General features: G+C 45.2%; 1 protein-coding gene across 1 annotated transcript; it reads left to right on the top strand.

The window, feature by feature from the left end:
- Positions 1-16,945: 16,945 nt before the first annotated feature.
- Positions 16,946-20,312, top strand: Tmem30b (transmembrane protein 30B). The gene has a single exon (XM_052185668.1). It carries the CDS (start codon positions 17,024-17,026, stop codon positions 18,083-18,085), a length of 1,062 nt encoding a protein of 353 aa, XP_052041628.1. The 5' UTR covers positions 16,946-17,023; the 3' UTR covers positions 18,086-20,312.
- Positions 20,313-72,089: the final 51,777 nt, after the last annotated feature.

The following is a 72,089-nucleotide window of genomic DNA, read 5'->3' on the forward strand; positions in this document are numbered from 1 at the left end:
ATAACGGCTACAACTCCACAGACATACAAACCATCCCTACCCAACTTCTGACACAAAGCTTGAGACATCAGTGGCTTTGTAAATACACAGGGAAGGTGTCTATCTTTGTGTTTGTGTTTTTAATAAGAATTCCTCCTTCTTGATTGGATGGGAGTTTTGTCTACCCCACTTTTCCTACTCTTTGGCCCTTTGAAAATGCATGTCATTTTCTCGATAAATTTGCTAGTTCCTGGACGCTGGGGCCAGTGTTCTGCATGAGGCACAGCTACTCCATCACTCATTACCACAGCCTTCTCAGCCTTGTGCAGTGATCTGGTGAGAAACAGCTAAGGGTGGTTGTAGCTTATAGATCTTTCCATAATCTTTGATTCTGGAGAATGAAGTCAGTTACAGGCCAAGACACATAAGTTCAATATAGATTCCTCAGCCCCACCCCCACCCCTAGCCTCAGTGACTTATAAAAAGCATGCATTTATTAGAACTGTGCTTCAAGGTCTAGAATAACAGTCCACTGATAGATCAGATGTGGTGCTAACTCCAATTACAAGAAATAGAGACAGAAGCCTTCTCTGGTTTATTTTTCACAAAGAAGGTCCAGTTCCAAATGTAATCAACTTCACACACACACACACACACACACACACACACACACACCTCTTAGGTATAGTCTTATTCTATGGGTGGTTTTACCAAGATTAGTTTATGGATTAAATAGGCAATTGGCTACATAAAATACTTAAAATTTTGCAGGCTAAAATCATTAAGGCTTTTCATTGCATATTACCTTGTTAGAAGACCAAATCGCCCTTTGTCAAGAACCCGGGCATGCCAGACCTTCCACAGCCCACCTATGTGGAGGTGTAGCCTTCTGCCCACCATATGTCTTTGCTGGGAAACTCTGAATTAATAAGAACTTGTCAGGAGCTCCCTGGCTTGTTTGCTTATTAAACACATGGCTGCAGATTTAGCCGACCACACAGCAACACTGTGCCCCAGAAGCCTATCAGATTCTTAATCTTGGAACTCAGGGCTGCTCCCCAGTGTTTAATATCTTTGAAAAGTGGGGCTTAGGGAGGAGGCTCAGCAGTTAAGAGCACTTGCTGTTCTCACAGAGGATCCAGATTTGGTTTCTAGAAACCATATGGTGGGTGGTTCACAACCCACTATATATAACTCCAGTCCCACAGAATCCAGTGCTTCTCCTCTGGCCTCCAAGGGCACTAGAGAAACATGTGACACACATGTATATATGCAGGGAAAACACCCATAAGTCATACACATAAAACAGAAACAGAGAAATCTTCCTTGAAAGCTTTGAGAGGTAAGCTGCAGGCTCACCTGACCCTTGCCACAGACATGAGAACCGAGCCTGGATCACAGGACCTCCATGCGATGGCCTGGCTCCTGACCACACACCGTCTCTCCGTGCAGTAGCAGAAATTAGCATTCTTCAGAGCTAGTGTTTTGTTTTGTCTTGTGAATGCAGTGATTCACCTTCCCTGTTCTTCCACTGAGCTGAGGAGGCGACCCTGCGGTTACCTCCAGAAAGGCTTGTCACTACTCAGCTCCATCTTACTGTAACGATCAGGTGCCCTTGGCTCCTTTGTGTGCTCCGAAGTGTTTGTTGTTGCTCTATTGAGTTGTTTAAGGCACCGGCAATCGTTCTGAAATACTGCTGACTACTAGCGGTATTTTAAAAAATAAAAAGCAATTTAAAATTTTAAATTTATTTTAAAAAATAAAAGTAACTTAAAATTATTTTAAGAAAAGATCTGTCAACTCAATGGAATAAGAGTGACAAGTCAAGATGCAAACTGCATTGGGGAATTGATCAGAGCTGAACTGGCCATAAAACTCTTGGGGTGACAGTGTCTGGAGACTGGGCAGACGCTGGGACCTGTCGGTCCAGAACCTTACCTGAACCTCAGGGAGTCATTGCTGGAGAGGGTCTCTTACCCTGCAGGACTGTAGGCAGTGATCCAGGGTACAGCCAGAAGCCATATTGTGCATGGAGGGCCACACCCATCACACCCTGGGGTACTGCCTACAGACACTGCGCATCCACTCCATCTGCTCTCAGGCTATCTGGGTTGTCAGCACTGCTGGGTCTGTGGGAGCTGGTCACGTCCTCACCCTTCCAGAATATATCTACAGAAACCCAAAGGGTTCAAGAAGACACCAATGGCTCCTTCCCGTGACCCTCGACCTTCTGCTGTCCACTCCGGTCCTCCTTGCCACGCTCTCAGATCCCCTTCTAAAGGCCGCTGGCGGAACCCACCACCTCTTCCCAATGTGCTCACTCCATCCTAAGGCCTCTGCAGGAACCACTCGCCTTCATCAGTGCTGAACTTGAGGCTCCAGGGTATTTTACTTACACAAAAAAATAAAAATAAAAGAATATCAGCTTCTCATCCAGAAAAGATACAGTTTAATTCTATAACACTCTGTAACATTTATCGCTAAGTCTAAAAGAATCACTGGAGTAACTCAGAAGGAGGAAATCAGTTTGTTGAGTCTTCTCCATTCTAGCACCAAACAATAAGAAAATATTCTCAGGAGGCAGAGGCAGGGAGAGTGTCAGAAGTTCAAGGCCAGACTAGGCTACAAGACAGAGAGGGAGGAGGAGATAGGAGAAGACACTAGAGAGAAGTGTCTATTGTCTTCAGAGTGAAGACACTAGAGAGAAAATAATTTACAGTAGAAACTAAAACTGTAAAGAACTATGAGCATCCTACTGAAAGACAAATTATTGAAGATATATATTGCTGGTTGAACTGACATTATAATAATATCAGGTGTTTGAAATAATATCAAGTGTATCCACAATCAAAACACCAGCAAGATCTTTTAAACATTAAATAATTAAAGCCTATTAGAAAGAATAAATGACTCAGAGAAACATTTGCTGTGTATTTACTTCTACATTCTAACAGAAGTGTAAGAATGAGAAATTCCTCTGAGCAGGTTTTTGACGGCAATGTTGATCTGTGGTTATTAAAACAGCACATAGCAGGATAAGAATAGGTGAACTCATGGAGGAAAAAAGCAGTGTCTAGAAATGAATTAAATACAGAAAAGGTTAATGTGGCAAAGAGATATCCTGAAGCCAGTGATGAAAAATAAGCTATTTATAAATGATATCAGGACAGTGGCAGGTTACTTAAACATTGAGTTGGGATTAAAGTCCCCGTTCCCTCCAAATAGCCAAAATGAGATCCCGGTATTTTTTTTTTTTAAGATTTATTTATTTTATATATGTGACTACACTGCAGCTGTCTTCAGACACACTGGAAGAGGGCAATGGATCCCATTACAGATGGTTGTGAGCCACCATGTGGGTGCTGGGAATTGAACTCTGGACCTCCGGAAGAGCAGCCAGTGCTCTTAACCACTGAGCCCCAACATTCCATTTTTTAATCAAAGAAACTTGAAAAATGCAAAAGTTTTTAAGTGTAGAAAATAAGGCCCTAGAAATAGCAGACACAGCACAGGGTTACATTACCCTGGGCTGGAGAGCAGTTGCCAAGCAAGATTTTAAAGATGTGAAAGCATAAAATGTTAAACATTGTGAAACCTAAAAACTGAAGCAATGTGTGGCAAAAGTTAACATCTCAAACCCACGGAGAGATGTTGTGTGTCAACTAAAAGATGGGGACACACACCAGTGGGACGTATAAGCGAGAGTATAATTCGGATGCATCAGAAAGAGCAACAGCTGGATGAACAAGCCCCTCCCACTAGTAAGGAAGCAGATGCAAAACCCAAGTGTGAGACGCCACCCGTGTCAACGTGGCAAAGACTTTTAAAAAAAAATAATGAAAATAATAAATGCTACTGAGGGGAAGGGGCTGGGTGTGCTCAAGCATCAGAAAGATGGCCCTTCAGCCAGCAGTTCTGTCATAGCCATCAACTCTGACCAATAACTGTGAACGTGCAAGGATGTGGCCGCAGGAATAGTCACCGAATGCATTCTTTCTAGTCATCCACCAACGCCAAAATAACTGAGGAAGGGCTGCCTCGGTATATGCTGGGAGTCATTCGGTAATGTTAGTTATCAGAAGTTATACTGGAGGGCTGGGGGGCGGCTGGGGTGGGGTGAGGGGGGGGGAGAGCACTTGCTGCTTGTATGAGAATCTGAGTCTGAACCTGTGAAATCCTTGTTTTTAAAAAGCCAGACTTGGGCTGGAGAGGTGGCTCAGTGGTTAAGAGCACCGCCTGCTCTTCTGAAGGTTCTGAGTTCAAATCCCAGCAACCACATGGTGGCTCACAACCACCCATAACAAGATCTGGTGCCCTCTTCTGGAGTGTCTGAAGACAGCTACAGTGTACTTACGTATAATAATAAATAAATAATCTTTAAAAAAAAAAAAAAGCCAGACTTGCACAGCCCATTTGCAGCAGACACTCTGCTTGGTTTCATGTGGGCCCCTAACACTGGAGTGGAGACTGCCTCTGACTGTTGTCTGCCACCGGATCTCCTTCCCCTAACTGGACCACCTGGTTGGACCTCACGGGGAGAGAATGCTCTTAGTCCTGCTGGAACTGGATGTCCCCAAGAGGGGCTACCTCAGTTCTCCTCCTCAGTTTACAGATTAAAGCTTTGTCCTGATATTTACCTTATTCTATTTCAAATTCTGATAACCTCTCTGAGATAGTATGCTATGTAGTCTTGCTGGCCTCTACCTGTCATCCTCCTGGCTCAGTGCTAGGATTACAAGTGCTAGTATTACAGACATGTGTCGTAACTATGGGTGCCACTGCACCCAGTTAAACTTCCTAAATGCTTATAAAATGTTTAATTTCTTTATTCCTGACACGTAAGTAAGGGATTCCTAATGTTTCCAATAGGTTCTGTCACCGAGTCAGGTTGTAGTCAGGAGGGGTCGTCGTCCCTAAACTAGCAAGTTTCCCTCCATCAGGGACAGTATGACTGAGGAGACAGCCTGTCTGCAGATTGGCTCTACAGATGCTGTTCTTTGTGTCCCCTCTCCACTTCCAGTCCTTGCACTGTGTGCCGAGTCCCTCTTACCTAGGACAACCCAGTTCAGTTTGGATTTAATTCTGTTTCCTCTCTCCTGAGGTAGATTTTCCTGTCCTGATGCTGTCTCACAACTTGCCCCTCCCTTATTTGGAGTCTTTCCTACCCATCCACCAAGCACTGTCCATATAAGCAAATTCTCCACAGTTTGAGACCAGTGCTGTCTTTGTGGGCTAATCTGCCCCCTTTGGCTGTTCTATACTCATCGCTTCTGTTCCATTTTTCACCTTACACTGCCCCCTGCTGTTCATCCCACGCAACTGTATGCACTGTTACCTCTCCTGTTCACAGTAGAACAGCAACAAAGAACTACAAGGAGAAAGAAGTTGTGTCTGTTTTGAAGCTCCTTTGCTTTCGTGCTGGTTAACTGAAGTTTCTGTGAAACTTCCACTAGGTGGCACCGCCCCATAACTTTTAAAACAGAAAGGCTGCTGACTACAATTCTTAATGAAAATTGAAGTCCAGACACATGGAATTTTTAGAAACTTTTCTGAGCACATGCCGTAATTTTACAAAGCAATTTAACTTGACTCTTTTAAAATAAAAGCTGCCCCGTGGGCAGAGCAATAGGCAGCAATCTTAAGCAGTATAAACCTACATAAAGGAACACCAATTAAAAACCCAGACTCCATTACTGTAACATAAATAGTCATGAATTACATAAAATACAGGCAAGACCTTAGTCCAGCCAGACGAGTGAAGTTATTTTTACTTTAGCAAGAGAAACAGATATGCAAAGGCTGGCTTTAAAACAAAGGCTTTGCAGAAACAGAAATTAAAGGCAGCTCACACATTCTGGGATCCCTTATATAATAAGTACAATGGGATGATTGATTCTATTCCTCTGGGGTGTAAAAAGTTACCTGCAATACTACAAACTAGCTCGAATTGGGAGTCTTTTGAGTTCTTTTAGGAAAAAATGTGCCAAGGTACTAAAGGGTAGAGGTTAAAATAAAGGACTCTAGAAATAAGTTGACCTTTGAACCCTCCGTCTCTTGCTTACCTCTGTGGGAACTTGGACACTCTTCTTGGGACTCCCTTAGGTAAAAACTCCTGGTTCTGCATCCCTTCGCTGGAGTGATGACTGAACCCACCCCTCTGGTTTGTGCTCTGAAGTAGATGAAATAATGTTCAGGAGATCCTCACTAAATGGTGGCTTTTTATTCAGTGGGGGGTTGTACTGAAGGCCTTTTAAGATGTTGTCTTACTTGGGGTTACTATTGCTGTGATGAACACCACGATCAAATGCAACGTGGGGAGGAAAGGGTTTATTTTGCTCACAGTTCCATGCAACAGTTCCATCATCAAAAGCAGTGAAGGCAGGCCTTGGAGGCAGGAGCTGACATAGAGGCCATGGAGGGGCCGACATAGAGGCCATGGAGGAGCTGACGTAGAGGCCACGGAGGGACTGACGTAGAGGCCACGGAGGGGCTGACGTAGAGGCCACGGAGGGACTGACGTAGAGGCCACGGAGGAGCCGACGCAGAGGCCACGGAAGGGCCGACGCAGAGGCCACGGAGGGGCCGACGTAGAGGCCACGGAGGGGCTGACGTAGAGGCCACGTAGAGGCCACGGAGGGGCTGACACAGAGGCCACGGAGGGGCTGACGTAGAGGCCACGGAGGGACTGACGTAGAGGCCACGGAGGGACTGACGTAGAGGCCACGGAGGGGCTGACGTAGAGGCCACGTAGAGGCCACGGAGGGGCTGACGTAGAGGCCATGGAGGGACTGACGTAGAGGCCACGGAGGGGCTGATGCAGAGGCCCTGGAGGGGCCGACATAGAGGCCACGGAGGGGCTGACGTAGAGGCCACGGAGGGGCTGACGTAGAGGCCACGGAGGGGCTGACGTAGAGGCCACGGAGGACCTAATGTAGAGGCCACAGAGGGGCTGACGTAGAGGCATGGAGGGTCCTGCTTTCCTGCATGCTTCCTGCATGCTTGCCGAACCTGCTTGCTTGCTTGCTTTTCTTCCTTCCTTCCTTTCATGTATATGAGTACACTGTAGTGTACTGATGGTTCTGAACCACCATGTGGTTGCTGGGATTTGAACTCAGGACCTTCAGAAGAGCAGTCAGTGCTCTTAACCGCTGAGCCATCTCTCCAGCCCTGGAAGCATTTTCTTAATTGAGGTTCCCACCTCTCCAATGACTTAAGCTTGCATTTTTTTATTTGACTTTGGTTCTAAGCACAGTTGACACAAAACCAGTACAGAGGACTAGGAACAGAAATGTTGTGCAGTGAGAGAGATTAACTATCATTCTTTAAAGATGCATTCATTTGTATTTTGTGTGCATTGGTGTTTCGACGGCATGCATGTCTGTGAGGAGGTCAGATCTGCTGGAAGAGAAGCTACAGACAGCTCGAGCTGCCAGTGGGTGCTGATGATGGAACCCAGGTCCTCTGGAGGGGCAGCCAGCGCTCTCCCCTGCTGGGCCACCTTCGCAGCCCCCATCATTTTAATAAACACACTCATACAGGTAAGCAGTTAGAAAGGTAGAAATAAAATTAAGCCGGGCCATACTCACACACGTATTCTCTCACTTTAGAGTAAAATCTGGACTTCCTTAATGCCGGGCCAGGGCCTTTCCCCGTATCATACCACTCTTCCAGTATTCAATAGCTTACTATTAAGACTAAATATATTCCTTGGCTAAAAATAGGGTTTTTTGGACAAACTTTTTTTCTTTTTCTTTTTAATTGAAAAGGGAAGTAAAAACATTTTATCATAAAATTGAATATTTATATGGAAAATATTTCTGATAAAATTGAAGAAATATATAGGAAAACACGTTAAAATTGACAATTTTCGTGGAAAATTAAAGAGTAAAATGGTAGACATAAAAACATTGCTAAATTAATTGAAAAGTAGAAACATTTTATGATAGAAGATTTACATGGAAAATATTTCTGATACAATTGTAGAAAAATATAGAATAACTTGTTAAAATTGAAGATTATCATGGAAAATTATACAGATAAAATGGTAGGCATAAAAATATTTCTAAGTTGATTGAAAGTGGAATAATAAACATTTTCTGTTAAAATTGAAGATTTACATAGAAAATATTTCTGATAAAATTCAAGAAATATATAGAAAAACACATTTAAATTGACTATTTCATGGAAAGTTATACAGATAAAATGGTAGGCATAAAAATATTTCTGGGAGCTGGAAGTGGTTAAGAGCACTGACTGCTCTACCAAAGGTCCTGAGTTCAATTCACAGCAACCACATGGTGGCTCATAACTATTTGTAATGAGATCTGACACCCTCTTCTGGTGTGACTGAAGACAGCTACAGTGTACTTAGATATAGCAATAAATAAATCTTTAAAAAATATTTCTAAGTTGATTGAAAGTGGAATTACAAACGTTTTCTGATAAAATTGAAGATTTACATGGAAAATATTTCTGACAAAATTGAAGAAATATATAGAAAAACATGTTAAAATTGAAGATTATCATGGAAAATAATACAAATAAAATAGCAGACATTTAAAAAAAAATTACTAAAGCTGGGCAGTGGTGGTGCATGCCTTTAATCCCAGCACTTGGGAGGCAGAGGCAGGCAGATTTCTGAGTTCAAGGCCAGCCTTAAACACTACAGAGTGAGTTCTAGAACATCCAGGACTACGCAGAGAAGCCCTGTCTCAAAAAAAACCAAAACAAAATAATTACTAAATTAATTGAAGGAGGAATTATAAACATTTTCTGATAAAATTGAAGATTTACATGAAAAATATTTCTGTTAGTCTATGTCTTTTTATTGAGGAATTGAGTCCATTAATGTTAAGAGATATTAAAGACTAGTGATTGTTGCTTCCTATTATTTTTGATGTTATTTTTGTATTTGTGTGGTTACCTTCTTTTGGGTTTGTTGGAAGAAGATTACTTTCTTGCTTTTTTCTAGGGTGTAGTTTCCTTCCTTGTGTTGGCATTTTCCATCTGTTACCTTTTGTAGGGCTGGATTTGTGGACAGATATTGTGTAAATTTGGTTTTTATCATGGAATATCTTTGTTTCTCCATCTATAGTGACAGAGAGTTTTTCTGGGTATAGTAATCTGGGCATAAAAAACTTGGGAGGCAGAGGCAGGCGGATTTCTGAGTTTTGTAGGCTTCTTGTATGTTCATGGGCATCTCTTTCTTTAGGTTGGGGAAGTTTTCTTCTATAATTTTGTTGAAGATATTTTCTGTTCCTTTAAATTGTATGTCTTCCTCTCGTCTACACCTATAATCCTTAGGTTTGGTCTTCTCATTGTGTCCTGGATTTCCTGGATGTTTTGGGTTACAAGCATTTTACATTTTGCATTTTCTTTGACTGTTGAGTTTTCTACAGTATCTTTAGCACCTGAGGTTCTTTCTTCTATCTCATGTATTCTTTTGCTGATGGTTGATGATAGATGAGAAAGAAGATAAAAACAAGGCTACATTAAAAAATATTTATTTCATGCTTTTCATTCCAAAACGCAGTAATCTCGCAAGCAGAGTAAGAATTTATTTTTATCCTAATTATAGCCAATTAAAACTAATACTTACTTGGCTGAAACCTAGAAAATGGAAAGACAGAGTGAAGTAATTTTAAAAATATTTAAATAAGAAGGTTCTGTTTCTTTCCCTTTGAGTGTTATAGTGTTATTGAAGAGTAACAATAAAGGATACTGAATGATTCATTTCTTCATGTGGCTGTTACTAAAGAGTTCATATGATCCAAGCACTCTTTAGTACATGATGACATGGACAATAACAAGGAAAGGCCCAGAACTGGAACTTTGTCATGCAGTCAGTTCTGACGGGAATGCGGTATACACCAGTCCCCAGGTTTTCTGAATTTGAGAGCTGGTACACATTCTGCCATCCCTTCAAGTCCTAGGTGTATTTTTTGTTGTTGTTTGTTGTTGTTGTTGTTTGTTTGTTTGTTTTTTCCGAGACAGGGTTTCTCTGTAGCCCTAGATGTCCTGGAACTCACTCTTGTAGACCAGGCTGGCCTCAAACTCAGAAATCCACCTGCCTCTGCCTTCCAAGTGCTGGGATTACAGGCGTGCACCACCATGCCCGGCTCTAAGTCCTAGGTGTTTTGATTACAGGACCCCTGAAGGATGCCAAGATCTACAGATGCTCAAGTTTCTGACATACACTGGTGTAGTATTTGCATGAAACTACACATGTGGCTGCCTGAAATACTTTAAACTACGTCTAAATTTCTTGCAATACAAGAAAAAAAACCCGCAATAAATGTCTGTACACATTTAGTGCGGGTCAATTATTTTTTTTCTTAAATGTTTTCCATTAAATCTGCAGACATGGATCTCAGCACGGCTTTACCTCAGCTTCAGTATCCTATCTCAGACAGGTGATATCTCTTTCCCACCTTCATGGCCACAGCCATTAACTTCACTAGGGCTGCCAGCCTGCCTGAACCTTCGTCTTCTGGACCACCAGCTTGGCTTGACATTTTTTTTTCTGAAATACTAAGACTCATCACATCAGCTGACTCTCCACAGGGATCACAAGATGTTGACCATTTTCTTTTCTGATTCATCTGTCCAGAAAACTCCCTAAGGTGAGGATATTATGGGCCTGAGTTCCATGGTTCTCTGGTACTCCTCGGTGCATTCCTGACAGGGACTTTCTCCCCAAGCCCTCAACCCTTCCTCAGCGCAGTCACACCATCTCTGCCTTCTCCCAGACAGCCGATAATTGCCTTTCACTGTACAGAAGGGAACTCAGTCAGGCTCAGGAGCTCATTCTGCACCAGCTTCTCCAGTGACACAGTGTGTTGACGTCACCATGTCTAGTTAGAAAGAATTCTTTAATGAAATCTTGCTGAGCCCAGTTGCAGCTTGCCTGTCCTTAACTTCCCACCTCTGGTTTCAGAGCTAACAAGCACCTGTGCGCTGTCCCCAGGACCTTCAGTCGACTCCGGTCTTGGTGCACCCTTGCCTATGACATTATTTCCCCTTCTCTGTCCGCCCCTCAATGCCGTGCCCCTGCCACCTAGAAAGAGGTCCTTCCTTTAGGGTTTAAGTTCTTCTAGGTCATTATCACTAGCTTTTCTCCTCTCTACAAATTCCGAAACAGCTCTTTCCCACTGCCTACCTCCCCCTCTCTACCTCCTGACTGTGGCTAACTTCTCTCATCCTGAAGTGGCCACCTCAGACCCTAAAGTCAAGGGCTCTTTTCCACTTTCCTTTCCTTAGGTTTTAGACCTGGGACAAAAGGCTGAAGTACCTATTTAACATATCAAAGCAGACTTGGCCACCAAGTTCTCCTGGCAATTCCTCAACTCTCTAGTCTTTGGGCCCTCCCAGGGCTACCAGGCTACCAGGCCCACCACCCTGAACTCTCCAGCCCAGGGGAAGGCAAGAAAGCTAGGAGAGAACTCCAGAAAAAAAGGCCCCAGAGCAGAGAGACTTGAGGACCTGAGATAGGTAAAGTGTTGTGGAGACAAGAATTTCCATCCGGGAGTCTCCTAGCACAATGGGAAACTTGTCGGAGAGAAAAATGTTCCAAAAAACAGAGGAAAGGTGTCTCTTGTCCCTATGAATGGAGCCCAGTGGGTTGAGAGGGGCTTCCTGCACACCGGTGTGACTTGTATAGTAACAGCAAACAACGCAGGCAGCTTGGGGTGATGCTGACCCAGTAGAGAAGGGTATACAAAAATCAATACAAATCAATACAAATATTTTGGAGACTAGTTGTTGCTTCCTATATATCGTGAGACTATCTCAGACCCGCCAGTGATATAAATAATGACATGGAGGCTTATTAATATTTTAAAGTGTAGGCCTTTTGCTGAGCAGAAGAGTAGTCTAATCCTGGCACTATGTCCCACCACGTGGCCAAGTCTACCTCTCTGCTCCTCTCTGGTCCGCCTGTTCACCTCCTGTTCATCTGGCTGAATCTCCCAACCTCTCCTTTTCTCCCGTGTCTATTTCCTGCCTAGCTATTGGCTGCCAGCTCCTCATTAAAGCCAATCAGATACAACTCTAGATTGCCTTAGGCAGGTGAAGAAGGAACAACTATTTTTAAAACAGGAGACTGGCACCTGGCGGTGGTGGTGCACACCTGTAATCCCAGCACTCTGGGAGGCAGAGGCAGGTGGATTTTTGAGTTAGAGGCCAGCCTGGTCTACAGAGTGAGTTCCAGGACAGCAGGGCTATACAGAGAAACCCTGTCTCGAAAAAAACAAATCCAAAAAAAAAAAAAAAATCAAAACATGAGACTGGAAATGGGTCATTAACTCTCTGCTGATACAGAATTAACAGTTGAATATACAGAGACACATCTGCATGCAGTGTACCTCAACAGCCCCCTTAATCAAAGGATAAGCTAAGGGTCCAGGAGGACTGAGACATGTTAAAATTGCTGCTTTATGTCATGTGGTCATCTTAAGATGGTGGAGTCACATGGCATGTACCCTTTAACCTTAGTAAAGATGGCTGCCAGCCATGTGGCTACTTACATCTTGTTGAGGTTATTTGCCAAGATAGATGAGAGCCACATGGTTGCTATTTAAAAACATATTTGCATAAACAAGAGTTGAATCACAAATATAGAATGTTGCAGCAAATTTAAGTTCTTATGTATAGGCTGTAACTATAAACCTTTTGTAATAAAGTTTTAAGTCAAATTCTGTTACAGATTCTTTAACCAAACCCAGTGATTTTACAAATCTTGAGATAAGGATTTACAAGCAGAGCCTAAGAGATCAGGGTTTTTGTTTTGTTTTGTTTTGTTCTGTTCTGTTTTGTTTTGGTGACAGAAGTTGCTATAATCTATCAGAATTTGGAAAGCAAGTGTGCTTGCTGATTTGGGGTCATTGATCTGTATTGAGGTGAAGCTGTAGTAGTAAAATCTGAGCCCCTGGAGGAAGAGAGGGGGCAGCAAAGCAGAACACTCTGAGGGAGGGAGGGAGGGAGGGAGGGAGGGGAGTTCTTATGAACTCCAAGAGGGAGCTGAGAGGAAAGCAAGCCATGGGGTTGCTGGCAGGGGCAGAGGGACAGCATAGTAGGACCGCAGGTGGGCTGTAGTTCCCAGGGGAAGGCATGGGAAAGGGAGCCAGGAAGTAGAGCCGCAGAAGACAGTCCACACGGCGGGTGGCCCTAAAGGGGGGGGGGTGCAGGAGGCTGCAGGAGACAGAGAGATAACTTCTAGAGCTCCTAGTGGGAGAAAGAAAGGAGAAGAATCCCAGGCTGCTAAAGCAGAACTGCAGCTCCTGACAGAAACGCAAACAATGCAGCAGGAGGGGAGAGCAGGAGCAAGGGGAGCTATCTACACGGGTGAATAGGCTAAAGACAGAGCAGGCTGCAGGAACCAGCGCCCACGTGGAAGGCATGAAAGGCAGAGCCCAGAGAGACAGGAGCAGCAGTTGGAAAGCAGGCAGAGGAAGCAACAGCTGGAGAATACGACTCGAGAATTTGGAATCAAATCTTGTGGGTGGCAGAAGGCAGCAGAAACAAATGACCCATACTTACCTCAGGAGAGACAGATCAGGAGAGACAGATCAGCAGCTCAGTCTGGAGCCACGGGGTTCCTGAGAAGGGAGCTCATTTAGGCCGCTCCTGTGGTTTAGGCACAAAATAAACAAGTAAGAGAAATAAAAAGTAAAAGGAAAGGAAATATGACAGGTCGTAGGTATGGTGAAGGAAGTTTATTATAGTTATGTGGGAGAGCACAGCCAGAGGCAGGAATCTCTGGGAAAGGCCAGAGTGGCCCTGACCAGACTGAGCTGTGAGGAGAGGGGGAGGGGAAAGGAGAGAGGAGAGAGGACGGCCAAGTACAGCAGCCTGGAGCCCTAAGGTTCAAAGAGTGGGTAACCAAAGTGGTTAGATTATATAGGAGCGAGCAGCCCAAGCCCCTGGATACAGAGTTCAGGGTAAGGAGTGGGATGTGGCGGCCAGGAGGGCCTGGGCCAGGTCAGGACTGCAGAATTGCAGGGAGAGCAGTGGGCACCTGTCAGCCTCGTCCTGGGTTGGAGACCTAACACCTTCCACTTGACCTTTCTGTCGTGTTTAATCCTACTGAGCATTTTAAGCTCTGAAATCTCCACCTCTTTCTGCTTCCTCATCAGTGGAATGTGTGCACCATTGCCTTTAGACCATCCCAGAAAGCTCTGAGTTTCACATGGGAGTTTGCAGGGTGTGGTGGCCATGTGATGGTAGACTTAAGATCCATTAGATAAATTGTGAGAACTGGACTCCTTCCTGCAGCCAGAATTATACAGAAGGATGACTCAATGACACAGGGTGGGTGGAAGTCTCCAGAAGGGTGAAGAGATATGTTTATCCTTTTTTATACCTTTTGATTTATTTCCTTTTTTCTTAGATATATTCTTTATTTACATTTCAAATGTTGTCCCCTTTCCTGGTTCCTCCCCCAAATCCCATAAGCCATCTCCCACTTCCCTGTCCTGGTATTCCCCTACACTGTGGCATTGAGCCTTTCCAGGAACAAGGGCCTCTCTTCCCTGTTTAGCCTTTTATTTAAAAAAAAAATGTGCAAGGGAGACCTTTTGACCCTTTGGGATTCCCTTTCGTGGGGTATAAGGAATAAAGGTAGACTTGAAGACGGCAAGGTCGCCTGCTAAGTTAGCTTCCAAGCCACAAAGCCACATTCATTCAATGGGATAAAACCAACTTAGGGTCACTCTCACTCATATGTGATCACATGCCAGCTACTGGCTGCTCTGATTCTTATTCCCACCTAGTATGTGTTCACCTTAGGTTCGTTCTTACTCCTGTGATAAAACACCACGACAGAAAGCAACTTGAGAAGGAAGGGCTTATTTCAAACTACACTTCCACACCACAAGCCATCATCAAAGAACTCAGGGAAGGAACCTGGAGTGGGGAATTGAAGCAGAAGTCACAGAGGAACAGGCTTATACTAGCTTGCTTCCCACGGCTCGTTCACCCCTTTTTCTTTCTTTCTTTCTTTCTTTCTTTCTTTCTTTCTTTCTTTCTTTCTTTCTTTCTTTCTTCCTTTCTTCCTTCCTTCCTTCCTTCCTCCTTCCTTTCTTCTTCCTTTCTTTCTTTCTTTCTTTTTCTTTCTTTCTTTCTTTCTTCCTTCCTTCCTTCCTTTCTTTCTTTCTTCCTTCCTTTCTTTCTTTCTTCCTTCCTTCCTTCTTTCCTTCCTTCCTTTCTTTCTTTCTTTCTTCCCCTCACCTTGGTTTTTTTTTCCAAGACAAGGTTTCTCTGTATAGTCCTGACTGTCCTGGAACTCACCTCATAGACCAGACTCAGAAATCCACCTACCTCTGCCTCCCAAGTGCTGGGATTAAAGGCGTGCTTTCTAATGTGCTCCAGGAAGACCTGCCCAGAGGTGGTCCCACCTATACCCAATCATTAATCAGAACAATATCCCTCGGGCTTGCCCACAGGCCAGGCTTATGAAGACATCTTCTAGTGAGATTCCTTCTTCTCAGACAACTCTAGTACAAACAGACAACAGCACCCCAGACAGTGCCATATTAGACCACTAAGATTCCAATTTGCTCTAATTACCTTTGTTCTTCTATGTTGTTGAGTATAGGGCTGAAGACTTGGAAGACAACATTAAAACTATTTTTAACAACTTTTAATTTTCCAAGTCTTTTTGGATTGTGAATGAGTACTTACTGAGTGCAATAGCTAAACAGGTATGCAAGAATAACAGAGAAAGAAAGCATCTAAGTCATTTACATTATATGAGCAGGAGGAGGGTGCTTCAGCACCTAAGGAAGATTTAATACCTAGTCCCCTGTGTGCTTGTGTGTTCTAACCAACCTAGAGACAAACAAAAACAACCAACAAACCAACCCCAAATCCCAGGCTAATTAGAGTTTTAATACAGCCTACAAGTCCTTCTGGTTCAACTAGGACCAAACACACCAATGTCCTTGACTGTGTATATCAGCTAGGCCCTCAGGGCTTGGGTCAGGCCTTTCTCTAGTCAAGCAGATCTGAAGAGAACATCGCATGCAGTCCACAGTCTTTTTTTTTTCCTCATTGGTGGTTTCTCCCACCCGCTAGAGAAGACATTCAAAGGCTTCGAACTCTCCCAGTCTTTGATTCTTCTTAAAAGGTCATTTTATTTTTACAGAACGTTCCACCTTTCATAGTTATTAAGCCAGACTGAAGCATCTGGCTAGAAAATAGTTCCCCCTTAAATAAACAGGGGGGAATAAGAATTCCATGTTGAAATTGATACAGTTACCATAATGTAACTCCCAGGGCACTATATTTTGTGCTTGAAAATTAAGTGACTCACCCTTTTCCTTAAATAAGGAGGATTAGCAGCCTTAACAAGGTAATAAATAATCAAGCCAACAGAACCCCACCCTGGAGCAAGCGCTGGAACTTTCGTGTTTTAGGTCAGGCTCGTGACCTGGGGAAAGTTGCTCAGGCCCTGTAGAAGGTGAAAGGAACCTGAGCAAAGTGTGAGCCACTCAGAGCCCATCTCTCGCCCACCAAGGAGTGGGAGAAGTGGGAGGAGGAGGGGAAATGGAGAAGGAGGAGGAGGAGGAGGAGGAGGAGGAGGAGGAGGAGGAGGAGGAGGAGGAGGAGGAGGAGGAGGAGGAGGAGGAGGAGGAGGAGGAGGAGGAGGAGGAGGAGGAGGAGGAGGAGGAGGAGGAGGAGGAGGAGGAGGAGGAGGAGGAGGAGGGGAAGAAGGAGGAGTCAGACAGGGAAGACTAAGGAGCTAGAACCTGGCAAGGCGAGGAGTCAGAGCCTGGTGAGGTGAGGATCCTCACCTGGGAAGGGCACCATGCAGGGGTGGAGCCAGCCCCAGGTCACCTGGGCGGTGACGGAACTGCGCCGTCCCGACCGCGGCAGCAATCAGCCTCACCTGCGTGGGGGTGGGGCGGGGCAGGGCGGGCGCACCTGCGCGGGCGGGAGGCGGGGCCGGGGAGCAGCCGTCGAGCCGAGACAGCGAGCGGAGGCGGGAGGCACACCCGCCGCTGAGCCGGGCAGAGAGGCCGCCGCAGGCCCCGGCTGAGACCCCGCCATGACCTGGAGCGCCTCGGCGCGGGGCGCGCACCAGCCCGACAACACCGCCTTCACGCAGCAGCGCCTCCCCGCCTGGCAGCCGCTGCTGTCGGCCGGCATCACGCTGCCGCTCTTCTTCTGCGCCGGCCTGGCGTTCATCGGCCTGGGCCTGGGCCTCTTCTACTCCTCCAACGGCATCAAGGAGCTGGAGTACGACTACACCGGCAACCCCGGCACCGGCAACTGCTCGGTGTGCGCCGCCGAGGGCCAGGGCCGCGCGCCGCCGCCCAGCTGCCGCTGCGCCTGGAGCTTCACGCTGCCCGAGCTCTTCCCGGGACCCGTGTACCTCTACTACGAGCTGTCCAACTTCTACCAGAACAACCGGCGCTACGGCGTGTCCCGCGACGACGCGCAGCTCAGCGGCCTGGTCAGCGCGCTGCGCCACCCGGCCAACGAGTGCGCCCCCTACCAGTACAGCTCCGACGGCCTGCCCATCGCGCCGTGCGGCGCCATCGCCAACAGCCTCTTCAACGACTCCTTCTCGCTATGGCACCAGCGCCAGCCCGGGGCCCCCTTCGTCGAGGTGCCGCTCGACCGCACCGCCATCGCCTGGTGGACCGACTACCACGTCAAGTTCCGCAACCCGCCGCTGGTGAACGGCAGCCTGGCGCTGGCCTTCCGCGGCACGGCGCCGCCGCCCAACTGGCACCGGCCGGTTTATGAGCTCAGCCCGGATCCCAACAACACCGGCTTCATCAACCAGGACTTCGTGGTGTGGATGCGCACCGCGGCGCTGCCCACGTTCCGCAAGCTGTATGCACGCATCCGCCAGGGCAACTACTCCGCCGGTCTGCCCCGGGGCACCTACCGTGTCAACATCACCTACAACTACCCGGTGCGCGCCTTCGGAGGCCACAAGCTCATCATCCTTAGCAACATCTCGTGGATGGGTGGCAAGAACCCTTTCCTGGGCATCGCCTACCTGGTCGTCGGTTCCCTCTGTATCATCGTGGGCTTTGTCATGCTGGTCGTCTACATTCGCTACCAGGACCAGGAGGACGACGACAACGATGATGAGTGATCTTGTTTCCCAAGAACCCCTTCCTGCTTCTTGGCCAAGCCGCTTTTAGCGGTGGCCCTTTGCTCCTAACCCAACTTCAGGCTCACTGATCTGTTGTGGACGAAGGGCCTGGAGAAGGGAGTGACCCGCTACGGGACTGTTCTCAGGTTTTGGACTGTAGAATGGCACGTCTTGCCATTTCTCCCACCTTCTCCATGGCTTACCGAGTGTACAGGTCCTTACAGTCTACAGCATGCCGGGGCAAAGGACATGGAAGAGTCCTGGATTGGAACTCATTATGGCCACCAACTGCCAGGATCCTGAACCTAAGCTTTTGTTCCTCCCTCTGAGCTTACCCCTCCCTCAGCTTTCTGGGAGGGAGATAGCAGATGGGGCGGGGAAGTGTTGGGATGGAGAATGATACCCACTGATTGCCGACAGAAGCTTGGAGGAGCGGGAGGAAAGCATATTTGTTAAAATTTAAGTTGATGAAGAGGCACCAAGCCCCTCAGGTTCTGACACAGTAAGGCCAGGTTCTCCGGAGTCCCTGTGCCCTGGAATTTGGGAATCTTGAGCCAGGTTGGGCCTGAAGTACTAACCTGGATTCAGTAACTTGTTCCTGTGAACGGTGGCAGTCACAGTGCTCCTCTTTGTCTTAAACAGAGAAAGGAAACTGGCAATTTGTGGAATGAATGAGAAAAATTGCTAGGTCTAGGAAACTGCAGATCTGCAGGGCAGAAGTGCGTCATTAAATGTAAAAGCAAACTTAACAAGACGAAAACCTCTGAAAATGCAAGGGCAGTTTGCATGCCCCAGGGGGAAGTGTTTTAACCCGAGAAACCGAGCAGCAGAACCCTGAGGGACCAAACCTTACCTTCTTTCTCCCCCCCCCCCACCTTTGAATCATGCTGAAGGGAATAGTTTAACTCTGTATTATTTTCACAAAGAACTATCTTAAACCCAGTTTTAACTCTCAAATGAAACCCATTTCTAGTGATCACGTTTAAGATTGATAAGGAATATATTCTTATATGCAAATAGACTCCAGATTATTTTAGCCTTTAAGATAATGTTAAAATTACTTAGCTGATTTTATTTGATTGCCTACAATTGATATAAAGCTAGTCTCAGAGGCAATTGGGACATTTTTTTTTTTCTCAAGACAGGGTTTCTCTGTGTAGCCCTGGCTGTCCTGGAACTTACTCTGTAGACCAGGCTGGCCTTGAACTCAGAAATCTGCCTGCCTCTGCCTCCCAAGTGCTGGGATTAAAGGTGTGCACCACCACTGCCTGGCCATCATTATTTTAAAACTTCCCTTTTATGGAACAAAAATTTAAAAGAAAATTAAAAATAAAATTTCCCATGATACTGTCTTCCAGGTTCCCTGAAGAAATGTTACTTGGCATTTGTCAGGGTCCCCTGGGCTGGCTCCCTAGTACAGGTATTTTCTGGTCATTGGTGTATTTTCATTCCTTGTATTTTCATTCATTCATTTCATTTCACGGCAGCAGGGGTTTGGGAGTGTGTTTTATGGCAGTCAAATGTTGAGGTGCACTGATTATTTCCATTCATTCTATTATTCTGTTCTAGTTAATACTTATTTTTGGTGTATATCAAAAAATTCTTTAGCAATTCAACATTTTGACTTTCTGACTTCTGAATGTGATAAAAATTTAATATCAGGTCACATATTGTGACTTTTGACTGAAAAGCTGAACATGACATGTACTTCAAAACGGTCCATTTATTCTGAGTGCTTGGTTGATCAGCTCTCCTCTGTGTCAAGTAAAGGGGTTTGCTTCATTTTTTCCCTATACAGTTGAGGGTAACTATTTTACTATCATTTTGTAGAACATTAGTCTTTTGTTATAAATTTTTATGTGAGACCGTGAAACTTAAAGTCTTGTGATTAAATTGTAGCTCCAGGCTTTGCTTTCAAGGTTTTTGAAAGAGAATAAAGGTTGTGTTTGTCTTTCTCTGTTATCACATTACTCAGTTCTTTTGAACTATGATCTTAAAGGCACAAACAGCACCAGCCGTTCGCCTGTTACCTGCACATGTATGCTGTAGCCAGAGCGTCACCATTCAGAGGGTGTCCACACAAACCCAGCCCTTTATTGCTAACGTCCTTAAACAGAATTTGAACTTATCATCAGCATCCTGTGTTTGGATGACATGGTCCTCAATTATTGTTTAAATTTGATAAATGTCAGTGTCTTTTAAATTTTAGTATGAAAGGTTATTAAAGAATGTGGTCATAGCAGCCTGCCTCTCTGCATTTTACTCAGACTATAGATTACAGTTATCTGTTGGCATTAGAGACTCCGATGAGCGGCCCCTGTGCTGTGTAGACGTGTCAGGCCCGCGCTTCAGTGTTCAGCGGCCTGTGATGTGTAGACGTGTCAGGCCTGCGCTTCAGTGTTCAGCGGCTCCCATGCTGTGTAAACATGTCAGGCCCGCACTTCAGTGTTCAGCGGCCCCTGAGTTGTGTAGATGTGTCAGGCCTGCACTTCAGTGTTGAGCGGCCCCTGTGCTGTATAGACATGTCAGGCCTGCGCTTCAGTGTTCAGCGGCCCCTGTGCTGTGTAGACATGTCAGGCCTGCGCTTCAGTGTTCAGCGGCCCCCATGCTGTGTAAACATGTCAGGCCCGCGCTTCAGTGTTGAGCGGCCCCCTGTGCTGTGTAGACGTGTCAGGCCTGCACTTTAGTGTTGAGCGGCCTGTGCTGTGTAGACGTGTCAGGCCTGCGCTCAGTGTTGAGCGGCCCCCGTGCTGTGTAGACGTGTCAGGCCTGTGCTCAGTGTTCAGCAACCCCTGTGCTGTGTAGACATGGCAGGCCCTCGCTTCAGTGTTGAGCGGCCCCTGTGCTGCGCTGCACTTTTGTCCAGTATCATGATCTGCTCAGTCCTGTCCTCATGCCTCCCAACTGGTGGTTCATCTTCTAGGAGTGAGACAGAGTGAGCCTGGACTACATAGAAATCAGCTTCGAGCCACTCTGTGAAGTAAAGGACAAACAAGTGCTCAGTGAAATGCCCACCTCCAAAAAACAAAGCAAAAACAGAAAAAATAGAAACAGGAAGCTGAGGTTTCCAGCATCTCCTCCACTGAAATGGCTCGGCAATCTGCTGACTAGGCAACATTTGAAAAAAACGAAGGACAGGCTTTCCTTTGGAACGAGTGTTACTCAGTAAGACCTATCCAAGCTCCCTCTGACACACCCAGGAGCTGATGGTGAGTCTCAGCCTTACAAGCCAGCTCCTTATATGGACTTGGATGGAAACCATCAGTCACTATCAACAAAATTAAATTCTTATTTTAGTTAGCACTGGACATTCATTGCAACCTACATTTTTGCTATAGGTAAAACAGAGCTGGTTAATTTTAGTTGGCAATTAAAAAACAAATTTTCACCCCAGGAGAATTTTCTCTTAATTCTCTCTCCAACAAACTGAAGAGTCGCTCAAAGGACCCTACCAAATATGGCTGGTGCTCATTGAGGGTCTGAAGAGATCTCCCGAGACAGCCTCACTCTGTAGAGAACCGGCTAAGCTGTTTAGCTGTTTATCAGTTGCTGATGTAAACGAGCATCCTCCATAAGTCCCCCAAGAAAAATGGCACTGCTGCCTTTGGGAAAACTACCGAACTGCTGCACCACCTTGGATGAAGATAGCCGTTGCTAGTCTTCCTGGTTGGTTCTCTAGAGCATGTCAGCCTTCCTTCAGTGAACATGCCTGTGGGCTAAGCTTGCACGGCACAGAGAAAACTTCCCACAAAGCAAGGGAAGGATGGAAGGGGAGCACGCACCAGACGTGTTCCCAGGCTGACGAGGTACCCGGAGGCCAAGGGGTCAGCTGCAGGGGAAGCTGTGGAGAAGGCAGGGTTGGCTCAGCCACAGAATCCACTAAGGAGGGGGTTGGGGAGACGCAGTCAGTGAGGAGTGGTTCGCCTCCTTCCTCGCCCCTTAGCGTGTTTTGTTGATCAGTTTGTGTGCAATATACCTTTTATGACAAGCAAAGGTATTCCATCAGGAGCCTTCCTAGTCCCACCCTCCACACTGCCTCCTCACCAAGCTCCCATAGTAGATGGCACGTTAAATCGCCAGTGAAAATTATAAACCATGGGTCCTTAATAAAGACTATTGTTTTTCTAAATGGGTTTGTTCCCAAGCCCAAGGTACTTAACACTGTGGTCTCATTAGCCGTATCCATCAAAATGCATGAGCAAGTTATCAAGACCAAAGAGGTGGGGATATATTGTTTTTTACCTTGTTCAAAACTCTGTGTAACAGTAAGCAGATCAGTCTGGGGCGATGACTCAGTGGGTAAAGGCATTTCCTGACAACCTTGACAAACCCAGTTCTATTCCCCGGGACCTACCTAGTGAAAGCGGGGAGCTCATTCCTGCAAGTTGGTCACCAACCTCCTCACTGGAGCTCTTGCACATAGATGCCCACACGCGTGCACAAGCACACACAAAAATAAGTGTAATGATCAATGATCATTAAAGTAGTGTTCCTTAGAAACAAAAGAAAAAAATCTAATATTGAATGAAGTGACAGCCACTGAAACGGATTACTTAATTATTTTTTAATTCTTACATTTATTTATTTGCTTTGTGCGTGTATGTGTGTGTATGTGTGTGTATGTGTGTGTGTGTAGTGTGTTGTGTTTATGAGTGTGTGTGTTTTGTGCCACATGTATGCATGTGTATGTGTATGTGTGTATGGTATATGTGTGTGTACTGTGTATCTGTGTGTGTATGGTGTGTGAGTGTATGTTTGTGTGCATTATGCTGTGTGTGTCCATGTATGTTGTACTGTGTGTGTCTGTATGTGTCAGTAGTATGTGTTTTGTGCCATGTGTATGCATGTGTATGCGTGTGTGTATGTGTGTATGGTGTGTGTGTGTGTACAGTGTGTGTGTGTGTTGTGCTGAGTGTGTCTGTATGTGCTGTGCTGTGCATGTTATGCTGTGTGTGTGTGTGTGTGTGTGTGTGTGTGTGTCTTCTGATGACTTTCTCCAACACCCTCTTATTTCTTTCCCGTCCCTATTACAGACTCCCCTCTCCCAGCCCTAGCAGAACTTTTCATGTTCATGACTTTTAGTTTAGATTTGTTACCTATTTAATTTATCCAGGCCAGCAGGTAACTACTGATTTGAAAGTGCATATTGGAGCTTAATGGGGTCGCCGGTGGGTGGACAGCTGAAGGCAGTGAGTGCTCACTTCCTGAGTCCTTCAGCAGCAGAAAGATGGGTCAGGGCCCCCGGCCTCTCCTCCATCAAGCCCGACTGTTGATATTTGTTTTGTTTTGTTTTCCAGGCCTGGTGTTGCTGTGAGTTTGTAATTACAATGGCCGTGTCTTGCTCAGAAAATGACATCTCCTAGCCCCCTCCCTATGTTCTGGCTCTTACATTCTTTCTGCCCCCTCTTCCACGGTGTTCCCTGAGCCTTAGAGGGGATGGTGTAAATGTTATAATGATAGAAATGGTAGAAATGAGGGATGAACAGCCATCTGTCACTTATTCTCAGCTCTTTGTGCAGCCATGGTGGAGAGATGGCTTAGTAGTTAAGAGCACTGACTGTTCGTCCAGAGGTCCTGAGTTCAATTCCCAGCAACCACATGGTGGCTCACAACCATCTGTAATGGGATCCGATGACTTTTCTGTGTCTGAAGAGAGTGACAGACTATTCATATACATAAATAATCTTTTTTAAAAAAATGATATAAATGAGGGCTGAACAATCACCTGTCACTTATTCTCAGCCCTCTGTGCAGCCTGAGGCAGGGTTCTCAATCAAACTCAGAGCTCACTGATATGGCTAATCTTGTTAGCCAGTTTGCATCTGGAATTCCTTGTGTTCTCCTTCCCCGTCTGATATTTCAGGCCAGCTGCCGTGCCCGCCTGGGATTTGCGTGGGTTCTCTTGCTTTCAGAAAGTGCTTTAAAGCCAGGCGTGGTGGCGCACGCCTGTAATCCGAGCACTGGGGAGACAGAGGCAGGCGGATTTCTGAGTTCGAGGCCAGCCTGGTCTACAGAGTGAGTTCCAGGACAGCCAGGGCTACACAGAGAAACCCTGTTTTGAAAAAAACAAAAAAACAAAAAGAAAGAAAGAAAGAAAGTGCTTTAATCACTGAGCCCACATTTACCATTTCTGTCAACACATCTAAAACAGGAGATAGAACTCTTCCCACCCAGACCGAACAATAGAAGGGAAAATTCCATTCTTTTCAGTTTGTTGTGCAAGTCTTTAAAACCTGAGACGTATCAGTTACTTCAACGCAATGTCCAAACTCCGGAATATGGTATATGTCAAGTTTTCTTCAGAGAAGCCAACTGGTGCTTGTGTTCGCCTACATAAACCTTTGAAACATTACTGAGTGACTGATATATAAGTGTCAACTCTCCTGCCTCCACTGCTATCTTCTCTCCTAACTAACACTTCCCGTCACCTTTTGGATACTCCTGAAGGTCCCCCAGGTGCCATCCGTCTGTGTGGTCAGAGCCAAGTTTACTGTTGTCCCCGGCAGGTCTTGTACTTCTTAGTTACTGTTCTCTTGCTAAGAAGAAACACCATGACCAAGGCCACATATAAAAGAAAGTAGTTAGCTTGCTTCTAGTTCCGCAAGGTTAGTCTCTGACCTTTGACCATTATGGTGGGGACCATGAAAGCAAGCAGGTGGGTGGGCATGGTTCTGGATTGCATCCTGATTAAAAGGTAGCAGACAGAGGAAGGAGGAGGAGGAGAAGAAAGGGGGAGGGGAGAGGAGAGAGGGGGAACAGAGAGGAGAGAGGGGAGAGAGAGGGGGGAGAGGAAAGAGAGCACAAGACTGAGCACAGCTTGGGCTTTTGAGACCTCAGTGCCCACACCAACGCTCAATAACACACCTCCTCCAACAAGGCCACACCTCCTAATCCGTCCCCCAAATCCCAGTAACTGGGGACCAAGCATTCAAACATAGGGCCTATGGGGGCCAGTCTCACTCAAACCACTACACCTTCCTGGATCATTCCTGGTGCTTAGTCTGACTCTTCCATCCCCTTAGTCAAAATCCTGAACTGTCTCCTGCTTGGCTGGTCTGTGTCTGTTTTCTCTTGCTTCCACCTGTTGTCAGATGCTGTGGCATCTATATCCCAAGGGCACTGTCAATCAAGCTGTCTTTACCGGTGCCCTGCCCTGGCTTTATTTTTCCCTCCTGGAAGTGGGAGGAGCCTCCTGCCCAGGAGTCCAGTTGACTTTCCCGTTACAGCCACAACCCAATAACAAACCTCAACTTACAGTCGCCCATCAGTGATTCACACAGCCACTGGAGGGAGTCTGGATCCCCAGATGGGTCTTCCAGGCCTTCGTGGTTGCTCTGCTCTGGGTCTTCAGACACCTTTCCTCCAATGCTCCACAAATTCTAGCCCTTCTCGCCTCTTCCACGTCCATCTTCAGCCGGGTCCTCCTTGGTATCCATCCAGTCCTCACTCTCTAAGGTGTCTAGCAGCCTGGACACCTGCTGTTCCCTCTCTGTCTCCTTGACTCTAAGGGCGCTGAGAACCTGTTTACTCCTTGGTTTTTCATTGCCAGTCCCTGGTACCTGCAACAGTACACAGAGATCCTTAAATAGTTGTTGGATGACAACTCGGAAACTGATAATTCTGTTACTGTACTACCTCGGCACATTTTACTTCCCGTAATCAAAGGAGATGCAGAAATGGTACTGTGAAAAATTACAAATTTTAGGGTAAGGGTGCTGTGAACACATGTATATTCTGAAGGTCATAGAAACACTAAGCTTGGGGTGCCCATCTGGAGAACTTAAATGTTCAGTTAGGGTTTTCTCCATAAGGTAATTTGCAGAAACAAGGAGCAGATGGGTTACATTAGCCCTTGACAGTGGGATGGTCCCTTTACGCTCACAGGGAATCGATGTCCTTGCTAGTAAACTGCAGTATGTTAATGGAATATTTACATTTCTGTGGTACTTCTTTATAGAGGAGAATTCTTTACTCACTGAAGTATTTTATAATAAAGTGTAAAATGAACATTGTTTTCCTCTGCAGGGTAATTACCTCAGATTCCATTTAAACAAAATTAGCCTTACGGAGAACAGCCCAAAAAGGAAGGGGTGGGGGGAGATGCAATAGTGGCTGCCCGGTTTGCTGGCTGGTGTTTGGTTTATTACATTTGGCACAACTTGTTATCTCCATAATAGCAATTTTAGAACTATAAATGATACTTTACAGAGGTCACACCATAGTTATTTAAGTTCAGTGGTTGACTTCCCTGAGCACTAAGAAGCTACGAATGAATTATGTTTAGTTTGATTTGCCACAGAAAAGTCATAAGTCTCCAAGTCGGTGCAAACCACGGAATACCACTTCAATACGTCAGGAAAATTGCACATGGAAAAGAATAACGCAGGACAAGGGAAAGTATGTTTATGTTTCAAAAGCAATATATATTGCTGGGAAGAAGTTATAAAAAATTATGTTACACTGAACTTTCCTCTTTCTGGAAAACAAATTAAGAAATGGCTTTGGATTTGTCCTAAGCCATGGAGGAACCAGAAAAGATGAATTAGGAAGGAGCCTTGGCCCCAGAATAAGGAATGGCTTCTCTTCCTGAGTCCATCAAAAAGAGAAAAACAAAGAGAAGCCTCCAGATCCCACAGTGACTTCACAAGTATCCCAGGGTTCTTTGCCAGTGTCTCCTGGCAAGTACGTCTGTGGCCGCTAAGAACTGAGTGCTGGGGAGGCGGTCAGCATAAGCTACAATTCACTTTTAAAGCTAAGCCCAGTTAAGCGGCTTACACTGAACTGTTTCCAGATGACACCCTAGGTGAATTATCTTGGCTTTTGGCTTCATCTCCACAAGTTCAATGTTTTCTCCATTTTGTTAGTGTGGAAACAAAACTTTGGAGAAAGAAACTGGCCTGGGGTTTGAAGCTAGTTGAGAGACAGCGGGGATTCCAGCTAGCCCAGAGAGACTACAGAAACGGTTCAGCTCCTGGGAGTCCGTTAGCTGGCGTTTGTCATGGGGTTTCCCAGGCAACCTGCCAAGCACATTAGCTATCTTGTCACGTTGTGTTGCCTGTATTGATCCTGGACAGCAGGTACTGTCTTCACTGCACCTAGGAAGGAGCTGAAGTTCTGAGAAGTTAAATGCCTCACTCCAGGCTGTATAGCCAGGATTTAAACTGGGCCCTCAGGCTGAGGGGACCACTAAGTGACTGAGGGGCTCACTGTCTATTTTTCTTTTCACTTTTATGCTCATAGTGATTGATTATAAATGTCAATATTAATTCAGTGAAAGAAGAAAACAAAAGAGAATTCGGGGGAGGAGGCTGGTAGGGTAGGGGTTAGGGAGACCCCTGTTTAGCCTACGCAGAAGGAAGACTTTCTGAATAGCCTCAGTAATTTGAACAGGGTGATTTTTAGCACAGTGACAGACAGTCAGGCCAACGGAACAGGATAGACCCAGATCAGAAGGAAAAGACTCAGAAGGCACAAAGAGGCACCCAGTGTGCGAGGCAGGTACACGGCTCTTCGCTCTGCCCTTTTCTTTTTAATGGTTCCATATAGCACATTACGTATTCTCTTTAGTACTTAAAACAAGTACTCGGTGCTAACGACAAACTCACTCACGGGGCTTCTAAAACGACACTCCCAGGATCCGCTCAGGTGTCTTTCAGTGTTAAGGACACAAGTCAGACACAGGGTCAGCCAGCCATAATTCATCTATAAACACTCGGTGCCTTGTTAAAAGAACTTGGGAAAAACTAATTCAGCATTTTTGGAACAATAAAAACAACCGGTGGATTACTTACTGCCCAGGGCACTGTAACGGAAGGCTGAAGCTCCCAGTCCCCAGAAATTCTGCCCAAATTGTATAAAGGAAGCAAAGTTGTGGGCAGAGCTAGTGCGGGTGGGAGGTGATTTTTCTTTTGTGCACAGTTCACGTCCTTGTGTTTGCTCCTAGGCGCATTACAAACCTTGGAAGAGAAGAAGGCTTCAGTTTTTCATCAGGTCTTTTCTAGCCAGATGGGTGTGGCCTCCCTGATCCAGTCAAAACTGAGATGAAAGCTAACTGAAAAATCCTAGTTTAGGGTTTCTAGGGTAGGTCTGAAAGCTTAGAGAATCCAGTTCCAAAGGTGTACACTACTGCCCTCTTCTGGAAATAGACAGAATCACCGGCATTTACTATTCAGAGAGAAGGAAGGAACTCTTATTAGATTGTGGAAGAACAAGTGGAATATTATCAGTACAAACAAAAATCCTGCTGACTGTGATCGCCCAACCTGTAATCTCAGAACTATAGAGATTAAGGAAGAAGTAGTGCTCTGAGTTCCAGGTCAGCCTGGGCTAAAGTGAAAGCCTGTCTCAAAAAATAGAACAGGCTATCGAGATGGCCATGCTCAGAGTGTAAAGACGGACATGCAAGCCTGAGTTTGAACCCTACTTTCATAAGGGTGGAAGGAAAGAGCTAACTCCACAAAGTGGTCCTCTGACTCCAGTTCTGCTCTGTGGACCAGGCATGCCTCTCCAGTAAAAATAAATAAAACAAAAAATAAGACAAAAAATAAATATATTGATACATAAATAAAACTCTTGATAGTAAATGAAATAAGTACTAATGAATTGCATTTTCATTATGTGTTCTATACATTTGATTAATTGATTGAAAAAGACACTGACATACTTCTGGTTCATTTTTACTCCAATAGTATAGACCATTTCTTCAATGGATTTCTAATGGTTGATATTTCTCTCTCTCTCTCTCTCTCTCTCTCTCTCTCTCTCTCTCTCTCTCTCTCTCTCTCTCTCCCCTGTGTGTGTGTCTGTATGTCTGTCTCTCTCTTTCCTGAAACATAATTTTTTTACAGAACAGATAAGATTCAGGGCTGTATCATAAAGAAGGAATTTGCAGTCTGATGCTAGGAAAGTTTCAGTCATTTGAGGTTCGATTGTCGTAAGCACAATCATAAAGAACGAGAGGTACTACTACTGTTCTTTTAGCAGACAATGTTGAAAAATATTTATCTCTTTCTCCGTCTTCTCCCCTATACCCCAGGGGTGGAATTCTAGGCCATGCATGTGCTAAACAAATACTCTGCACTAATCTGTAGTCTGCTTCCCCTGGCTTTTTGAGACACAGTCTCACAATGTAGCTAAGGCTGCCCTTGAGTAGCAATTTTCCTCCTTCACCCTCCTGGGCACTGGGATTACAAACATATACTACCATGCCTGGCTCTAAGTCTTTTTATATTAGCTTCCAAGATCAGACAAGATTGGGCGTGTTCCGGGAGGGATGGCTATAGACTTTTTAAAAAAAAGATTTATTTATTTATTTGTACCCCTTATACCAGAAGAAGGCATCAGATCTCATTACAGATGGTTGTGAGTCACCATGCGCTTGCTGGGAATTGAACTTAGGGCCTCTAGAAGACTGGCCAGTGCTAACCACTGAGCCCTCTCTCCAACCCAAGTCTTTTTATGTTAGAAACTGCACTTTTGAATAAAACACTGACACTCTCAGCAGAGGCCCTCCCCTGCCTCCCAGCTCTGCGGACTGACTGATAAACCCTGCGGATAGTCATTTCTCTCAAAAATGAAATTCTGGCACCTTTTACTAGAGGGGATGTGAGTTTACTCACTGGGGGGTGGGGATGGGGTCCCTAGAAATTGCTAACACTGAAATGACCAAAAAGAACCATCTTTGGTGCAAGTGATTTTTAGACCTTACATACTTTACTGAGGTTGGAATTATAGGTGAAGACATAGAATTTAAAAAAAAAAAAAGAAACACTTTGAATTTTTGTGTTAAGGGAACCATGCACTGTGATCTAACACCCAAGCAAACTACATCTATCCCATGCAAACTGCACACTCCCGGGCATATTTTAACATCTCTAAAAGCAAGGCATCTTCAATTCTTGCCTTCACATAATCCATGGCATCTCACACTCAGGGACTGGAGCCCAGACTTGCTGACAGTCAGGTGGCTACCACGATGTCATTGTGATTGTCTTCTCCCATCATGCATTGGGACAAAACCTTGACTTGTGATCAGTAAAATGGACACTGAGGCTTTCCTCACTGAAAGGGTTCAGAACATTTAGCCCAGTACAAAGAAGGTTCAGGAGAACTTTACTCTATGCATATATTTCTTTTGAGACGATCTCATATCCTGGACCAGCCGTGAATTTGCTGTTTAGTCAAGGATGGCCTTGAACTCCTGATTATCCTGCCTCTGTGGTGTGCACCACCATGTTGGATTACTTTTTCCTTTCTGTGTCTTCAGAGCACGATACATAAATGAGCTCTGTAAATAATTTACAAGAGTCCTTTAGGAGGGGCAATGTACAGAAGTTTTAGTGTAAGAAACAAGTGGACTATACTCTAATTGTTAATATTTTCTTTCTTAGTGGTACACACAGCTAAGGCAGATCTTATGATTAATGCCATCTTCGATTCACTGAATCACACAGCATCATAACAGAGCCATGGAGAGAATGCTTCTGAATTTAAAAAGCAGATGATGTACCACGGCGGTAAGTAAGCCCATCGCTCAATTTGCACTGCCCGAAACATCGATCAATTTTGAGAAGAAAATGGAATTTTCAGAACTCTCACGCTCCTCCTAGATATTGGAAGCATAAAATAACACACCGGGTGCCAACAAGGATAAACCCCGCAGCAGGCAGCATCTCCTTGTAAATCCTGAGACAGGATGATGAGGTAGGTGAGGACTCAGAGATCAAAGCTGGCGTGGCGCTCAGCTGACGCTCTGGTAATGCACCTCACTACAAAGATGCACAGGGGGATCGAGTATCCACAGAACGAGGATACCAGAGTGTCTTTCTCAGTCCCCGAGGTCTCCTTAGGACTAGGAAGCATTGCTGGAAAGGCATGCATCACCGGCGACTGTTACATCTCTCTATGCGTTCTCAATATGAGTATAACAAGAGTGTGTGAAGTTGATGACTGAATATAAATCAGAGTCATTTCTGTTGACAGGAAATAAAGTGAGACTATCAGACATACTCAGAGCCAATATCTGCCTTCATGTTTTTCAAGTTATGAGGGAAAGATGTCTTCCATTATGTTAAGTGGGTCAGAGCTGATGCTGGGCCAGGCTATGACTCTTAGCTTCCTTCATTTCTCAGCCAAGACTGGAAACCACATTGTGATAAAATATCGCTGGGGGAAGGATCCAAGCGAAGCACCCTCTTTAGACTGGCCTGGCTAAAAACTCCGTCTCCCTGTTCAAGGACTTGGACCTCAGTTTGGCCACCAAACATAATTTGTCACTTCCTACATCCTGATCGCCTGCCCCAGGCTTCATTTTAACAGGGCACAAGGAATCATGTTTATCTTCATATGCACACACTCTTGCATGTGTACAGATATGGAGAAAGCAGGCTTATGCAGGACCACCGACATGTACACAGGACAGAGGACCAACACTCACCCAGGACCACCAACACGCACACAGAGCAATTCCAGGCCCACAGTCTCAGGAGACTTATTTTGACCTTTCAAAAAGCAAATGTCCATGTGTGGAACTTGGGTCCCACCACCAACTCAACAGGTTCATGAAGAACTCTTCCTGCAGGTCCCCCTGAAGTGTCTACCACTGTCCCTAGCAATGGACAGCCCCACCCCCTCACCCCTCACCCCTCACCCCCTCCCTCCCCACCCCCATCCCCACCTCCTTACCTTCTGAAAACGTCCTGTTTTCTTTATACAGCTGCAGGTGCTGATCATCTGTGCATATGCCCTGTAACTTTCCTAAACTTCTTTGTCTCAGACCTACTCCCCAGCATAGTGTTCGCCCAGGCAAACACCAGCACAGAACAACCCTGTGGCAACATGTCTTTTTTCACAGATAATTTTGGATGAAGTGTTGTTAAAGGAGCAGAGTGGTGGCCGCCTCACTGGCTCAGGAGGTAATGTGATTCTGAAGACAACTCACTTTCTCACCATGTAATCTACTTATTCCATGTTCCTCTATAAGTGTGGAAGCTCGGTCTAACCCACTGGATTCCTTTCTAGTGGTAGAATTCTGAGCCTTAGACTTTAGAGTCTAAGTTTAGACAGAACTTAGACTAAGTTCTTAGTCTAGACTTAGACAGAAGCTTATATAGTTGGTTGTGGTGATTTGACTGAAAATGGCTTCCATAGGCCCATAAGGTGTGGCCTTGTTGGGCAAAGTATGTCACTGGGCCCGGTTTTGAGGATTCAGAAGTTCAAGCTAATCCTAGTCTCTCTCTCTCTCTCTCTCTCTCTCTCTCTCTCTCTCTCTCTCTCTCTCTCTCTCCCTCCCTCCTTCCCTCCCTCCCTCCCTCTCTTTCTTCCTGCTGCCTGCTGATCCAGACATAGACCTCTCAGCTCCTTCCCCAGGAACAAGTCTGCCTGTCAGCTGCCGTGCTTCCCACCATGATGATAATGGACTGAACCTCTGAACTGTAAGCCAGCCCCAATTCAATGTTTTATAAGAGTTCCATGGTCATGGTGTCTCTTCAAAGCAATAAAACCCTAACTAAAACCAAGCAGTGGTGGCACATAACTTTAATCTCAGCACTTAGGAGGCAAAAGCAGGTGGATCTCAAGGAGTTCGAGGCCAACCTGGTATGTACAGAGAGTTTTGGACAGTCAGGAAACTCTGTCTCAGAAAAACAAAGCAAAGCAAACACACACACACACCCTAAGACACAAACCCGGTGTTTTAGTCAGGGTTCTCTAGAGTCACAGAATGTATGGGCAGTCTCTATATAGTAAGGGAATTTGTGGATGACTCACAGTCTGTAGTACAACTCCCCAACAATGGTCAGCAGCAGTTGTGGATGGAAGTCCAAGGATCTAGCAGTTGCTCAGTCCCACAATGCAAGCAGGTGAAGAAGAGAGAGAGAGTAAATCTTCCTTCTTCCAATGTCCTTATGTAGGTCTCCAGCAGAGGGTGTGGCCCAGGTTAAAGGCATGTGCCACCACACCTTTATTCCTAGATGACTTGAACTCAGATCTCCCTGTCTTAATCTTCTAGGAGTCATAGCCAATTGCTGTATCACCTCACTCAGCTTTTATCTGAGTGATGGAGACTGGAAGTCAGGTCCTCATGATCTCAGAGCAAGCAACCCAGTAGCTATGCTCCCCCCCCAACCCCACCCTGCCATTCCACTGAGAACTTGACAGCAGATGCTGGAGAGGATGTGGAGAAAGAGGAACACTTCTCCATTGCTGGTGGGATTGCAAGATGGTACAACCACTCTGGAAATCAGTTTGGTGGTTCCTCAGAAAATTAGACATAGTACTATCTGAGGACCCAGCTATATCACTCCTGGTAATATACCCAGAAGATGCTCCAACATGTAATAAGAACACATGCTCCGCTATGTTCATAGCAGCCTTATTTATAATAGTCAGAAGCTGGAAAGAACTCAGATGTCCTTCAACAGAAGAATGGACACAGAAAATGTGGTATATTTATACAATGGAGTACTACTCAGCTATTAAAAATGACGAATTCATGAAATTCTTAGGCAAATGGATGGAACTAGAAAATATCATCCTGAGTGAGGTAACCCAATCACAGAAGAACACACATGGTATGCACGCACTGATAAGTGGATATTAGCCCAAAAGCCTGGAATACCCAAGATACAATTCTCAGACCACATGAAGCTCAAGAAGAAGGAAAACCAAAGTGTGGGTGCTTTGGTTCTTCTGAGAAGGGAAACAAAATACCCACAAGAGCAAATATGGAGATACAGTATAGAGCAGAGACTGAAGGAAATGCCATCTAGAGACTGTCCCACCTGGGGATCCATCCCATATACATTCACCAAACCCCAACACTATTGTGGTTGACAAGAAATGCTTGCTGAAAGGAGCCTGATATGGCTGTCTCCTGAGAGGCTCTGCCAGAGCCTGACAAATACAGAGGTGGATGCTTGCGGCAAACCATTGAACTGAGCATGGGGTCTCCAATGGAGGAGTTAGAGAAAGGACTAAAGGAGCTGAAGGAGTTTGCAACCTCATGGGAAGAACAACCAGACCCCCAGAGCTCCCAGGGACTAAGCCATAAACCAAGGAGTACACATGGCTCCAGCTGTATATGTAGCAGAGGACGGCCTTGTCAGGCATCAAGGGGAGAAGAGGTCCTTGGTCCTAGAAAGGCTCCATAGATGCCCCAGGGTAGAGAATTGAGGGTGGGGAGGTGGGAGTGAGGTGGGTGAAGGAACACTCTCATAGAAGCAGGGGGAGGGAGGATGGGATAGGGGGTTTCTGGGAGGAGGGAAACCGGGAAAGGGGATAACATTTGAAATGTAAATAAAGAAAATATCCAATTAGAAAAACATAAAAAGCTGGGCGGTGGTGGCACACACCTTTAATCTCAGCACTTGGGAGGCAGAGGCAGGTGGATTTCTGAGTTCGAAGCCAGCCTGGTCTACAGAGTTCCAGGACAGCCAGGACTACACAGAGAAACCCTGTCTCAAAAAACAAACAAAATAATAATAATAATAATAAATAAAAATAATTTTTTAAAAAAGACATTCCTTTGCTAGTCAACAATCCATGACAGGGGAAGAAGAGCCTTGATGTGTGTGCAGCTCTTAACGGCTTACAAGCAGAATCACCCTCCCTTCTCCCTCTTTTATCCCTCCGTACAAACAGCACAGACTTTGCCTGCATTGTGGAGCCCAATAGCCACACTCTAAGGAATTCAAGCCCGTATGTTTCATTGCTAGGCACTATCCCCAAAGGTCACTGATCTTTGAAATCTGCCAGCCTCTAACTCCACTGAAGGGGGCTGAGAGAGTTAAAAGGTTCCAGATGTGGACAGAGTGGCCTCTCCAATTTCTTCTACCTCTGTTGCTGATTCAGGGTGTGACCTGGGCAGGTCATGGAATCTCTATGTGCTTTCAACTCCCCATTTATAAAACGTAGCCAGTGCCTATGAATCCCCAGGGTGTTTAGAGACTCTTGAATTGAGTCACTACAAAAAGAAAACTTTCTACCTGAGCTTTGCGTGGTCCGCTGATAAAGACCTTAAGTGCCACCCAACAATCAAATAGCAGTGGTGGATGGGGAACTGCTGGCAACTGGACACACGGAACCTCTGAGCTCTGGGAGCCCTGCTGCTCCATTAGATCTGCACTTTCACATCAGACAACATCTAGTTTATAAAGGCAAATATTTAATTAATGGGGCCCCCAGGGCTGGCAAGGCTACTTCTCACACATGTAACAAGATACCTGGAGCTCGAACGCAAGCCCTGAAAGCTTAAACTACTGTAAAATTATAAAGTTTAACATGAAAAGGGAAATCTTTAAATAGCTGTTCTGTTCGATGCTCTTAACAGACAAGATCGCCACACAATGGAAGTATGTAGCTGCTCCAGCCGGCACTCCAGGAAGATAAAATAAACTGGCCTTATGGACCCGAGGAATTCATGTTTAATGAGCTTAGCTCGGCTGTAATGGAACCCTGACGGGGTGATCCCGTTTCCATGGCCTCTGGTACACAGTTATAAGGTAAGGAGCAAGGACTCGGCTAAACAACGCCGGGGCAGTGACTCTTATAGCATATGAGATAAAATAAGGATGCTGTTCTGAGACATTCTCCAGAAAGTGCATGTGAGTGTGTGCATGCACACACACACACTCACACATACACACCACACACTTACCACACACACACACATACACACACTCACCACAGACCACACACACACACACACAACACACACATACACACACACACACGCTCACCACACACACACACATATACACACACACAAACACACATACACTCAGTCAGCACACACCACACAGACACACACACACATACACACACAGTTGCCCTCCAAAGGCTTTTCCCAAGACAGTCCCTGCTTGGCTTGTCTGAGTTAGAGGGCCGGACAATGACGTTCAATACACACATTTATATTTCTTTCCCAGCGTACAGTGACCTCTAAGTCCTGAGGTGAGCTTGGACAGCTCTGTTGCATGCTCACAGCCTTGATTCCTTGTCGACAGTTATATTTACATGTAAGTGTGTGGAGCGGCAGACAGACAGAGATAATCACATGGCTTTTTCTATATGAGCTCTGGGGATCAAAATCAAGTCACTGAGCTGGCACTGCAAGCATTTAACCGCCCAGCTATCTCCACACTCCCCCATACAGGACTTTTCCACCGTCCCCAACAGCTTCTCCGGGCCCACCACAGTCAACTGATGCTCTATTAAAGGCAGCTTCTTCAGCCTTTCCTGTACACTAGCATTGTCGGCGAGCTGCGTAGACACTACCAAAAACATTCTTTTCAGCTTCCTTTGATGAACACGTTTCAAGGATTCCCTCTGTTGTGTTCTATCAGAAGCCCATTCCTCTTTATTGATGGCAGTCTGACATAGGAATATTCAATTGGTTATTCCTCCTTTTTCCCTTGGATAAATGAGTTGTTTTTTTTTTGTTTGTTTGTTTTTTGTTTTGTTTTTTCCATTCTAGAGCTACTACAAATCAGGCTGCTGCAAATTACTTTTTGTGGAGCCATCTTTTCATTTCTCTTAGGTAATGCCCAGGAGTGGAATTGCTGGAGCCGATGCCTGTTTATTTTCATGAGAAACTGCCAGTTTTCCAAAGCAGCTGGGGTTGTTCGGAATCCTGAGCTCCTGTTAGATCTAGCTGCAGTTAAGAAACCACTCCAACAAGGACCCATTGTGCTGGGCCCTTGTTTTTACCAACTCTAAAAAGATGCCTAGGCCAGGCAAAATACAAATCTGAAGCAATACTGACATAAATGGCAACAGATGAAGCTCAACTAGTCTGATGGCAGAACGAGGAGAACCAGCAGCAGGAGAAAGAGCTTCCCTGCTGAGTCAAGCCGCAGCAGGAATCACGGGGAAGGACCCCACTTGGGGAAAGCGTGAGCCTAAATCATAAGTTCTCTGGCTGGCCGGATGCCCCTCTGCTCCTAGGCTCAACCTCCAGATGGCACTGTCGTCTGACGGGGTGGAGGCGGGTGGGGGTGACACTTGGTGGAGGGTGGTAGGGACATGCATTGCTTCCAGTTGGCTGGTTGATTCTGTTGTAAAGACAATGGCCTGCCCTGGTCCCAGGGAGCTTACATCTGTTTCTTGTACAGCTCCTCAGCCAGCCCCTCCCGCAGGCCAGGACAGCACTTTATTGATTTTTTTTCTCCTGCCCTTTTAAAAAGATGAAAGTTTCTAAAAAGCTTTTTGCATACAAGCGTGTTGCATGTTTGTGCGCTCAAAGGTGTTGGTGACAGCAGTGATCGACACCCCCTCACCCACCCCTCCTTCACCAGTAAGGTGAGCCACACTGGGATCTTGGGGGGGTGTATTTTTTGGAGGCAATTACTCTGGGGTTGGGTACCTACAGTGGTGGAGCTGGCAGAAGTATAACAAGAGATGACAACAGCTTAAAGATAATTAGTTGACAATGAGCTGAGGCCTGGTTAACCCCTTTTAACACCTCACGGTCTGTGATTAGGGAGAAACACATGACCATCCAGCCTTTCAAAGGCATCTAATGCCAGAAATTGATTAAGGATTAGCAAAATATTGATGTTTAGATGGGTTTATGCTGTATAGTCCAGGCTGGCCTTGAACTCAACAATTCTCTGGCCATGGGGATAAAAAAGGTCTCCCTTTTTGTTCTTCTAGATTTTGTGGATCAATAGAGTTTGCTAAGATTTTTACTGAACTACCTGTAATAAAGTTGAATGGCTGGAAATTCTCACGATGGCAATTTGAAGATTGTGTCCTTATTTAGATGAATCTGGGATATCTCAAAACCATGCCAGCTTCATGTACCAGGAAAAATGACAGTTTTCACTGTCCCGATGGGTTCTTTCTAACGGTTTAACAGGAGGATAAACCGATGCAGGGATCCCGAGGTCTCCGTGTGCTTTCAAGGCATCCGTCCGTTTAAGCACATCACACCAGTCCCGGAGGCTCTCCTTACCCCGAAATGTTTCCTCTGAAAATCATAGCGCTTCTGAGAAGGCACAACTACACTACCTGTTAAACCTTATTAGAAAATATTCTAGTACTTCAGAATGGTGAAATAGGTTTTATTATAAATGATTGATTAGTGACAAAGCTCTCTTTTCAGTTTTTATTTTATTTTTGTGTCTGTGTGTAAGGGTGCTTGTGCCCCTGTGATGGTCAAGGACAACTTTCAGAAGTCCGTTCTTACCTTCCATTTTGTTCTGAGGCAGGTTCTCAACCAACTGCCGTCTGACACAGAAGGCTCGTGTTAATGAAGCCAAGACTACTGAGTTGGTACACTTTGAGGATAGTGGCCTTTGCCCTTTCATGAGTCGTAGGCTCACCTTGGCAATTTGGTGACATCTATGACTCAATGCAGAAGAAAGCTCTAAGCTATTTACACACCAAACATACTAGGTTTCTAGGGTCTGTGGGTTCCAGGCTGATTTGTCCCTCATCCTCTTTCGGACATGTTGGTGATTCCACAACATAAAAATAAGGGAGAATGAACTGAGGTGGCCACACCATCTTTAAACGAGAACTTGGACTTGAAAGAGTCACCTTAGTTTCTAAGAGATCCAAAGGAGGGGAGGGCAGGGGAGTGCTTTGTTACAGAACAAGGGTCAAGTGGATAGCAGACATTTATTGAGAAGATAGATGACCAGAAGTGCTAGGTTAAGTGGGTTCCTGGTATCGTCTAAGCGACCTATCAGCTGGGGCAGTGGATGAAAATGTCATTCTGAGGTCCTGCCTCAGCAGACTGTGTTCTCTGCCCTTTGGTGGGACTCGGGGCCCTAAGTTTCAGCTTACTGAGATCTGCAGGTAGCTCTAGGGCAGAGGGAAGTTTGTATGTCTGTCTCGCCCACTCTTCCTCTTAAACTTTTTCTTTTCTGAAAAATGCTTTGTATAATATCATTGGTCAGTCGTTGTGAATGAAGGGCTTCCATAAACACCCAGAAAATGCTTTTGATAACACTCCAATATGGGCAGTGAATGTCAGCAGAGGGGCCCTAGAAGGCAGCTGTAAACAATTGTCACCCCACTGCACTTTCCATCAGAAGGCCACTTCGGATTGGCCTATCACAGCGTTTCATTTTTCGGTACTTAGTCATTTGTTACAATAAAAATTAAGTTCCAGGAATGGAATACCATGACGGGATAATGGGCTCCCTCTCAGAAGAAGCCAGCCTGTGTCCAATTCATCACCACGTTTATAGTGCATTAGAAGACATTACAGCACCGAAGCGCTGCTCCTCTGGGGCAGAAAGAAAAGCCAGATTGAGAGAGAAAGAGGAATTTGCTCCATGAACTTGCAAGAGTGAAATAAAAATAGGATACAGGGGCACTTTAAATGGCCACATTTAGTGCCCAGTGGTCACGGCTCACCGTCTTTGTGACTAGCATTCTCATGCACTAAGAAATTAACTCATCTCACCGTGTGGCACGCAAGCGGTTTGTGTATTAAAACGGAATGGTCGTCTGAGAAGTCAGAGGAAAGAAAGCACAAAGAAAGTGGGCAAAAGTTAAGCAATTTAAAATTATTAAAGCCTACAACATCTTTTGCAGATATAAAGTCCTGGAGAGAACCTTAATAATAATATTAGTCCAACAGATGGGGCCAAAGATATCTATATTGTCTGGGTATTTTAATTGGCAGATTGAAGTATCATTATAAACTCATAAGAAATCTATGTCTGTGTTCTCATAAAAGTAAAAATGCTTATTTGATGTTAAAAAGCTGGCCTTTGAAACATAGGAACTGGAGGAATGTGGCATTGGGTAGGTATGCCTGCCAATTTAGGCCTGGGAACTTAATAACTTTATAGTATTTTTATGATTGGACCTTGTACTGTGGTAAAGCTAGGAGGAAAACGAGGGCCTCAGGCCACCTGGAGGAATGGGGGCAATGTCTTAATTCTGTGATTTTTAAGGTAACATTTTTCCAAACTCTACTTTTATATTAAAATAACATTATTTCATAGATAGACAATTTGATGGAGGGCCACAGCTTTCCGTCTTAATAAAGTCTTTAATTCCCTTCAGAATGTATTTGAACAGAAACCTGTGTGGTCTCCTTCTCTTCTCTATCAATCTGTGTTATTTCCAGGGTGAAAGGTAATTTTAACCATAAACGTGGCTTCCATCACACATTTCCAATTTTAACCTATTTGTCTCTGTTTGATTTACATTGGGTTGAGAGCAAATTAACTATTGCAAGCTTTTATTGAAAATTAATTAGGTGGCTAAAGTGCCCGTGGCAGAGTCTCTGCCAGGACAAGTTTCTCTCTGGGTCGCCAGCCTTCTCCAGTTAAAACACCTAGCAACTTAAAAAAAAGAAAAAAGAAAGAAAGAAAAATCCATAAAACCAATGATATAATTAGTTCCAGAGTGGAACTTAATCCCTTTGAAATCAGATGCTGTTTTCTAGTGCAAAAGAGCCAATGTTAAAGTCAGCGTTTCAAGGTATCACGGAGTTTTCCTTGGGGGAAAGATTCTGACTGAACTGCTTTACAGGCCTCACAGGGGTGCCCTGTGGGCCTCACGGGGGTGCCCTGCGGTGCCAGACTTAGCTGTGCCCAAGGGAGTCAGGGAAAGGAGAAAGAAACCTGGCTTAACAATACTATAAAGATTATAATAATAATAATAATAATAATAATAATAATACATTACCTGTGTTGAAAAATAAACTCCATAAATGTGTGTACACATGAGAGAGAGAGAGGAGAGAGAGCTTATATTTTCACAAATCCAGGGTATAAATGTGATTTATGGTAAATAGTTCCACAACATTGAAATGAGTTTTTATTTTCTATGTATGCTGCTTCAAAGAGGAGCTCATGGGCTCATAAAAATGCAGAGAACAAATAGGGGCCTCTAAGTCCAATTTATATGCCATGCCCACTGTGCATGGAGACACATATAATCTGTAAAACGTCAGCTTCAAAGTTCCACGGAGATGGGTGTTAACCCTGACCTCTGACCCTGCTGCCTCTGGCTGGGCTTGTGGGCTTTCTTTACCAGCTGTTTTAGATAAATGTGCTCCATTTTTAAGAGATCGTCTTGGTGGCTTTTACATGAATCGTGGCAACATTATTAACTCTTACTGGAGAAACCACCTTTTCCAAGAGGACTTTACAGACGAGCCAATCACTTAATTCCTCGTGCAGAGTAGAGCGGATTAATAAATATGTCATTGGACCAAAAATATTTAAACAACTCTGGGAGAAGAGAGCAAGGCACACAACAAAAAGAAAGCGAAGAAGTGTGTTTCCTGTCAAAATACACAGAGGAAGCACTTTATTTGGACCATTCTCTCCATAAAGGGACATGGCGGGCCAACGTAAACAGAGAAGAGGAATCTGGTTTATCCCACTTTGGAGACTGGAGACCATCGGCTCAACCAAAGCTATGAGTCCAAAGCCAGGCTCTCTCCCTTGAGGCTGTTGACTAAGGAAGACCAGTGACAACAGGCAAGCAGATAAACTTAGCAGATCAATCCACGCTCCGCCCCGCAGTTAAGTGGTACCTATGGTTTCTTGTGTAGCTGAGTGGAGGCACTCACTTCCTAGGATCAGTTGAGAGCAAGGTATATAACGGTGTTGCACAGCTGAGACTGTAAACAACGGTTTCAGCCAGAGCCTGGGGGAATTTTTTACATTTCGACAGACCAACAGAAATCCTGAATTAATGTTTATAGAGCGCTTCCCACAGGGAAGGTCGGTCTAGATCTGGGGTGATTCTAAAGATATAACAAACTCCCCATGTCAGCAACCCCCCCCCTAAATTAATATTCAGGATTCAAAAGGCCAGTCAAATGCCATGTGGATGAGTGTCAGGCTCAGGAGGTGGGTTCTGGAAGAACTCAGGTTTTGGTAGGATGTGGAAGAGTCTGGAAAGGTTCACTGGGAAAGGTGCTGGGACATCAACCCTGAGAGCTTCGGGTCAGCAACTAGGAAGTCAAAGACTCTTTACTTTGCTAAAGGAGGTCATGGCCAGAGTCTAAGGAAGGAGAAGATCCAAAATAAAAAGGGACATCCTTTTGGGATGATGTGTCCAGAAGCCCCTCGAACCTTCCAGTCCTGCTTAGCTCTGATAAGCTTGCTGTCTCGGGTGCAATTTCTGACTGGCAAGCGCTCACATGAACTGTGAAACTGTGTTTTGCAAGATGCCCAGATTTTAAAATGACGGAAAAAAACAAAACAAAACAAAAAAAAAAAAAACAAAAAAACCACTACAAGTCCATGATCACAGTCCCTTCAAATCCAAGGGTGTTTGAAACAGGATCCTAGACTCTCACACTTCCAGGGACAGACTAACAGCAACTTAGACGCAATAAGCCACAATTAGTGTTTTAACATGAAAAAGGTCCTCCAAATGGGTAAGAACCCCTAAGACCATTAAAGACATCGTCTGGAGAGGGCAACTTTGTTCACTCTGGGGTATCACATTCTCAGAGAATTGGGCCCTTTCCAATCATCACCCAAGCCTTCGAGGTCTAGACCAGGTGAGGGGACTGGGCTTGAAACTGATCCAGCACGACTGTCCCTTTTAAGTAGCAGCTTTCATGAAGCAGACAGTATTTATATATTATTATAAGATAATACCCTTACCTCACCAGGCTGTTGTGAGAATTAATTAATGTTTGCCAAATACTTTGAGCTCTGTACATGAAAGGCGGCGAGAACAGTGAGTGGTGTTCCTGGTCTCAGCTGTGTTTGAATTTGCCTGTTACAGAACAGTTCTTTCTTTCCTTCTTTCTCTTTCTCTTTCTCTTTCTCTTTCTTTCTTTCTTTCTTTCTTTCTTTCTTTCTTTCTTTCTTTCTTTCTTTCTTTCTTTCTTTCTTTCTTTCTTTCTTTCCTTCTTTTTCTTCCTTCCTTCCTTCTTTTCTTTCTTTCTTTCTTTCCTTCTTTCTTTCTTCTTTCTTTCTTTCTTTCTTTCTTTCTTTCTTTCTTTCTTTCTTTCTTTCTTTCTTTCTTTCTTTCTTTCTTTCAGTCATATTTTTCCTTTGGGGAGAAAAGGTTAAAACTGCCTTATCCCACAACTGCACCCTCAAAAGGGCAGGTGTGATATTCAAGGGTTTGATCTAAAGAATAGACTGAAGTTGAGGTTTCACTTCAAAAGAATGTATCCCATCTCTCAAGATGCCTCCTGGGAGTGTCAAGTTCAGTCTGTAACTCCTGCTGAGATATGACAAAACGTGAAGGCAAGGACCAGCTGGGTGTTGGTATAGCACAAGAGTAACAATCCCAAACTCTGTCAATTGGCCTCTCCACTGAGTGGTCTAAGTGAGGTCCACAACTTGCTTACTGAAGAGAAAAATGTTTCCTTAATCCTGCCCCCAGGGTCAAGGGCCATGATGGGAAACTGGTGTTGCCAAGAGTTCGCTAAATTGGTCTGAGAGGAACAGAGCTTGCTCTGTTGTACTGTAATCGTAGCGACAGGAGGGAGACAAGATGCTGTAGCCTTTGATGGGCCCATGTAAGAGTAAAAGATTCAAAGGAAGACAGAGCAGTACATACCTCAGGTTTCGAGGATCACAATTCTTCCCTCCCCAACAGCACTCTCCACAGGCAGAGACCAGTGTCTTCATTTTCTGTAAGTCTGTGCCTACTCTCTTTAGAGTCAACATTGCATCATCATAACAAAACACTTGACAAACCACTTATCAAGATGTGCCTGGGAGTTCAGTGTCTAGCAAGCAAAGGCTCCAGAGGACTGTCCTAGGTTAAATCACTGCAGGGTTAGAGGACTGTCCTGGGTTAAATCACTGCAGGGTGCACAGTAGTAGTGAAAGACACCAGGCTTCCTTCTTTTATAACAATCCAAGAACCCAAGAGGCCACTCAAGAACTCACACCTGATAACCTAAGGATCTTCCACGGACCCCACCTTAATGGTTCCATTCCTTTCCAAAACACTATCCAAGAGACCAAGCATGTCATTACCTGAGATCCTTGGGAGGGCATTCAAAGTACAGAAGTCTTTCTCCTAGTACCGTCCAGGAGGTGATACAGAGTTGGTGAGGCGAGGAGGTAACGTTGCACTGATGTGTTAATTTCATAAACACAATGACCAAAAGCAGCTTAGGAAAAGCCAGGTCTACATCACAGTCATAAAAGAAGCCTAGGCAGGAACCTGGAGGCAGGAACAGGTGCAGAGACCACAGAGCAACACTGCTTACTGGCTTGCTCCTCCTGGCTTGCTCTATTTTCTTTTGCAACCCAGAACCACCTGGGCAAGGGTGGCACTGTTCACAGAGGTCCTTCCACACAAATCACCAATCATGCAAATCCCCACAGGCTTGTCTATGGCTAATATGATAGGGGCATTTTCTCCATCAAGGTCCCATTTTCTCAGATGACGAGCAGGGGTGATCACCAGAGCACAGGGATAACCTCCAGAGCACAAAGGATGACTACCAGAGCGCAAGAGATGACCACCAGAGCACAGGGATAATCTCCAGAACACAGGGGTGACCACCAGAACACAGGGATGACCTCCAGAACACAGGGATGACCACCAGAACACGGGGATGACCTCCAGAACACAGGGATGACCTCCAGAGCACAAGGGATGATCACCAGAGCACAGGGATGACCTCCAGAGCACAAAGGATGACTACCAGAGCGCAAGAGATGACTACCAGAACACAAGGGATGACCACCAGAGCACAGGGATGACCACCAGAGCACAAGGGATGACCACCAGAGCACAGGGATGACCACCAGAGCACAAGGGATGACCACCAGAGCACAGGGATGACCACCAGAGCACAGGGATGACCACCAGAGCACAAAGGATGACCACCAGAGCACAGGGATGACCACCAGAGCACAAAGGATGACCACCAGAGCACAGGGATGACCACCAGAGCACAAAGGATGACCACCAGAGCACAGGGATGACCACCAGAGCACAGGGATGACCACCAGAGCACAGGGATGACCACCAGAACACAAGGGATGACCACCAGAGCACAGGGATGCCCTCCAGAGTACAGGGATGGCTACCACAGTACAGGGGCGACCTCCAGAGCACAGGGGTGACCTCCAGAGCACAGGGATGACCACTAGTACCTGTCTCCATCATGACAACAGCCAGATTCCCTACGGTTAGAAAGCTGGAAATTCCCAGGAGTTTTCTAACCCCATCCTTTAGTACATGTTCATATAGGCAGAGAAACCTTATTTTTATTCATTCCAAAATTAAAGGCATGTCTACCAGTAGCTTACCATAAACAATTCCCTCCCCCAAATTCACACATTTTTTTGGCAGCCTTCCAGCATGTTCTTGGAATGACATCAAGATTTGAAAAACAGAAATTCATTTTTCAGGGAAAAGCTAGTGACTTATTTTCCAGTTTGATCATTTTCTATCCATTCTTTTCAAAAATATTCGCAATGTTCTCCCTACTGCCCACAACGAGCTAAGAACAAACATCCAGATTCCTGGGTAATCAAGAAAGAAAGCTTGGCAAAAGGTGTGCCAACGTCTCTCTGAATGCGCTTGACCCCCACATTCTGGAATCTGACTCATTTACCTCCAAGGAACTCTCACAGTGTGAGAGTCCCACGGAGCTCGGACTGAGCAGACGTGGGGCACGTGCCTTCCTGCTCGGACACGATCAGCTTGGAGTTCCAGGAGGCAGGTAGATGGGAAATCCATGAACTTACCAACAGTGAGTGAGGCTGCCCTAGAACCTCTGTGCCCGGTGAGGCTCTCTGAAAAATCACTCTGGTACTAATAAGCTGTGGAAGTGGCGATCACGTAGCACATCTCGTTTCTAAAAAGCTAAAAAGAGGTAAATCTACTCATTTGATTTTAACCCCAGAACAGTTTAGAAACAGAAATGAAAGTTTTTTTCTCTGCGTCTACAACAAGCACCACAGGAGCTTAGTCTTACGTTCTGGGTTAATCCAGGGTGGTGCGAGTATGCCCCATTCTCCCAGCAGAGGTCGCTCTTGCCCACCATAATCTTCAAAGGCGCTTTCCCTTGTCCAGCTATTGCATCCGCTTTAGCCACAGAGAGAAAAAACACGGGTAAAGACATTAGCCTTTAGGGATGGAGAAGAAAAGAATCTGTGGTTTGGGGAACAGGATCTCAATGTTGGGGAAATCGATACTTTAATGGTCTGTGCCGAGTAGGCTTTAATCTGGATAAACTGGTCAGAGATCCTTTTGTAAAATGACAGCCTAGCTCCGTTCTTGTTAAACTTGCCCAATCTTTCTCTCTTTTCTGAGTGTCACCATCAGCGGAGAAAATAAAGACAGGAAAGCCAAGCAGTGTGTGCTGCCGCCCACCTGCCGCCCTCAACAAGATATTCATTCATCACATTGTTTTGAGGGTGGCATCTGTGACACAGCCAATGTGCTCTAAGCTTGAGTGACCCAGATGATTGTCTAACCTCAGCTGGGAGACAGGCTTTAGTGGTAGCAGCTTCCTCCTTCAGAAGCTTAGCAAGTTCAGTAGGTTGCAGGGACCAGGTCAGGTCTCTGCCTACATGCAGTAGGTTCCTACCTCCCTACTCCGCATGGTCTTCCGGGTAGGGAGCAGGCTGCCCTGACCAAGAGTTGATAGGATGCTGAGGAGACAGGTGTGGGTTCTAACCCAGAGGGAGGGCTGGAAAGATGGCTCAGTGGTTAAGATCACATACTGCTCTTGCAGACGACCTGAGTTTGGTTTCCAACACCCACATGCTGGTGGTAGTTAGTGGTGGTGGGCTTTAACTCCAGCTTAAGGACGCCACCTTCTGGATCCTGTGTGCATCTACACTCACACTTGCACAATGCGAACACACTCAAGCACACATAATTAAACATAAATAAGATCCAGTTTTAAACGAAGCATTCCTTTTTCGGTTTCTCTAGACCCATCAGGAGCTAAGCACTGGCATTTAAATCAAATATTTAGAAGACTCAAAAATGGTGGCTCAGGGATAGAAGGCCAAAACTCTGCCTTGGGCCGAGTTTTATTTCTAGCATGGAAAAATGTACAGATAAAGTTGCCTTTGATTGCTATCTAACATGCTAGACAAAAAGAAAATAAAAGAAAAAAAGGCTTTGCTTTTCAGAACTGTTTTAGGACCGAAGCAAAAATGTAGGAAGTACAGAGGGTTTCTGTATGTTCTCTGGAAACCTGACCCACTTGTTACAACCCCCAAACCCACATGATTAGCCACCAAAGTCCATAGTTCACACTCGGGATCCCGTTTTGTGCTTCACAGTAGTCTGGACAAGTGTATAGTGACTCAAGTCCATCATCACAGTACTCTACAGAACAGTTGCGTTGCCCTAGAAATCCTGTGTGTTCTGCCAGTCATCCCTACTTCATCTTTAGTCCCTGGCAACCACTGTTCACTGTCCCAATGGATTTGCTTTTCCAGGATACCATAGAGTTAGAATCATATAGCCCGTGGCTTTCTCAGACTGACTTCTTTCATTCGATATTCCTGTAAGATCAAGGGACATTGGATACGCATGTGAACTTGCCAAAGAATAAATAAAAGATAATCTAAAAGACTTCATGTGGATTTTAGTATGAATGTAAATATCACATATAGCATAATGGTTGCTATATTTTGCCGCCTCCAATCTCCAAGGTTGGGAACTGGGGTCTGATAGGCCCCAGATCCCTGCCTGCTCTGTCCCTTTCTGGAGAAGAACTCTGTGGCAGAGCTGAGACTGTCGAAGAAGTCAGCATGCAAAGAGATTGCAGTCTCCGCGGAATCCTCTTCAGCTGGTCACATGGGAGGGGACAAAGGTGGTTTTTCTAGTGATTTGTCCAGAATCAGAGCATGCCGTATGCACTCACATATGCTCCCGGTCCTGCTGGAGTTTCCCGTTACGCATTGCCCAAATATATTGAATCACTGAGCTAGATGTGTCTCTATTCACATAAAGATGAGTCTTTATAGTCTAGCAAAAAAAGTTCTGTGCTGAGGAGGAGCAGTTCAGCTTTAGTGAATAACTTGTCTTTTTCTTTCTTTCTTTCTTTCTTTCTTTCTTTCTTTCTTTCTTTCTTTCTTTCTTTCTTTCTTTCTTTCCTTCCTTCCTTCCTTCCTTCTTTCCTTCCTCCTCCTCTTCCTTCCTTTTTTCCTTCCATCCTTCCTTCCTTCCTTTCTTTTTTCTTTCTTTCTTGCTGAGGATTGAAGTCCAGGCTAATCATAAGCTAACTAATCGACCGGACTCCTCCATCCCCTGATGGTGATTTGATTCTCAGCATAGAATATAGAGGGATTAGAACTCGCGAGGCACACCCTCTTGCTTTGGAGGAGATGAGCTTTCCTCGTTTGGATCCCTCGGACAGTGCCTCTGGTCGTGGCACGGGTGGGTCCGGGTGAAGGCTGAGGCTGCTGGACACCTAGGGCCAGTTCTTCATTTGTCCTCTGCAGCTGGGGCGGTGACAGCCAACGACCCTGCTTCATTTATGCTACTCTGATTTTCCTGTCATTAGCATTCTCTTTCCTGGAATTAAAAAAAAAAAACTTGAAGCACATAGTTTCCTAAAAGATAAACCAACCCTAGATTAGTTTGATGGTTGAGGTAAAATGTTGAATGTGAAAGTGTAAGTAATCTGGGCAGAGAGCTCTGGCTGACAGTTGAGGCAGCACTGTGGCTATGGTTACCATCATTCCTGAGCACAGAGTCCCAAGAAAGGGTTTTGATGTGAGTTAAAAAGTAATGTCAGAGGTACAGCTCAAGGAAGCTAAGGTGTGGGTGACTTAGCATGATTAGTGCATCCCTTACTAAGAAATACACCCACGAACTATGCAAGACAGACCTGCACAGCTATGCAAAGATACTTCCCACTAAAGACCACCGTAGCCTGAATTTGGAAGCCACCATAGAATTACAGAAAAATACAGACCAGAGAACCAAGGATGCCTCTCAATGGTGACATTCCCAAAGAATCTGGACTGTCACCTGCAGGTGACTAACATACCTCCTCTCCTAGAAGGCCTCTGGAAGCTTCCAGAAGTCAGAAACTGGGGCTGATTTCGCCCATCAATGCTTTCTAGTGACTCCAACAAACATCCTTTAATCAGTCAGCTTTCAAGATTCAGTGGCTTTTCATTTAAACAAACTCACAAGGAACCAAAGTATACACAGAACACAGAGGGACCAAGTAGCCATAGATAAACATCTATGTAGGTTGTGTTTCTGTGGAGTTAAGAGGAAGAATAACTTTCTTTTTGGTAATTACAATTTGGTTTACTTCTTTGGTTATTTTCAAATGCCAGCTCTGCTCGGATTCTGTACCAGGAGCAGAGGGCAGGGGCCGCACCTCTGCCTTTACAGTGTTCCCCATGGAAGACAGGCACTGGAGTACAGGGTGGGCTGTGCTGGAGGAGGAGGGGTTGGGGAAACTCAGTGCCACACCACACGGTCATACTCCTGAGATACTTCTCTAAACAGCAAGGAGTGCACGCCTGCAGGATGGCACTGGAGCCAGTGCAGTCAGGAAAGGGGGTCTTGTGCCACAGAGGACAGGAACAAAATACCAGTGTGGATGGCACCTAAAGAAAAGGAGAAACTAACTTGGGTGGGGGGCTGCAGAAGCCACTGCCAGTCAGCTTAGGGAATTTGGGCTCAGCGGGGGAAGGGAGGCATGGTAGGTTTTAGGAGGAATTTTTGGATAAAAGATTCTATTTTTATTTTTATTTTATTTTTTTAAAGATTTATTTTTTATGTAAGTACACTGTAGCTGTCATCAGACACACCAGAGGAAGGTGTCAGATCTCAATGGATGGTTGTGAGCCACCATGTGGTTGCTGGGATTTGAACTCAGGACATCCAGAAGAGCAGTCAGTGCTCCTAACCGCTGAGCCATCTCTCCAGCCCTGGATAGAAGATTCTAATGGTTATGCAGCAGCTCAAAGCTCAGAGGGAGGAAGAACAGAAGCGAAGGGGTTATTGAGACGGCGCTACTGAGAATGCACAACTTTGTAGCTACATTTGCTTGACAAGGCCTGATGAGAAAATGCTTCTTTCAGTGCAAAGGTACGGCCTATGTGGAATGTGCTCACAACATGCGGACACACAGACACACCAATGTACTCCATATGCTTCACGTTTGGAAGAAGGTCTCTGTCTCGTGTGCAGCAGGTCTCACCTGGAGGCCATCTTCACACCACCAAGCATCTTAAAGACTAGAAAGCATCAGCTTCCAGGCATGCTTTGGGGAACAGAGGAAGCTCCCCCCCCCATCTCCTCCACTAAATCTTCTCATGACACCCTTTTATACTAGGACTCTTCACCTCTTTTGTATTTATTAGGTTTGGCGCTGATGAGTTTGGGCAAGGTAACTGAATGATATGGAATCGTAGCCTGTGCTACTAATTTTCTGATTGTTCTCAGATGTACCCTTCCTATTCTTTGCCAGGCAGGTGGTTGCTACATCCACTGGCTAAACCACCTGCCTGATGCCTATGCGAGCCCCTTCAGTGTAGAGTGTGGATTCCCCTGTGGTGGCAGTCTTGGGTCCTCTCCTGTGGTGGCAGTCTTGGGTCCTCTCCTGTGGTGGCAGTCTTGGGTCCTCTCCTTGTCTGTGTTTTCCCATTCCCCTCACTAAGCAGCCCCTTTATTTACACAGTGCTTCTCAGTGACCTCGCACAAGAGCACCCCACATTCCTGCTCAAAAGGGATCTTTCCTGCATCTATACCATAATAAGAAAGATGTGAAGCCCCTGTACATGAAGATCAAGGAAGAAGATCAAGAGAGAGAGAGAGAGAGAGAGAGAGAGAGAGAGAGACAGAGACAGAGACAGAGACAGAGACAGAGAGACAGAGAAACAGAAACAGAGATATTCTAGAGTCACAGATGACCTCCTTCCTACCTATCCTAGGGCTGGCTGACTGCCCGTCTGCTCAGGCCCCTCTTTTTTGCTCAAGCTTCTGTTATCTGAGTAAAGGCTGCCCCTACAGATCTGGTTTGAATTTATGTAAAAAAAAAAATCCAAATTGATTTGCAAGCTCCAATCTGTAATTCATAAGCACTCCATCATCGGCATTTCTTGTCTGAGTGTGTAACTTAGTCAACTCATCACATAGGAGGAAACAAGAAACATACAGATGTCATCCAATGTTGGCTGAATAATAGAGTCTTCAAGGGTTAAGAACTGGCCACACGCTGCGCCTCAGGTACTGTAGGTTTACCAGAGCTGTTCTTTTGTGTTTTAACAATAAAGTAGTTGGTGGTCTGCTGGCTATAGCCTGTTACACATTCCTGGGTTTTATTAGGATAACCATAAGCCTCTGAGACCCACCCTGATGTCAGTGGCAAGTTTTATAGAACACTCACAAGTTTCTTCTTGTATTCGGGGCGTATATAAAGTGTGAGGCGTAATAGGCAGCAGGCTGGAGAAGTAGCTGAGGGCTGACAGCAGTCCCAGCTCCTGATGTGAATATTTAATAACTGTTCATTATAGGCAAAGGTTGACCACCAGATGCCAGTTTCTGCAGCTCCAGAGCCCACTAAACTTCAGAGTTCCTCCAGGAGCTGGCGTGGAGGCTCACAGTTACTCTGCTGTTTATAAAGCCTGGAGGTCAGCACATGCACAGATGGGGCACTGGGTGAGGTGCTTTTGCTGGGAGTTTCTCCTCTGTCAGTCCACAGCCAAGTGACTAACTACTTCTTTTATGATCATTTCCCAAGTAGAAACATCACAGTGGGTTCAAAATAGAAATGTAAGACCTTGGTGTGGACAGCCCGAGTCGCTCACACATCAGGTGAGGAGGGGCCCTCTGAAGTCACTGTTTATGCCTGTGCCATGGCTAATAGGCTGGATGCTGACCTAGCTTGGTACTCCTGAGACGAAAAACACCTCCGCCACTTACTGGGTTCTAGGTACAAGTGATCTGTCCAGCTGTGTTTTGATCACTGCTGGTCTAGAAATCAAATCCTGTTGTGTTTCCATGGCATATGAATGCTCACTTGTGACAGAATGCTCATGGAACAGTTACCTGTCTCAATTCCTCTCATTGCCTTCTCTCAGATGCTTCTGTCTCTCCAGCATGCTCCATTGCCCTAAACCATGACAGCAGAGGCAGACCACAGGCTGTGCCAGTATCAACTCACCAGACTCTGTGTGTGGAAGGAGCTGGGTTTTTTATTACTAATTTTATTACACACACACACACACACACACACACACACACACACACACACATATACACATACATATACATATACATATACATATATGTATGTATGTATCTGTGGAAGTGAATGCCTCACATGTCTTGGTGCCCAAGGAGACCCCTAAAAGGATGCCTAATCCTCCCCTGGACCTGGCTTTACAGGTTGTTATAATCTAACCAATATGGGTGCTAGGAACTAAATGCAGGTCCTCTGGCAGAACCGTACACTCTCTTAACTACAGAATCATCTCTCCAGCCCTGAAGAAGGAGCTAATTATACACATATGTATACGAAGGCCGATGTGTTGGTGCATACCTGTAATATCAGCCAACACTTGGGGGGCTGATATAGGAGGACTATGACTTTAAGGCCAGCTTGGGGCTACACAACAAGAGCTTATCTCTAAACTGCATCATAAAGACTGAAAGAAAAAAAAAAACCATTAACAAGATCTCTAGGACCAACCACACTTGCCTCAGCATATCTTCCTTGAACGTGCTTTCCTTCCAAGCCAAGGCACTCTGGCATGCTTCAAGTCTCGAGCTATTCTGTCCACCTGGAGCACTTTCTCCTCTTTCCTTGTCCCCTTCTTCCCTGCAGACTTTGTCTCTAAAACAAGCACTTCAAGGAGCCCGCCCCGGAGGCTTAGGTAAAATGCCCCCTGTGCCCCCTGGCTGCCCCTCGACTTCTCAGTAGAGCCTCTTGTCAGTGGAAGCGATTGATTCTTGGTATGATTTCTTATTCAGTGTCGTAGACTGTAAACACCAGGAGGTAATGGATGCTGGCTAGCTCGGTGCCTAGCTGAGTACCCAGTATGTAGACTAATGTCTAATTGTTCAATTAATTATTTAAAAAACACTTGCTTATTACACAACAACTTTACAAAAAGGACAAAAAACAGAGAAGAAATTTGAAGTGATCAATAGTTGTGCCTCCTAAGCTGACAAATATTAATATATTGGTGTTTCCTGGGGTTTTTACCTCTAAATACAAAGATGGAGCATATATGAGCACTGAGGGGCATTAGCGAGTTGGTGTGTCCACGTCCTCTTGTTTGCTCCTGAGGGCAGCTGAGGAGGGTTTGAGCCACCATCCCCAATCTCTAAAGGCTAAAGGATTAAAACTCAGAGCCTGGAGGAAACTCAGCCTTCTCCCCACAGTACCCCTCTACCATTCTGGAGCCCTGGTTCTCAACCTTCCTAACGCTGTGACCCTTTAATGCAGTTTCTTGTATTGTGGTGACCCCCCCAGCCATAAAATGATTTTTGTAGCTACTTCAAAACTGTAATTATGCTACTGTTATGAATTGCAGTGTAAATATCTGATATGCAGGATATCTGACATATGACCTCACAAAGGAGTTACGGCCCACACACAGGTTGAGAACCACTGCTCCAGAGCATTGGCCCAGGCCTCTTAGCAACTAGTATTCTAAATATATGGAGTGTACTGGCTGGTTTTGTGTATCAACTTGACACAGGCTGGAGTTATCACAGAGAAAGGAGCTTCAGTTGGGGAAGTGCCTCCATGAGATCCAACTGTAAGGTATTTTCTCAATTAGTGATCAAGGGGGAGGGCCCCTTGTGGATGGTACCATCACTGGGCTGGTATTCTTGGATTCTATAAGAGAGCAGGCTGAGCAAGCCAGGGGAAGCAAGCCATTAAGAAACATCCCTCCATGGCCTCTGCATCAGCTCCTGCTTCCTGACCTGCTTGAGTTCCAGTCCTGACTTCCTTTGGTGATGAACAGCAATGCAGAAGTGTAAGCTGAATAAACCCTTTCCTCCCCAACTTGCTTCTTGGTCATGATGTTTGTTCAGGGATAGAAACCCCGACTAAGACATGGAACTATGTCATTTCAATGTCTTTAATTTTTTATTGCCATTGTTGATTGTCTTTTCCCTAGTTCATATTAAAGGAGGATCTTTTCGGGATGGAGACACCAGTGTGCTCACTCCTGGTTCTGCTGTGACACAGGAAGTAACTGGAAACAGATTGAGTGCCTGGATCACCCCGACTTCCAAATAACTGTGGTTTCTTTGTCCCGAGTACCTGCCACTTTATCTCAGATTTCTACACCTATTTATCTGTATTTCTACCCATGGCTAAGTCTACAGGCTAAGTCTACATCCTCTAAATGTCTTAGCAATGTCACAAAGCATGCTAGTGAGTTGTTGAGTCAGAGTTGTAACTGTGCCTGGGGTCTGGGCCACTGCCCAAAGGGGTTCCACCAAGTAATTTGGAATATGAGGAAGCCTGGGAGTCCTTAGAACCCATGAACTTGTATGCAAATTTTGTGAATCCGCACATCTGTTTTATTTTTCCCACCCTGAGGAAGAGGGACTCTACATTTCATCAGATGCATTTAAAATAAGAAAAAAAAAAGATCACTCTAAATTAACAATTGCACTCATATTTGTTGCCTGGATACCAGTACCATTGTACTCACTTTATCTGAGTTGACTCCACTAACCCTCCCAATGACTCTGAAGTGCATTCTACTGTCCCCCTTTTATGGTTGAAGAAACTGAGGCACAGAGATAACTATTGCTTGTGTCAAGTCACACAGATATCCAGAACTGAAGGGAATCTCTTCCAGATCATCTCATTCTGACTTAACCTCAGGAAGCAAACACCTCCTTGGCAAACATGGTGATTTAAATGTATATTTTCTGGCCCCTGGACTTGGGTTAATGTCTGTTAATATTTATCATCAGTGCTATATTTCTTCCCTGCTTTAGGAAAGAAAACGCTGTTGCTAATGAAGTCAGTGGAGATCTTATTGAGGATGTGATAGAAGACTAAAAACATCTTGGCTGAGTCCTTAGAGTGATTCTTACCTATTTTAACAACGCTGCTGTGGTCCCACCGGTATGCAGTCAGGACAGCCAGGGTCTTGATGAGTTGAGTTCTGAATTAGAACGAGAGGTCTTTTGGCCCTAGAAAGAAAGGACATGGGAAGGGATTATGCTAACACCATTGTGTGTGCTCCAGGATGTCCAAATGTGCATGTTTGGAGTGTGTGCTTTTGGAATCACGCACTTCCCTGGTCGCTTCTACGGCACACACAGACTAAACCACATTTGATTGCTTGTATTGACGCAGATAAATGGAATTTAAATTGTATGATACTTTCTCTATACCTTTTGAGGGAATGAGACATGACCTAAGCTGTTCCCAGAAGCCTTTCTGCTCCACACACTTTACAGGTTTTTTCCTTTGCAGATGGAAAAACAGCAGAGGGAAGCAGACTCATTGTTCAGCAGTTTCTAGGAGGTTTAACAGAAAGCTAAGAAGAGACTTATGACTTTATTTTCCCTGCTGGGGATTTAGCATTTTCTTGATTAGGTGACACTGAGACAAAAAACTGAAATAACAGAATCTCAGAGAATTGAGTCTACCACAGGGCCCAGATGAGGCAAGACAGAGCAGGAAGTGTACACACACTTGAAGCAAGGGGCTTTGGTGGACACCCACAGAGCCTCCCCAGCCTTGGCTGACGGAAGGTGGGAGTAAGTTCTGGAAAATGCACCCTAGGCAGGCTTTGCAGATAGAGGAAGATACACTACCTTTTTTTCTTTTAATGTTATAATCTTGGCAGACTACCACCCTTGGGCCCATTAAAATTCAGGAAAAGAAAAATGAAAAAAAAAAAGAAAGAGTTTTTAAAGAGACAACAAATACAACCTTGCAAAAATAAAATCCCACTCCAAAAGTCGTTGTGAAAATGTCTTTCATTTTGAAAACCAGGAGGAGGTTGGACTGGCATTGGGACCATGGAATGACTAATAAATGTGCCATTTGATCAGCTCTTGAGCAGATGCAGGTTAACCTTGTTCCGTCCTTGGAGAGAAACAGCCCTGTCTTCTCCCCAAATGGGGTAGAACCCATTTCTCTGGATGGACTGGATCTGCCTGGGTGTTGATGTGGTTGGGTGGAGAGCAGAGGACAATTTGTTCTCAAGTGCTGGCTCCAAATAAGAGCCTCTGGCTTGGGGAAGTTTCCTTCCAACCCCCTCTCCAACGCAATCAATGGCCCGCCAAATCCCTCCTCCAGTCTCAGATTTCCGTTATATAAACTGCTCTAATCAAATGTCTCCTTGCAATTCAGAACAAAGCTATTCAGAATAAGCATTTACCAACAAGCCCGTGACTTATGTAAGCAGAGCCAACACACAAAACGTGAGGAATCTGGTCCCTCACTCCGGTGAGCTTCAAGTCTACCAAATCCCAGAGCTGCTGTTTCACCCGAGCTGATTAAAGCAAGATTTATTTCAGACAAACAAGAGGCTTCTTCCTCTTCTCACACTGGCCAAGTTCAGGTTCAGGAGACCAGTGTATACTGTACTTTAGTGCCCCCTCCCCCACCTCCCACCCCTCAGCAAACCTCAAGCCCTGCCTTATATTTCAACGCAATTAAATACTTCTAGGAAGCTGTTGAGTGGCTACTTGGCATTCCCACTGTATGATATTTAAGCCATCTCCTATTTCAGAGTATTTAAATGAGTCCCATTTGGGGAGTGATTGTAATTATTTCATGAGGTATGCTCTGTTATATAAATATTTATGCCACTGTTTCCATAAATTCCTAGCAGTGGAATTTCTGAGTGAAGGATATGCCCATTTTGATGGTTTTTTGTTACATGTTGCCAAATTACTTTCCAGAAAGGTGAAGTGGATTTATACTCCCATCAGCCACTGCCCGATACCATATCCAAAATCATTTATTTTACAACAATGATTCAATAGGAAGAAAAAAAAAACCCTCTCAGAACTACTTTTCTTAGGAAAACATCATATACACAGGAAATGTCTGATGTACCTTCATCTATTACCTTGTTAGATGCTAGAAAAAATGTCCCGGGGGGGGGGGGGGTTAAATACAGCTGTGCACAGTCCCCTGGTCTTCGCAACAGATTCACCTTCTGCCCATTATGTTAAATCCCTGATGCCCTCCGTTTTCTCTTCCTCCTCGATGCCTTGCAGATTCCAGTTACAGCTCTGACCTTGAATCCCTCACGGCACTCTGGAAAGGGTGGCCTCTGACAGCAGAATAGAACTTGCTAGGTGAAGAGAAAGAAGGGCTCAGGTTCCATGCTGTCAGCAAAAAGCCCCTATAAACGGAGGCTGACACACGCAGCCCTTGCTGTTAATACGCCGTCTAGACTTAACAAGAGTGCTCTCTCTCTGTCTTCTAAGCTTCAACTTTTGACCTTGCCTCTGTCTTTGCATGGGTACAAGTGGCTGCACCCAGCCGTTTCCTCTCTCAGGAGATTCAGTAGCCAAGTGACTCACCATCCATCAAAAGGCTGCCAGCCATGAGGCAGAAAATGGGGTATCCTCCTTTCTCTGGGATAAGGTAAAGGGACAGTCCTTGTAGAAATTAGAACAGACAACCATTGCTAATTGTGGGTGGCATTATAAAGTATGTTTTTTAAATTTATTTTTTAACTGATGTATGAAACCATATATTAAGTATGTTAATAGAGGTGTATATCATGTGACTTAAAAACATATGTACTTTATTATTTCATAATGATGTGTGTGTCTACATGAGAGTTTGTGCCTGTGAGTGCAGGTACTCAGGGAAGCCAGAAGAGGGCTTCAGATGCCTTGATGCTGTAGTTTGAGTCCGTGGTGAGCTGCCCAGTGTGCTGGGGACTACACTCTGGTCCTCTGGAGGAGCAGCGAGTGCTCTTACCCACTGAGCCATCAGCCTGGCCCTCCTTGTTTTGTTTTGATACACACGGATATTTAGCACCAGGAAAGTGTGGGAAGGTTAGGAAACAAGTCTGAGGGCACAACATCCATAGTAGAAACAAATTACTAGCAAAATACTTTTGAATAAGGTTTATTTTCCCCGGGAATGTCTCTCCCCCACCCCACCTTACCCCCATGATCAAGATCCCTAGCAGCCTGGTTCTAATGTATGCTTGCTTGGGCACCTCCTGCTCTAGCATGTACATTTACTAAGCACTTGCCATAGGACAAACATTCTTGTTCAGTAACATAAAGTGTTCTCATTTAATCCTTTCCAACTGCAATGGCACTCTTGGAGTATGGAGTACCGCTGTGATGCAAGTTCCTGCTGCAAGCAGGAAGAGACAGAAGCAGAAGTGATTATGAAGCTCGTTGAAGATAACAGAGCTATCGAGAAAGCATTCTGATTCTTAGAAACACACCAGTAACCAATATTCCCCTAAAAGCCCTGGGTTTGGAATTTTACACACACACACACACACACACACACACACACACACACACACTTATCCTGGTAGTATCTTATCTGTGCCTCATAAGCAATATATTCCTTATCTCGGTAAACCGACTGTCGACTAGAAGTCACACTCTGAAAAGATGGATTAGTGGTGGCAGCTAGCAGCATCCAAGAATGACAGCCCAGTGGGAAAGGTGACAGTGACCGGTGCAAGAAAGGAGCTGCAGGTAAGACAGTCTTGGGGAATGGAATGGTGGGTAAGCCTGTGGTACCTTCAGTCAATGGTCACTAGGCATATGGAGCAAGACACACAATGGATATGACATGGAAGTCTTTATTAGAAATGACTGATTGCTCATATGTTTGCCATCATGAGTGAGAAATCCAAGTCTCCAGGGAACTGCCATAGTCTGTCAGTGATGACCAAACACTTTGTTTAATGGAAGCTAAATAATTCCACCATGGTCTATCCACATCATCTTATTTTCCTCACATCGAATTTTTGTGATTAAGGAAAGCAACAGGAATGTGGCACACACCCCACATTGGTCTGTATGTATTCCAGCCTGCTATAAACCAACTGAAACATCACATGCCCACAACAAGTTGCCACACCCTTCTTAATTTGATTGACCCACAGCATCCCACATAGCATCTCCTCTCCTGATTCTCTTTGGGGTTGGGCAGTTTATGTTAGAGAGAAGATGATGTGCTGGAAGGTGTGGTCAAGGAATAATATCATCTTTGGCTTGCACATGCGTTCTTTGGTCCTGGAAAAGCACACTTAGAAGATTCTACTGAGTCACGAGGGCAGGGCTGACACGTAGAACAATATTTTTCATGCTCTTCAAGATGAATAAGTGCACAATGCCTCCAAGTGGGGACCCATAAATGCCCGTGGGCTAGAGCAAGTGAGTGAGTACTGAGAATTCCACAGACTTGATCTACCCACTCGTGCCACGGCTAGTGTGGCGCCATTGCAGGCTGCAACTTTGAGAGTATCTTGAAGGGGCCGCCAGGTGTGAGTAAGATACTTTACACATCCATTCATGATCTATGAATTAAAAACATTCCTGCTTCTAAGATTACATTTGTTTCTTCCAAAAACCTTCATAGACTTCCATAAGAGTATGTTGTTTAGCCTTACTGGTTTTTACAAACTGACCCAAAAAAGAAGGGAATCTTTCATTTCCCGATGCTAGCACCTACTCATATGCTGATAGAGCTCTCTCTCTCTCTCTCTCTCTCTCTCTCTCTCTCTCTCTCTCTCTCTCAGCAATTTCAAGGAATTTATGGATATTATAATGTGCCCTAAGTTGATTGCTTATAGTCCATTCCTGGAGCCATGGTTATGGGAGTGGTGGTCTGTGTGCCAGGGTACACGTCACACTATTTCAGCATCACAAGTGCCTGCCCTGATTCCATCCATTTCAGGTTAAGGGTTCTCAGCAGGCTGTCCTAATGGGGTCTTGGGTTTCATCTCCTATGGGCAAGACGCTATTCCCAGGCTCCAGGATGCAGACTGGATTTCCCAAGCCCACAATTCAGGGACCAGGGGAGACACAGGACTAGATTGAAGCTTTGCTTCCCAGTAGAATGTTCCAGAGCTGGAACAAGGAAGCACACGTGCCACTACATGCTCATATGCACATCCTTTTGTCCCCCCAAAATGCTATTTCACAAACCACAGACTCCCTTTCAGGCAAGAGCCAGAGCAACGCCACGAAAAAGAGAGGGGAGTGCTTCTACTAGAGAGTGGGTGCTTCTAGCTGTCAAGGGTGCTTTTGATGCAGAAGGTTCAGGAAGGCATGATTAAATTACAGAATGGTAGATCAGATAATGGGTGAGTCCTCTCTTGAGTTGATCTCCGGATAGGAAAGTTCTGGTTGCAGCCACAGCCTTCGCATGTTAGGGGTTAGTCAATCCTACGTGCCCTGCCAGTTCACTATGTACAGACTGATGACCTAGCCAAGGAGATACTTCAGCCAGCAAAGGGCCTACTGAGTAACCAAGAGGATCTGTGTGAGCCCCAGAGTCAACATAGACAGCTCGGTTGGTTGTGTCAGGTGTTTGTGATCCCAGCACTGGGGAGGCAGAGATAGCACTATCTCTGGTGTTCTCTGGCTGGCTATAGTGGTGCATGCCCTTAGGATTTGCTGAAGGAGGCAGAGACAGAAGGATCACAAGTTCAAGGCCAGTATGGTGTTATCTGGCTAGACAGTTTAACTGATTCAGATTCACAGAACCCTGGGTCTCAATGAGATTCTGTCTCCAAAAAAAAAAAAAAAAAAAAAAAAAAAAAAAAAAAAAAGACAGCTCCTGAGGTGTGATATCCAAGGCTGTCTTCTGGTCTTCACACATACATAGGCACACATATGTATGGACTCTGCCACACAAATGTATGCGCATACGCATATACAGAAAATCCCTTCTGAGGATGGCTAGGAGTCTTGCTTCAAAGACTACAGCAGAGGAATAAGTGTGAGAGCTGCTTCACAAAGGGGCCTGGTAGACGCTGTCTGCACCAGGAGCTCACAGCTAACTTCCACAGCCGGCTTGGTCCACAATAGCCTAGACCTCCAGATGTGTATGACAGGGAGGACAGTATACCTTCACCATCTCCTCCATACCTAATCCACAACCTCAGTCTAACTATGAAAAGAGACAAGAAAAATCAAGCTTCCATTGAGAGCTATTCTGCAAAACATCCAACCCAATAATTCTTGGTCATCAAGCAAAATCTGAAGAATGTCTTATCCAAGAGAATACAAAGAAGAAGTAATGGCAAATGTAGACTCCTGAATAAAAACAAAAACAAAAACAAAAACAAAAACAAAAAAACCATTGCTAGTGAAACACACACATTGTGAAATTGTAGTTGTAACAAATGTGCCATTGTGATGTAAGGGAATAGCAATCTTCTGTTCTGTCTTCCCGTATGTCTGTAAACCTAAAATTATTCTAAAATAAAGTTTAACATCATACTAAGTGAGGTAACCCAGTCTCAAAAAATCAATCATGGTATGCACTCACTGATAAGTGGATATTAGCCTAGAAACTTTGAATACCCAAGACATAATCCACAAATTAAATGATGTCCAAAAAGAATGGAGGAGTGGCCCCTGGTTCTGGAAAGACTCAGTGCAAGAGTATAGGGGAATTCCAGAACAGGGAAGTGGGAAGAGGTAGATGGAGGAACAAGGGGAGGGAAGAGGGCTTATGGGACTTGCGGGAGTGGGGACCCAGAAAAGGGGAAATCACTTGAAATGTAAATAAAAAATATATCAATAAAAAAATACGGGAAAAAAAAATAAAATAAAGTTTAATCGGGAGCTGAAGAGTGATCTCTCACCATACACTGTTTGCATTATTTTGAGTTATGAACCATGTGAACACAGTGTGTGTGTGTGTGTGTGTGTGTGTGTGTGTGTGTGTGTGTGTGTGCCTGTGTGTATGTGAGGGTCTCCTGGGACTGTAGCCTGCTTCAACATGTTGAAAGAGAACAGTGACAAACGGGATGCTTATTAAGCAAAATGTTAATTTTTAAAAAGTATTGCTCGCATACCAAATGAGGGCCAGACGTGTGGGGATAAGGCTGCCAGTTGCAAATGTGCTCCCCCACAAGGAGCTATTTGTGGCGGCCTGTCTGGGCTGCTGCGTTGTGAGTGTGAAGTTTTGAAAAAGCAATTTGGCTCTGAGGGGCCTCCCGAGAGTTAGCTCTCCTGCAAGCTTCTGGCCCTTCCTTTCTGGGTGCTTAGTTTCCGTGACTGTTTAATGGCAAGCAGCGCCTCTCATTCACTCTGCTGCGAAGACACGGTGTCAGACAGGAAGGGAGGGCCGTATATTATAGATCTGAGCCCTAATAAATAAATTCAGAGGCCGATATCATGCTGTATAATGGAGTGTGGGAAAAGAGCAATAAAGATCGGGCAACAGTCTTCCCAGGAGGCCGGGGCAGGGAAGGGTGGGGGTGGGGAAGAGGCTGAACTTGGGCCAAATGGTAGGAGCTGAGGATGGAGCTGGGAGCAGCAGGCAACATCTCAGGCTAAGCCCATCTCAGCTGAGGTCTCCGGGCAAGAAGCTCTGTCAGGAAGCTACAGACGCTAAAGGTTGCAGGAAAACACCACTTTAAACCCAAACCAAGGCCAACGCTTTTACCGCTACCCCAATTGTCCTTTTATGTCACCCATTTTATAGGGCTTGCTGTAATCTGAAAGTTCAAACAGTCTTCTGCTGTGTCAAATCTCTCCCCTGGGCTGTGGGGCTCCCAGGCCATCTACCTAGATCCTCGAATCTATTGAAACTGGATGGAGGAGACTAAGTGATCTTTGATGTTTCTTCCTCTTCTAGAAGCCCATGAACATCTTTGCTTGTGGGAAAATGGGCTTCATAGTTTGAATCTTCCTTGTTGGGAGGACTGGGTAAGACTTAGGAGATAGAGTGGTTGGTACGAAATTTATATTTGGGAATTGATGGTTCTTTTTTTGTCTTTGTTTAGTTTTTTTAAGGGTGTCTTTGACAGACTAAAATATCTCCTGTGTTTTCCAAGTCTTTTGAATGTTAAGATTGTGAAACTGGCCACTGGGAATCAAATATAGAGACAGGAATTAATTAAACAGATGAATCTCCAGGGCTCGAATTTCATGAGCTCGAGAGAGAACTCTGGTGTTCGAGAGTGAAGGCAGAGTCTGTGCAAGGAGCTCAAAGCATTTTGTCCGCGAAGAGTTTATTTTCTCAACACTGCTTATCCACCATAAAGTTAGCAGCCTTTGTTGAAAGACTCTCTTGGGGCGACACTGAGGGTGAAGCTAGGATGCTTGGTGTAGCCGCCTCTTCCACCGGGCAACGGTCAGTGCTCAGATCATTCACACACCAGAGTTCACATGGGTGGTATCTGAAGCCAAAATCCTTGGGAGACACATCAGCCTGTCGAAACCAGAGAGCGCCCCATTTGAGTACAATAATTTTAATGCAGGAGATGTGAGGCCACTCTGTCCTCTAAAGCCTGTGTAGAGGAGGGAACTTTGAGCTGAGATCCACTGATCGTCCTGAAAAGACACACACGAGGATATGAGTGCTGAAATGCTTCTCCTCTGGTCTGGTTTGCTGACTGACAAAAACGGATCCAACCAGCTAAGCAGAACTAGAGTACGGTGCGGAGCAATCAGGGGTCATTTCAGAGAGACCACGAGGACCATTTTTCTAGGTCCTGGATGTATTAATTCCATATCGGGAGGTCAGGGCCAGTCTGACAACCTTTTCCCAATTAGAAAGGAGGAAAATATCACTTTACAAACCTAGTTTTCAGAAGGCAGTCATCACCATACTGTGGAGACAGGGGCATGACCAGACAGAGCATGGGAAGAAGTGCTGTAGCTGTCCTCTGCTCCAGAGAACTTGGAAATAATGAGGAAGCAGCACCTGAGGGCAACCGCTGGGGACCATTTGGGTTACAAATATTCTCCTGAGTCACCTTTTAGCAAAAAGTCGCTTGGGAGAGGCTGCACCTGAAACCTTTCCCACGGGGTCAGTGCTTTAGCAGATGATCCAAGGAAGAAAAGAGAAGGGAGGAGAAAGGAGGGAGGGAGAGGAGGGAGATGGGGGGGATGGGGGGGAGGGGAAGGGAGGAGAGAGGAGAATAAGAGAGGAAGGAGGAGGGAGGAGGGGAGGGAAGGAGGGACAGGGAGGAGGGAAAGGGAGGAGGGAGGGGAGGGGGAAGAGGGAGAAGCATAAGAGAGGAGGGAGGAGGGAGGGAAAGGAGGAAGGAAGGAAAGGGAGGAGGAAACAGGGAGGAGGAGGAGGGAGAAGGGGAAAGGGAGGAGGGAGGAGAAAGGTTATGAACTGGAGGGGATGGCAAAGAGGGGAGCTAAAAGTCACTTGTAAGGCAGCTGTGCTCTGATGAGTGAGTGTGTTTGGAGCACCAGCTCTATCCCTAGTGAGCAGGATGGTTCAGAGCAGGAGAGAAAGGCGCAGAAGCAGGTCAGCTCTCAAGTGGGCATTGCTGTCCTGTTCAGCTCAGGAAGAAGCAAAGACCACGAAGGAATGGAGAGGGGGTGGTAGTTTCCTAAGATGATTAAAGAAGAGTAAGGGCTGACAGGCTGGGAAAGAGGAGGCTGAGCAGCAGGAGGAGACCAGAGGAGAAAGAGAAGACAGAGTCGAAGCCTCTAAGCCTGCGCCCCTTGACGTTACCTCAGTAGGTCGTCCGCTGGGTGAATTAGGCATCCAAAGGCAATTTCCAAGAAAGAAATGCCTGCCACCCGTCGGAGGGCCTCAGCGGCCTCTCTGTCTGGCTGTCTGGCTCTGGGGTCCAGTGGCTGCGAGCAGCACCACACTCGCTTGCTGCCTTTCTCCTAGCGACCCTCATTTCCTGACTCATCTGAAACCCTCACCTTTGTCCTAAATCTGAAGCTCAAGATTCATTTTTATAAAAAATGACCTGCCACTATAGCATGTAATTTTTATGAACGTCTACCCAACACTAGGAGCACCAAGTAATAAGATTCAAATCCCCACAGCCACATTATTCTGCCAACCTCTCCCTCTCCCTCTCCCCCAGATTTACCAGAGTGCAGGCTGCCTGCCAGGAAAATACAATAAAATGTGGGAACAGGAATAAATAAAAATAAAATGTTAAATTATGTATTTTTGCCTGCTTCGTGTTCATCTTTTCAGCTTTAATCCTTTTCTTTCCTGGTTTCCCCTTCTGTTAGTTTTACCCAGCTTAGCTCTAGCCTCCCATGTTGGCTTTTAGCATGTCTACCCTTTCCTTATGAATTTTCCAGGTCAGCAGGTCATCCTCCACACCGCCCTATAATGTCTCCTCTTGCCATTTCTGCTGTGAAGCTGGTCTTTCCAGCTTTGTCCCACAAGCTGATTCCAGTCTTGGCGAGATCTCTGGAAAATCTTACCTGGATTTTCAGTATCTCTGCCTTCCCTCTGGTGGTGCTTGTAAGGGCTTCCTTCCCTCGTGCCCCAGGGTATTTCTTGAGACATTCTTTAACTCTCAAATTCTCTGTCCTTCTTAACAGGCAGTGAAAGATGTTTGAGAGTGTGTGTGTGCCTCTGTGTGTGTGTGTGTGTGTATGTGTGTGTGTGTGTGTGTATTTCCTTCCTTTTTTGTCTCACTGGAAAAGTTTATAACCTTCCCCTTCCTGTTGTGTATTCTTGCTATATCTTTGGCTGGGCTGATCCAATTAGTCCCCTTCTTGAGTCCCATTGCCATGAGGATCCAGGGTTCCTATTTTAACACTCAAATTCTCTGACCTGGGAGGGTCATAATGATCAGAGCATTTGAATAATGGGAATAATCAGAGCATTTGCCACTTAGAGACCCATTCTCCAGGTAAGTCACATGCAATAGGCAGTTGGAGTTTGCTGTTGGAGCCATTTGAATGGGAGTGGTGATATAGTTTGGATATAATCTAGAATAATCCATACATTGGAAGCTTTGTTTCCAGGGCAGTCTTGTTGAGAGGTGTTCAACCTTGGGAGGTAATGGGGCTTCTGTCCTCATCTGTAGATTTATATGTTTATGGAGTTGTCGATTAATAGATTAAGGAGTTATCTTGAGAGTGGCTTGGTTATAAAAGCAGGCTCTGTCTGACACACGTGAGCCATCTAATCTTGTGGCTCCCCACCACCACGACCACCACTTTGTGTTATGTGGTTCCAAAGAGGCCTTCCCCAGCTGGTGCTACACTGTCATGGAGTCCCTAGCAACCAGAACTGTGAGCTTAAAAAGATTTCTCTAGTTTTCGTAATTTAACCACCATGTTTTGCATAGAGTAGAAAATCGTCTAGAATAGATGCGGTCCCAGGGTTGTGAGCCTTTCTAGAATCTTCTAACCCTATACTGTATCTCTCACTATTTCATCGAGCTCAGAAATGTCTTACTCCTGTACCAACACATTCCTCAATTCCATGGTGAGAACGTAGCTGAGTCTTCCCCAGGGCTTAGTGAGGATGCAGGTTCTCAAATCTTACACAGTAAATCCACATTACAACCTCTCTGAGCCTTACACGCCCTCCTCGGTGCTATACCATGGCAGCTCTGACATCTCCTCATTCTTTCTCAGGAGCTGTTTTCTATGTGGCCCTTCAGCAACAGAGAGGACAAAAGTGATTTATAAGGAACCTTCATTATAAAACTGAAACACACAATGCAATGCCCTAAAATTTACAGTTGGAGAAATCCTAACAACTTAAATGTTATTTTTGAGTGGTTTTTTTTTTTTCATTTTTAACAACGGATGTTATTCCTTTGGGTGAGATCATTAAGTAATTCAACCAGTAGGTTAACTAAGGTCTCTGTAATGGCACTGACTGGGACAGTGACAGCATCGCTTTTCAGTTTTGTGGGGTGGTGGCACCTCTGCACAGCCTGCTTGCTTGTGACGCTAACGCTAACTCTGCCAGGGTGTTATTGACAGGGAACTTGTGCTAAGGAGAAAGCATGGAGCAGCAGACACAGACATGACTCTGAGTTTTCACATGGAGTCTTTCCTGTTGAAGTTCACCATCTTTGTGAAGAAAGAATATCTTGTGTATTGCACGGATACATCACCTATCAATTAAAAAGCCTATGCCCTATAGCTTAGGCAGGAAATGGGAGGCAGAATATCCGAGAGGAGAAAGAATTCTGGGATAGAGCCAGGCAGGAGTTTCTTGAGGAAGATAGGACCAGACTGACACATGGTGTCTGAGCACAGGTAACCAGGCCCATGGCAGAATGTCAGTTAAAATAAACGGATTATCTTTAGCTATGGTCTAGTCAGAATAGAGCCTAGCTATATGGTATCTGTAAATATATTTAGAGCCCGAGTCTTATTTCTGGGAGCACGGGGCCAGGAGGGAACCAGGCCTAACTTGTAGATCCCTGTCTTGATGGAAAGACATAACATGAAGAGCACAATCCCTTCTTCAGTTTTGGAGTTTCAACGGCTCTGTGGTTACCAAGCAATATAGTCATCTATTTATACTAAATGGTTATTTGTTATCTATTCGGAACTCAAACTCAACTTGGCATTCTGTCCTTTATCTGGGGATTCTAATAACACGACTGCCATGCTTCATCCCCATGGATGGCCAAGAACCACTCCCCATCTGTAACAATCAACTCTAACACACCTATGAGTCTCCAATTCTGTCCCTGCTCCAAAGCCAAAGGAGGTTTACATCTTCCAAATCATGGTCCTTGCCAGCTTCAGTTTGGGTTGTTTACTTGAAGAACACTGATTAAGTCATATATTACAAAGAAGCCTCCCCTTACCTCTAACTCAAAACAGCTGGACCAGCTTTTCCTGCCAGCCAAGCCTTACTGCGCATGCCTTCAGAGGGGACAGGACTTGGGATGAGGGTGATGGGGGGACAGCTTTAGTATTAAGCAAGGACATCACTTTATACCCTTGTAGAAAATGCTCTTTATAGCGCGTCAGGTTACAAAGCCTCAGTTAGGTTTGGGGGAGAGGAGGGACAGACAGAGCAGAGAGGGGCACAATGTTTGAGGATCAAAGAATCCAGCCTGTCAAGTGCTGTGACATTTCTTCAGCGAGGAAATGGGTTCACATTTTACCCCTGAGGGTTTACAGACAAAAGCCAAGGTTCCACTAAAAAATTTTAAGACATTTATTAAGATGCCAAACTGCATCTACATACAGATGCCTGGGCCCCCACTCAGTTCTCCCTTTAAACTCTGGGGGCAGGAGGATATTTTATTATGTGGCTGTGAGGGTCGCCACCAACTGAAATGCAGACATCGTGAAACGTGCGAACAGCAAGGAATGAGTTTCCTTTTAAAGTTCATCTAAAGAGGACCAGGACGGTTGGCCTAAAGCTATGAGGTGATGGAGGGCAGGCTATGGGCACTCACGTAGCTCATCTCCCCTCTCCTCTCCCCTCCCCACACATCTGCACTGCAGAGCTGGAGGAGAGGGTGCGACATTAGAGGAGAGAGGGAGGGAATGGTTGGGAGCGCGGGAAGTCAGCAAGGAGCACAGTCGAAGCATTTCTCTGCTCACAGATATCAGCAGCGCCAGCGTTGCCTTTCTGGAGAGAATCCAGTTTGTTTTAATTTTATTTTACAGTAAACTCTATATGAAGGGACATGAAAGTGCAGTCAAGGTCAGCAGGCCATGGGATGAAACGGACCGGCTCAAACCGGCTCAGAGCAATTCCACCTTTATGTCTATTGACCAGAAACATGACATTAGCTATGCTGAGGAAATCAACAGAAGATAAAATCAAAATTCAGTCTTTGCATGGCTCCAAGGCAGGCTCTATATTTGCCTTTGCGCAAGCTTTATAATATCTGCTCTAGCCTGACAGGCGTTTGAAAGAAGAAACGTTCTATGAGAAAGTCAAAGAGGCAGATCGTGCGCTCAGAGGCTGCCCGTCGAGATGCCAGCACAGATAGAGCAGGCCAGGGTGTGGGTGGATGTCTGCCTCTGCGGCTAGGGCAGGACCGGAGATTTCTGTTTTGGTTGGTTTCAGTGTGGGGTGCTGAATCTAGGGCCTTGTGCATGCTAGGCGCGTGCTGCAACATTGATCCTCATACCCAGTCCTTTTTAATTTTTTTTTTACTTTGAGACACGGTCTCACTTGAGCCCCAAGGCTACCTTTGAACTTTCCCAGGCAGACCGTCATCTTGGCAATCCTCCTGCCTCAGTCTCCAGAGTAGCTAGGTTACAGGTCTGGATCTTTTACTCTATCATGTGTCAGTACAGCCTTCCCTTTGGCCTTACCGTTAATGTTTCTCAAAGCCGCAGAGAAGGTTCCGACAGGATGGCCTTTCACTGGTGAGAAGGGGAAAGGTGATAGCGTTTGCCACCAAGGCTCAGGTGACATGGGTGAAGCCAGAAAGATGCGCAGAAACTGCGTAGAGAAGGCCAGGCACAGGGGGCACAGGGATGCTCGTGCAGGTGGCAATAGAAACTCAAAGATGAATTCAAGCCAGGCCTGGTGGTGCAGGCCTGTAATCCAGGCCACTTCAGAGGCCGAGATGGGTCTCAGTTTAGGAAACTTAGTGAGATCTTGTCGCAATGTAAAAACAGAAAAGGAGTCTGAAGATTTAGCTCAGTGGCAGAATACCTGCCTAGCACTCAAGAGGGTCTGGAGTCAAACCTCTCAGTTCCCCAACCCACAAAGATACACAATGAACTCAGAGTCCCAGGACTGGCACTTGGTGGAGGAGCACTTGCACAGTGCACATAGCCCTTGATGGATGCTATCCCCAATCCACAAGAAGAAACGACGGACTAAGGACGTTGTTGTTGTTGTTGTTGTTGTTGTTGTTCCATCTCCCTCAATCCCTTCTCTCCTGAGATACCACTTACAGTAAAAGGCACGAGTCTAAAGTGTAGAGTTTGATGAATTTTCACAACTGTAGTCTGTCTCAACACCCTGTACTTCAGATGTAGGACAAAGCCTGGAATGAGAGACATGCTGGCCATAGCCTTCCAAGATATAGCAGGCTCAACGCCTCTAAATGTTAGAATGGCCTGTACCTCCAATCTGGCTTCTAGGTCTTTGCTGCTTGGTGTTGTAGCACCAGGCTCTACAGAACAACCAAGAGTTTCATTTTCACCTCAGAGTTTAGCCAGCACTACCATGCAGCATTCAAGAGCCAGGCCTTTGGCAGCAAAAGGTCTCCTAAGCCTAGAGAGATGTACTAGGCCTTCTAGAGAGTGAGGTGAGCATTCGTGATGGACTGGGAGACAGACAGGTAAAACTGAGAACCTTCTGTCCTTCAGAGGGGCTGATGGCCTCCCCTACCCACTCACTATGACTTCTTAATTTCTAGTATTTTTTTCTTTTATTATTTGTTTTAAACCCCCAAGATTTTTTTTAACTTGAAACCAGAAAGTTCCCAGTATGTAGATCACAAATAAATGTAGAGAGACATGGTTTGACAATGCTTCTGAACCACGTGTTTAATTAGCCAGCCATGCGTGAACCTGCAAAGGACACTGTGGTGTCCCAGAGACTCTGGTGATCTCCTACGTGTCTCTTGAAACTCAAAGCAGTTCTAAGATGAGTTCTAAGCTCAACATGAAGTTCTTTGTATCACACAAACTTGGGCCAGATCTGTGGCAATGTGGGACAGAACACAACAGAAGCAGAACTAAGCTCTTTTCCTAAGCAGTGACAAAACATGGAGACCCCAGACTAGGAGTTAGAGTGAATTAAATAATTAAATAGCAAGTGTTTATTCCATACTCGTTCACAAATATGTTTACTTTACAACTGTTTATAAATGTTTCGTGAACATGTGCGCTGGCCAGAGTTCCTTAGAAAATAGAACCAATGGAGTGTTTTCAAATGTACAAAGAGAGCTCTCTTCTGAAAAACTGGATTAGTGACTGTACAAGGTATGCCTGGACCCTATAGAGCCAAAAATTAGGCAATAGTTGATAGTGTCATCTCAGGTCTGAAATCCACACAAGGACAATGAGCTAGAGGGACAGGCAAGATTTCTATGTTGTAATCTTGAGGCCGAATTCTAAAAGAAACCTCAGTTTTTCACTTAGGGTTTTTAATGGATTGGACAAGGCCTTCTTGGTCTACAAAAGGTAATCTGCTTTATTGAAAGTCTGAGTTTGTAAATCTTAAATCTCATTTTAAAACACTTTCACATCTATACTGACATTTTACCAAACAACTTGGTACCACAGCCTGGCAGAGATGACAGATAAAATTAACCATCACAGGGTTCAATTGTTTACTAGGTTAGGGTTTGCCGAGGAAACTTGTGGAAAATTAAACCAAAGAGGGGTCATAAGGACTTTCTGTCTTAGAACCCTGGTCATCTGGGTTTCTGGTGTAGTATAGAATGCGATGGGCACCATGGTTGTACATTCTCTAACAAGGGTAGAGAAGTAGAGACTCTACAGAAGCCAGCAATGCCCTGGAGGGAGACCCCCGACTGTTAAACTCTGATGACTCAGACTCTCACTGTGAGGGTTCAGGACCCAGCCAAGAAAAGGGATCAAAGAGGAGACCTTCATGAGAAGCTGGATCCCATGAGTCAAACAGTTTAAAGTAGACTAGAAACAAGCTTCCTGTGTCGAAGTGGTATCAAGGGAAATACTTGACAGAGTTAGTTTTTGTATAGTTTTTTTTTTAACCTGAATTTGTACTATCTCTGTGATCCAAACACAAGCGAAGAATTTAGTTCAAAGTACTTCCAAGTCACGGTTTCCTCCAGGCAACTAAGGACAAGCACAGATCTTTTCGACTGCTGTCAACCACAGCTCAGGTTTCAAACAATCCCTACAGATGAGTACCAAGAACATGACATCAGCATCAAAAATCACAAAACCCATAAACAAATAAGACACAGTGAATGATTGTTGGCAGAATTAGGTCTACAGGATATTTCCTATTCTGAAATCATCTGACTCAAAATGCAAATAGTTTTCTTTTTCTTCTTTTTTCTTTTTTTAGAAATGAAAGTTTAAAAATATGAACAAAGAACAGGAAAGTTAAAAATTAGAATTTCTAGAAATTAAAATTTCAGTGGGTATGCTGTAAACCAGATATTGAACAGATAAAAGGGAGTTAGTAAACTGGTAAAGAGATGTGAACAAATTATTCAGAGTTTAGTCAAGACAGAGATAGACTATATGAAAAAGTAGCTAATAAACCTAGAGGCTAAGAAGAGAAAGTCTACTGTAA

The sequence above is a fragment of the Apodemus sylvaticus genome, chromosome 6 (genome assembly GCF_947179515.1).
Source record: "Apodemus sylvaticus chromosome 6, mApoSyl1.1, whole genome shotgun sequence".
Classification (NCBI taxonomy): Eukaryota; Metazoa; Chordata; class Mammalia; order Rodentia; family Muridae; genus Apodemus; species Apodemus sylvaticus.

What these genes read in the sequence shown, in the direction of transcription:
- Tmem30b (XM_052185668.1), top strand. Translation starts at nt 17,024, where the DNA reads ATGACCTGGAGCGCCTCGGCGCGGGGCGCGCACCAGCCCGACAACACC.